A 60,948-nucleotide genomic window follows, 5' to 3' on the forward strand; every position below is an offset into this window, starting at 1 on the left:
CAGAATCTCGGGCGCCTGGGTAGCTCAGTCGGTTAAGTGGCTGCCTTCGGCTCAGGTCATGATCCCAGGGTCCTGGGATCGAGTCCCGTATTGGGCTCCCTGCTCGGCGGAGAGCCTGCTTCTCCCTCTCCCTCTGCCTGCTGCTCACCCTGCTTGTGCTCTCTATCTCTCTCTCTGTGTCAAATAAATAAATAAAATCTTAAAAAAAAAAAAGAAATGCAGAATCTCAGGCAACCTTCTGGATATGAATGTGACATTCTGGGGGTAGAGACCAGCACTCTATTATAATAAGCCCTTCAGAGAATTATAATATGAGCTCCAGTTAAGAAGTACTCTTCCAGGGCGCCTGCGTGGCTCAGATGGTTAAGCGTCTGCCTTCGGCTCAGGTCATGATCCCAGGGTCCTGGGATCGAGTCCTGCATCAGGCTCCCTGCTCCTTGGGAGCCTGCTTCTCCCTCTGCCTCTCTCTCTCTCTCTGTCTCTGTCTCTGTCTCTCATGAATAAATAAATAAAATCTTTTTTAAAAAAATAAAAAACTTAAAAAAAATAGAAGAAGTACTCTTCCAGGGGGTGCCTGGGTGGCTCAGTCATTAAGCATCTGCCTCAGCTCCCAAGGTCCTGGGATCGAGCCCCACATTGGGCTCCCTGCTCAGCAGGAAACCTGCTTCTCCCTCTCTCACTCCCCCTGCTTGTGTTCCCTCTCTCACTGTCTCTTTCTGTCAAATAAATAAATAAAATCTTTAAAAAGAAGAAGAAGAAGAAGAAGTACTCTTCCAGGATGCCTGGGTGGCTCAGTTGGTTAAGCATCTGCCTTCAGCTTGGGTCGTGATCCCAGGGTCCTAGGATCGAATCCCACGTTGGGCACCCTGTTCAGCGGGGAGCCTGCTTCTCCCTCTGCCTGCTATTCCCCTGCTTGTGCTCTCTCTCTCTCGGACAAATAAATAAAATCTTGAAAAAAAAAAGTGCTCTCTAAAAACAAAACAAAAAATGGCAGAGGTAGGTCTGTTTCCGGGTCAAGGTTTGGGCAACACATCTAAGGCCAAAGTCCACAGTCACAACTAGATTCTCACGTCTATTAAGGCAAGACAGAGAGGGCTTCAAAAATACTTTAGCCAGGGATGCCTGGGTGGCTCAGTCAGTTAAGCATCTGACTCTTGATTTCTGCTCAGGTCATAATCTCAGGGTTGTGAGATAGAGCGCCACGTCAGGCCCCACATCAGAGTCTGCTTGAGATTCTCTTTTTCCCTCTTCCTCTGCCCTTAGCCCTGCTTGTGCATGCATGCATTCTCTCTCTCTAAAATAAATAAATAGGGCGCCTGGGTAGCTCAGTCAGTTGAGCGTCTGCCTTTGGCTCAAGTCATGGTCCTGGGGTCCTGGGATCGAGCCCTGCATTGGGCTCCCTGCTCAGCGGAGCGTCTGCTTCTGCCTCTCCCTCTGCCGCTCCCCCTGCTCAGGCTCACTTGCTCTCTCTCTCTCAAATAAATAAAATCTTTAAATAAATAAATAAATAAATAAAATCTTTTAAAAGAAATGTTAGGGGTGCCTGGGTGGCTCGGTTGGTTAAGCGTATGACTCTTGGTTTCAGCTGGGGTCATGATCTCAGGGCTGTGAGATTGGCCCATTCAGCAGGGTGTCTTCTTGAGATTCTCTCTCTTTCCCCCCAAAATAAATAAAATTTTTAAAAAACTTTAGCCAATCCACATCTTTTTTTTTTCTTTCAAGGAGCTTTTATTTTTTTAATTTTATTGTGGTAAGAACACAACTTGAGATCTACCCACTTTAAGTGTACAATACATAATTGTTGACTATAGGTACAATGTTGCATAGCAGATCTCTAGAACTTATTCATCTTAATCTAACTGAAATTCTATACCTGTTGATTAGTAACTCCCCATTTTCCCCTCCCTCTAACCTCTGGTAACCACCATTCCAGTCTTTGATTTTATGAATTTGACTATTTTACATACCTCATATAAGTGGAATCAGCATCTTTCTATGTCTGGCTTATTTCACTTAGCAAAATGTCTTCAAATCCATACACATAGTTGTATATTGCAGTATTTCCTTCTTTTTAAAGTCTAAATAGTATTCCATTGTACATACATGCTGCATTTTCTTTATCCATTCATCTGTCTACCCAGATTTAGGTTGTTTTCACATGTTAGCTACTGTAAATAATGCTACAAGAAACACGAGAGTGCTAATATCTCTTCAAGATCCTAATTTCAATTTCTTTGGATAAATACCCAGTAGTGCAATTGCTGGATCATATGGTAGTTCTACTGTTAATTTTTTGAGGAACCTCCATATTGTTTTGCAGAGTGGCTGCACCAGTTTGCATTCCCACCAACAGTGCACGAGGGTTCCCCTTTCTCCACATCCTTGCCAACACCTGTTGTTTCTTGTGTTGTTGATTTTAGCCATTCTGACCAGTGTGAGGTGATACCTCATTTGATTTGCATTTCCTTGATGATGAGTGGCAATGAGTACTTTTTCATACATCTGTTGCATAGATGCTCTCCATCAGGTTGAGGAAGTTCTTTTCTATTCCTACTTTCGCTAGTGTTTTATCAGGAAATCATGATTAATTTTATCAACTTCTTTTTCTTTTTTTTTAAAGATTTCATTTATTTATTTGACAGAGAGAGAGACAGTGAGAGAGGGAACACAAGTAGGGGGAGTGGGAGAGGGAGAAGCAGGCTGTCCGCTGAGCACAGAGCCCGATGCGGGGCTCCATCCCAGGACACTGGGATCATGACCGGAGCCGAAGGCAGACGCTTAACGACAGAGCCGCCCAGACACCCCTCAACTTCTTTTTCTGCATCTATTGAGATGATCATTTTTTTTCTTTTGTTGTTTGTTAGTATGGGAAGTTACACTGATTGATTTTTGAATGTTAAAGCAACCCTGCATTGCTGGAATAAACTCCACTTGATTGTGATATATTATCTTTTTAATATATTGTTGGAATAAATTTGCTAAAATAATGTTTAGAATTTTTGCATCTCTGTTCATAAGGGATATTTGTCTTTAGTTTTCTTTTTCTGTAATGCCTTTATCTGGTTTTCATATTGGAGTAATGCTGGTCCCATTGAATGGCTGGGAAGTATTCAAATTTTTGCAAGAGTTTGTGTAGAGTTGATATTATTTCTTCCCTAAAATGCTTGACAGAATTCACCAGTGACACCTTCTAGGCCTGGAGTTTTCTTTGTAGGAAGGATTTTAACTGTAAAGTCCATTTCTTTAATAGATATAGGGTTATTCAGAATATCTATTTCTTTTGTTTAATTGTGGCAAAATACACATAGCATAAAGTTTCCTATCTTGGCCATTTTTAAGTGTACAGTTCAGTGGCATTAAGTCCATTTACACTGTTGAGCAGCCATCATCACCATCCATCTCCAGAACTCTTTTCATCTTGCAAAATTGAAATCCTGTACCCATTAAACAGTTACTCCTCATTCTTTCCTCTCCCATCCCAACTATCTATGTGTTCTTGAGGGAGCTTTGGTAATTTGTATCTTTCAAGGAATTTGTATATTTTGATTAAGTTGTGGGATTTATTGACATAAATTTAAAAAAATATTCTATTTCTTTTCAGTAGGTAGCTGAGTGTGGGGCTTGAACTCACAACCCTGAGATCAAGATCTGAGCTGAGAACAAGAGTCTGACACTTAAATGACTGAGCCACCCAGGTGCCCCTAAAAATATTCTTTTATCCTTTTCAGTTTCTGTAGAACTTGTAGTGATGTCACCTCTCATTCCTGTTACTAATAAGTGGTGTCTTCTCTCTTTTTTTTTAAAGATTTATTTATTTATTTGAAAGAGAGAGAAAGCACAAGAGAGGGGGGAGGGTCAGAGGGAGAAGCAGACTCCCTGCTGAGCAGGGAGCCCGATGTGGGACTCGATCCCGGGACTCCAGAATCATGACTTGAGCCGAAGGCAGTCGCTTAACCAACTGAGCCACCCAGGCGCCCTCTCTTTTTTTTTCTTATAAGTCTTCATGTTTATCAATTTTATTGACCTCAACTAACCAGCTTTTGGTTTCATTAATTTTCTCCATTGTTTTCCTGTTTTCTATTTCCATTCATTTCCACTTTGATCTTTATTATTTCCTTTCTTCTTTTTTTTAAAAGATTTTATTTATTTATTTGACAGAGACATAGTGAGAGAGGGAACACAAGCAGGGGGGAGTGGGAGAGGGAGAAGCAAGCTTCCCACAGAGCAGGGAGCCCGATGCGGGACTGGATCCCAGGACCCTGGGATCATGACCTGAGCAGAAGCAGATGCCCAGTGACTGAGCCACCCAGGTGCCCCTATATCCTTTCTTCTGCTTACCTTACATTTACTTTGCTCTACTTTTCCTAGTTTCTTTTTTTTCTTAAAGATTTTATTTATTTATTTATTTGACAGAGAGATAAAGGGAGAGAACAAGTAGGCAGAGAGGCACGCAGAGGAAGAGGGAGAAGCAGGCTCCCCTGCTGAGCAGGGAGCCCGGCGTGGCGCTCGATCCCAGGACTCTGGGATCATGACCCAAGCCAAAGGCAGACGCTCAACAACTGAGCTATCCAGGCGCCCCTCGAAATGTTTTCTGATACCAATTTTGATTTCTTCTTTGATCCATGAGTTATTTTGAAGTGTGTTATTTAATTTCCAAATGTTTAGCGATTTTCCAGACATTTTCCTGTTACGGATTTCTAATTCATTTCCACTGTGGTCAGAGAAAATACTTTGTATAACCTGAATCCTTTTGCAACTGTTGAGACTAATTTTGGGGCCCCGGATAAAGTCTTTCTTGATAATGGAGGGGAACTGCTTCATGCTGGTGCCCTGACAACTTTGCATATATCTGCATAGTTCATGTAGGCAAGGCTTAACCACAGCTGATCTGTCTAGGTCTTGGCAGAAGATATGATTTCCCAGAACATTACAACATGGGAAACTTGTGAGGCGCTCCTACAAGGTCATTTCCCACCCATTTTCCTATCTTTGAGGGAAGCCATCAGGGGGGTTTTTCGTTGCCTTCAAAATTTTGATGAGATGGAAGGCTTTCTGTCTCACCTGGACCCCTTAGGGTACAGCTGCAGGCTATGAAAGTGCTTAGCTGCAGCATGAAACCGGCTCCTCAGGCGCAGGGTGTTCCAATACTTGCATTGCAAATCACCTGGCCCCTTTTGTTTTGATGTTGTCCTATGGGGCAAAAGATATGAGGAGCTGACAACTTTGCTACTCTTGTTTTTGCTATCTACGTAAGTAATAAGCTGTCTGAATCTAGCAAAGGTTTGTTGTTTCCTGACTAGCCAAATATTTCAGCCTTGCTTGACCTATAAATGTTCTGTGTGCATTTGAGATGACTTTTTCTGCTGTTGTTGGATGGAATGTTTTATAAATATCAGGTCAAGTTGGTTTCTACTTTGGTTTTAAGTCTACTATATTCCTGCTGATTTCCTGCCTACTTTTTTCTATGAATAACGTAGATAAGAATCAGGAAAACTGCAACTATAATTGTGAATTTGTCCATTTCTTTTTGCAGTTCTATCAATTATTGCTTCATGTATTTTGAAGCTCTGTTATTATGTGTATAAATGTTTAAGATAAATGTTTATCCCTAGTAATAACCATTGCTCTGAAACCTACTTTGTCTGATACCAGTCCCACCTTTTTTTAAAAAACTAGTGTTAGGGGGCACCTGGGTGGCTCAGTCGTTGGGCGTTTGCCTTCAGCTCGGGTCATCATCCCGGGGTCGTGGGATGGAGCCCCACATCAGGCTCCCTGCTCCACAGGAAGCCTGCTTCTCCCTCTCCCACTCCCCCTGCTTGTGTTCCCTCTCTCGCTGTGTCTCTCTCTCTCTGTCAAATAAATAAAATCTTAAAAAAAAAAACCTAGTGTTATCATGGTATATCTTTTTCCATCCTCTTTTTTTTAAACCTATTTGTGCCTTTAAATTTCAAGTGTGTTTCTTATAGGCAGTATTTAGTTGATTTTTATCCAGTCTGACAATCTTTGTCTTTAACTGGGATATTTAGGTCATTTAGCTTAATGTGATTAACGGAATAAGGTGATAATAAAGTTTGAGTGTATTATCTTGCTATTTTCTATTTGTCCCATTTCTTCTTTGTTCCCTTTTCTTACTTCTTTGCCTTCTTTTGGATTAATCAAAAAAAATTTTTTTAAAGATGATTTATTTATTTATTTGACATGACGACTGAGCCACTCAGGCGCCCCTGGATTAATCAAATTTTTTAAATGATTTCTTTTTCTCTCCTGTGTTAGTTTGTTATCTATAACTCTTGGATTTGTTATTTTATTGGTTAATTTAGCATTTATGGTATACATCTTTTTTTTTAAAGATTTTATTTATTTATTTGAGCGAAAGAGAATGAGAGAGAGCACAAGAGGGAAGAGGGTCAGAGGGAGAAGCAGACTCCCCGCTGAGCAGGGAGACCGATGTGGGACTCAATCCCAGGACTCCAGGATCATGACCTGAGCTGAAGGCAGTCGCTTAACCAACTGAGCCACCCAGGCACCCTATGTTATATATCTTTAACTTAGAGTATACCTCTTTAACTGATATTATACTACTTCATGGATCATATAAGAACCTTCTAGTAGAAAGGTTCCATTTGTTACTTCCTGACCTTTATGCTGTTGATTTCTTTTAAAAAAAAGATTTATCTAGGGCGCCTGTGTGGCTCAGTCGTTGGGCGTCTGCCTTCGGCTCAGGTCATGATCCCAGGGTCCTGGGATCGAGTCCCACATTGGGCTCCCTGCTCTGTGGGAAGCCTGCTTCTCCCTCTCCCACTCTTCCTGCCTGTGTTCCCTCTCTCGCTGTGTCTCTCTCTGTCAAATAAATAAATAAAATCTTTAAAAAAATAAAAAAAGATTTATCTATTCATTCATTTAAGAGAGACAGAGAGCACAAGCAGGGGGAGGGGCAGAGGGAGAGGGAGAAGGAGAAAGCAGACTCCCTGCTGAGGGCAGAGCCAGACACTGGGCTCAGTGCCACAACCCATGAGATCACAACCTGAGCTCAAATCAGGAGTCAGACGCTCAACTGACTGAGCCGCCCGGGCGCCCCTATGCTGTTGTCTTCATGCATTTTACTTCTACATATGCTATAAATGCCACAAAACATTGTTTTTGATTAGATCGTCAATTATCTTTTATTTATTTATTTATTACAGATTTTATTTATTTATTTGACAGAGAGAGACACAGCGAGAGAGGGAACACAAGCAGGGGGAGTGGGAGAGGGAGAAGCAGACTCCCCGCTGAGCAGAGAGCCCGATGTGGGACTCGATCCCAGGACCCTGGGACCATGACCTGAGCCGAAGGCAGACGCTTAACGACTGAGCCACCCAGGTGCCCCTAGATCGTCAATTATCTTTTAAAGAGATGTAAATAATAAGAAAAATATCTTATATATTTATCTATGTAGTTATCATGCCCAGGGCTCTTCATTTCATTGTGTAGATCCAGATTTCTAGCAGGTATCATTTTCCTTCTGCCTGAAGGATATTCTTTTACATTTCTTGTTTTGCTGTTCTAATGATGTTGAATTCTTTCAGCTTTTTCATGGCAAAAAATATCTTTATTTTTCCCATGTTTTTGTAAGACATTCTTGCTAGGTGTGGAATTCTAGGTTAACAATTTTTTTTAAAGATTTTATTTATTTGAGAGGGAGAGCACAAGAAGTAGGGAGGGTCAGAGGGAGAAGCAGACTCCCGGCTGCGCGGGGAGCCTGATGCAGGACGGGACTCCAGGATCATGACCTGAGCCGAAGGCAGTCGCTTAACCACCTGAGCCACCCAGGCGCCCAACAATTTTTTTTTTTAATTTTAAGTATGCTCCACACCCAATGTGGGGCTTGAACTCACAACCCTGAGATCAAGAATCACATGCTCCACCGACTGAGCCAGCCAGCTACCCCAACAATTTCTTTTTCAGTATTTTAATATATCATCCCATGGTCTTCTGGCCTCCCTGGTTTCTGGTGAGAAACCAACAGTAAATCTTATTGAAAATCACTTGTATGTCCTGCTTTTAAGATTCTCTTCCTTGATGCTTTCAAAATCCTTTTTCTTTGTGTTTTGAAAGTTTGCTTATGATGTGTCTGGGTATGGATCTCTTTAAATTTATCCTACTTGGAGTTCTTTAGTTTCTTGGATGTATAGATTGTTTTTCATCAATTTGGAAAGTTTTTGGCCATTATTTCTTCTTCCCCATTCTCTCTTCTCTTCTTCTGGGACTCCCATTATGCATTCATAGGTACATTTAATGGTGTCTCGCAGGCCTGTGAGGCACTATTAATTTTTCTTCATTCTTTTCTTTCTGTGTCTCAGACTGTATAGTCTCAATTGATTGATGTCAAGTTCAATTATTCTTTCTTCTGCCAGCTGAAATCTTCCGAAGAGCCACTCTAATGAATTTTCATTTCAGTTATTTCATATTTTCTTTTTCATGTGTATTATTTTAATATTCAGTTATTTTAACTCCTGAATTTCTGTCTCATTTTATTTTTTAAGATTTTATTTCTTGGGGGCGCCTGGGTGGCTCAGTCGTTAAGCGGCTGCCTTCGTCTCAGGTCATGATCCCAGGATCCTGGGATGGAGCCCCGCATCGGGCTCCCTGCTCCACGGGAAGCCTGCTTCTCCCTCTCCCACTCCCCCTGCTTGTGTTCCTGCTCTCGCTATGTCTCTCTCTGTCAAATAAAAAAATAAAATCTTTAAAAAAAAAAAAGATTTTATTTCTTGGGGCACCTGGGTGGTTCAGTTGATTGAGTGTCTGCCTTCGGCCCAGGTCATGATCCCGGGGTCCTGGGATCGAGCTCCGAGTCGGGCTCCCTGCTTGGCAGGGAGTCTGCTTCTCCCTCTGCCGCTCCCCTCTGCTTGCGCTCATGCCTGCATTCTCTCTCTCTCACTCTCTCTCTCAAATAAATAAATAAATAATCTTAAAGATCTTATTTCTTTATTTGACAGAGAGAGAGAGAGAGCAACAGAGAAAGAGGGAGAAGCAGACTCCCCACTGAGCAGGGAGCCCGATTTGGGGCTCAATCCCAGGACTACAAGATCATGACCTGAGCTGAAGGCAGACGCTTAATGACTGAGCCACCCAGGAGCCCCTCATTCTTTTTTATAATTTCTATCTCTTTACCAGTATTCTCTATTTGGTAAGACACTGTATTAAACTTCTCTTTAGTTCTTTAGACATGGTTTCCTTTAGTTCCTTGAGCATATTTATACTAGTAATTAAAAATCTTTGTCTAGTACAATCCAATATCTGGTCTTCCTCAGGGACACTTTCTATTTACTGCTTTTTCCCCCCTATGTATGGTCCATACTTTCTAGTTTCTTTGCAATTTTTAAATCTGGACATTTAAAATAATGTGGCACTGGAATTCCGATTCTTTCCTCCTTAGGCTTTGTTGTGGCTGCCATTTGTTGGTTTTGTTTCTGCTGTTCATTTAGTGACTTTTATGAAGGACTTCTGTAAAGTCTCTATTCTTTCTTGTATGTGGTCATCAAAGTCTCTGCTTCATTAGCTTAGTGGTCAGTTAATGGTTAGACAGAGAGTTCCTTAAATGCCTTGAACCAATCAGTCTTCAACCTTTTCCTAGGGTTTCTGTGTGTGTGTGTGTGTGTGTGTGTGTGTGTGTGTGTGTGTGTGTGTGTGTTGGAACATGCCTTGAACTCTCCAGCAGGTAGTTTACAACTCTGCCTTGCACAGAGCATAAAGGTCACCTAGAGTTGAGAGCTTAGGGCCTTCTCTGTTCTTGTCTGGACATGCACACAGCCCTGTGCATCCACATGCATGTGGCCTTCCAGATTCCCAGGAATATGTCGGGGCTTTTCAAAGCCCCCTGTGGACATCTCATTACCCAGCTTTTCCTTTCATGTTTTTTGATCAACTATGTTTTTGTTCCAACTGTTATCACCACCTCAAGCATCTATGATGTTAAACAATTGCCAATTGTTTTTGAAAAGGCAATTTGAACTGAGAAAGTTCTGAGTCAGATCAAATACAGACAATTCCAGGGAATTGCCATAAAAGTAAAAAATGACAATTCTCTGGGCCTCACACCCATTGGAATGGCTACTATTTAAGAAAAAATAACAAGTGTTTGTGCAGATGTGGAGAAATTAGAACAATTGAGCACTATTGGTAGGAATATTAAGTGGTATGCTGCTATGGAAAATAGTATGGTAGCTCCCCAAATAACGAAAAACAGAATTACTATGTGATCCAGCTATCCCACTTCTGGATATATATCCAAAAGAATTTGAAAGCATGGTATTGAAGAGATTTTGCACAGCCATGTTTATAGCGCTGTTATTCATGTTAGCCAAAAGATGGGAGCCATCCAAGTGTCCACTGATCAATGAATTGATAAGCAAAATGTGGTACACATACACACAATGGAATATTATTTAGCCTTAAAAAGGAAGGAAGTTCTGGCATATGCTACAGCATAGATGAAATTTGAAGAACTGATGCTAACTGAAATAAGTCAATCATGAAAAGACAAATATTGTGTGATTCCACTTATATGAGAGTAGTCAAATTCATAGACACATAAAGTCAAATGGTGGTTTCCAGGGGCTGGGAGGAGGGGGGAATGGGGACTTGTTGTTTAATGGGTATAGAATTTCAGTTTTGCAAAATGAAAAAGTTCTGGAGATCTGTTTCCTAACAATGAGAAAATACTAAACACTACTTAAGTGTACACTTAAAAATGATTAAGATGGTAAATTTACATTATGTGTATTTTACAATTAAAAGTACATGAACACTTATTATGTGCCTGGCATCTGCATATAGTGGGTGCTCCTCATCTTTCCCTCTCGGCAACGTTTGGCAGCTGATGTGTCGTCAGCTTCTTCTTCTTCTTTTTTTTTTTTAAAGATCAGAGTAGTTCCTTTTTTTTTAAAAAGATTTTATTTATTTGACAGCGAGACACACAGCGAGAGAGGGAACACAAGCAGGGTGAGTGGGAGAGGGAGAAGCAGGCTTCCCACTGAGCAGGGAGCCCGATCTGGGGCTCGATCCCAGGACTCCAGGATCATGACCTGAGCTGAAGGCAGAGGCTTAACCGACTGAGCCACCCCGGTGCCCCGAAGCCTTTATTAAAAAAAATTTTGACCTACAAGGTCCTGCATGATCTGCTTCTGACCCCGTAACTATGACCTCACCTCTCAAGCTGTATCCTTGCTGTTCCTTTTGCCTGCACTGCTCTTCCTCCAAATTTCCATATGACTCATTCCCTCTCTACCTTCAGGTCTCTGCTCAAGTCTCCTTATCACAAAAACCTATCTGACCATGCCAAATAAACTAGCAAGCCCGACCTCTATCCCAGCTCTTCCTATCTCCTAATCCTTTTTCCCTCTAGAGCAGTTACGTATATACGTTCATCAGCTTTCTCCTTAGAGGACAAGGATAGTGTTCTGCTTCCTGTTCTATTCCCAAGATTTCATACAGTGTGCCTGATATGTTTTAGGGCTTTAATAAATGAATGAATGTTCAATGATTCGTTGTTAAATGAAGGCCTGTGAAAATCAAGATGCTACTTTTCCAAAACATCAGAGTAAAACTTAATTCTTCAAGCCACAAACAATCCATTTTCCAGGATGCATTAAAGAGAAAGATTAATTCAGTGAGTCACACCCACAAAAGGTGAAATGTTCCAAGGAGAGACTCTAATATTAAAGTTGGCCCAACTGGGTCTGAGCAGAGTCATGTTAGCTTCAAGATCCATGCTTTGAAAAAGATTTTGACTGAGATGTAAATACTTATAACTCATTCCCACAAATCTGGAATGCCTAAACAGTCATTCAAGTTGGGATTTCTTCAACAGGTTACTCGGTCATTGAAACTTGGTCCGTTTGATCCTGAAACCCTTCCTCATAACAACTTTGTATGACAGGAATGTGCATCATTCTTCATTCTCTGGTGACTGTCTTATTAACATTCAGCATTAAGTAAATAAACAGACCACTGGTTTGAAAAGCAAACTGAAGAGGATTTTAACACTTAGGAACCCATCTTCATTCAAATAAGATATAAAGCCCTATTTGCTCCAGTATAAAGGTGAGGTAAAACATTCATTGTGGAGGTGAGGATGGGTTGGTACCTCTATAACCAGAAGTTTTAACAGCTTTGATTAATAGTTCTGTGGTCTGGGATCTCTGGTGGAGGTCTTTGAGAATCTTTCAAGGTGTCTGGAGGTCAGAAGTATTTTCATGATACTAAGACATTATTTTTCACACTCATTCTCTCACAAATGCATAGTAGAGTGTTCCAGAGGACATCAAATATGTGGTATCACAAGAGATTGAACTCAGGAGCATATATGAGGATCTAGCTGTTTTCTATTAAACCAAACATTAAAGAGATTTGCAGAAATATAAAACGATGCCACTCTTCTCACTAAATATTTTTTGTTTTGTTTTAGAAAAATGCTATTTATGTTAACATGTGATTTTTAAAAAGGATGACAATTCGGGGCGCCTGGGTAGCTCAGTCGGTTAAGCCTCTGCCTTCAGCTCAGGTCATGATTCTGGGGTCCTGGGATGGAGCCCAGCAGCGTCAGACTCCCTGCTCAGTGGGGAGTCTGCTTCTTCCTCTCCCTCTGCCTGCCAGGCCCCCTGCTTGTGCTGTCAAATAAATAAATAAAATCTTAAAAAAAAAGGATGCCAGTTCTTTTGGAATGTAGCTTTTGGGGGAGCTCCAAGCCCATTTTCCTCCCTCCATCCTGTTAGGCTGCTGGTTTTCATTGGTATGATGGAGCTGGGTAGAGGGGGACAGGAATGAGGCCATTAAAATGCCACAAAGCTCATTCTTACCAAGATTCAGGCACTTTTCTTGAATAAATGCTTCTCAGATTGTTTCAAGCATTTGGCTAATGTCTACAACTCCCAGAAAGTTAATTTGGACCTTTTTTTTGCTATTGTTGTTGGCCAGTGCTTTCTTTCTTTCTTTCTTTTTAAAATATTTTATTTATTTATTTGAGAGAGAGAGACAGTAAGAGCAGGAACACAAGCAAGGGGAGGGGCAGAGGGAGAAGCAGACTCTCCGCTGAGCAGGGAGCCCGATGCGGGGCTCGATCCCAGGACCCTGGGACCATGACCTGAGCCGAAGGCAGACGCTTAACGACTGAGCCACCCAGGCGCCCTTTCCTTTTTTTTTTTTTTTAAAGATTTTATTTATTTATTTGACAGAGAGAGAGAGAGAGAGAGAGAGAGAGAGAGAGAGAGAGAGCGCGCACAAGTAGGCAGAGTGGCAGGCAGAGGGAGAGGGAGAAGCAGGCTCTCTGCCGAGCAGGGAGCCCGATACGGGGCTCGATCCAAGGACCCCAGGATCATGACCTGAGCCGAAGGCAGCCGCTTAACCGACTGAGCCACCCAGGCACCCCTGGCCAGTGCTTTCATTACTTTTCTGGAGGAATGGATTTGGGAGTTCCTTACTCTGTCATTCAGAAAGTTCTGTCCTCTAATTTTAAACATGTTGCCCTACTCTCTTCTTGTTTGCATTGTTGCTAATGAGAAACCTGATGTCATTCTTCTCTTTTTCTCCCTTATGTAACACGTCTTATTTCTCTGGCTGCTTTTAGGATTTTCTTTGTTATCATTGGTTTGGAGTAATTTCATTACAATGTGCCTTTGTGTAGTATTTTCCATGTTTCTTGTAGTGGAGTTCATTGAACTTCTTGGATCTGTGGGTTTATGTTTTTCATTAATTTTGGAAAGTTTTAGGACATTATTTCTTCACATATTTTTGGTCCCCCCACCTCTCCTTTGGGAATTCTATTTCCCTGCATATAAGGCCATTTGAAATTGTCCCATAGCTCATTTATGCCTTCTTTATTTATTTTGGATTCTTTATTTTTTTTAAAGATTTTATTTATTTGAGAGTGAGAGCACAAGCAGGGGAATATTTTATTTATTTATTTGAGAGAGAGAGAGCACAAGCAGGGGAAGCGGCAGGTAGAGGGAGAGGGAGAAGCAGGTTCCCCGCTGAGCAGGACCCCAGGATCATGACTCGAGCCAAAGGCAGACATGTAACTGAGCCACCCAGGCACCCCTGGATTCTTTATTTTCCTTTTTCATTTTGTTAGTTTCTATTGCTATGACTTCAAGTCACCAATGGTTTTCTTCTGTGATGTCTAGTCATTAATCCTATTCAGTGTATTTTTCTGTAATTCACATACCACGTAATTCATTTAAAGTGCACAATTCTTTTGAGTATACTGTTGTGCAACCATTACCACAATCAGTTTTAGAACATTTTCGTCACCCCAAAAAGAAACCCCACACCCCTTAGCAATCACTTCCCTTTTCATCCCAATCAATGCCCCACCCCCACCCCCATGCCCCCTTCGCTGCTTCCATCAGCCCTAGGCAACCACTGATCTACTTTCTGTCTGTGGACTTGCCTATTGTGGGTATTTCGTAAATGGAATCATACAATAGGTGGTCCTTTGTTCACTGGCTTCTTTCACTTAGCAAACTATTTTCAAGGTTCTTCCATGTTGCGGTATGTACCTCCTGCTTCTTTGTAGGCCTGGTTATGTCAGTTTGGAAAATAGACATTGTAAATTTTACTTTTTTGGGTGCTGATTATTTTTCTTTTAAAAAGATTTCACTTATTTGAGTGAGAGAGAGCAGAGAGCACAAGCAAGGAGGGGGGAGGGGCAGAGGGAGAGGCAGACTCCCGGATGAGCAGGGAGCTTGACCCCGGGACCCTGGGATCATGACCTGAGCCTAAGGCAGTCGCTCAACCAACTGAGCTACCCAGGCGCCCCAAGAGATTTGTTTGGATGTGTTAAGTCTGACATACTTTATGAGACATCCACAGGAAGATGTCAAACAGGCCATAATGTATATAAGTCAGGTGTTCAGGAATGAGGTCTAGGCTAGAGGCCTAAATTAGTGGATCTCCCAAATATTTGCAATAATTAAGGCTACAAGACAAGATGAAGTCACTTAGGGAGAGCATGTTGCCTACAAAAGCAAGGGGGGCAGAGTCATACCCAAGGATACTCTTAATATTTGGGAATCGGCTAAAGGTGGAAGAGTAGCCAGAAATGTAGGAGAAAACCAAGTGAGAGTAAGAAACCGTGGAATGCTTTGGGCAGTCCCAGGAGAGGGTGATTGCCGGTAGGGAAGGGACTGCTGGTTTGGCAAGATTCTTATTCCCGGGTGATCTGGGTAAGAGCAGTCTCAGAGAGGTGGGAGTGGCAGAACCCAAACCGAATTAAGTTAAATATGGTCTGGGACATGAGGAAGTAGGACTGAAGAAAGGCAGAAAATTGGCTTTGCCAAGGACCACAGCAATGGAATCACGCCTGGGGCAGGATATGGAGTCCAAATTCACAATATGTTGACAACATCGTACATGAAACCACCTAGATGGCTACCAGTAAGAGAACAGTTGAACAGTGCTCCATTTATTCCACGGAATGCCATGAATCAGTTAAAAAGTTGTTATTAAAACATATCCAGGGCGCCTGGGTGGCTTGGTTGGTTAAGCAGCTGCCTTCCGCTCAGGTCATGATCCGAGGGTCCTGGGATCGAGTCCCACATTGGGCTCCCCCTGCTCTGTGGGGAACCTGCTTCTCCCTCTCCCTCTGCCTGCCACTCCCCCTGCTTGTGCTCTATCAAATAAATAAAATCTTTTAAAAAAAAAGATATCCATTATATATTCACAGAAATTTTAAAAAGCATCAGAGCAATACTTCAGAAAAAGTAAAACATGGGTAGACGGTATCAATGTCAATACCCTGATTGTAATATTTTACTATCATTTCACATGTTACCTTTGGAGGAAACCCTTAAAAGTACATCTGATTTCTCTGTATTATTTCTCAAAACTACGTGGGAATCCAGTTACCTCAAAAGTTAAAAGTTGAATTAAAAAAATATTTCCAGTATGCACATCATTGGGCTTTTTTCCCCCAGGAAGCATTTATACCTCTCAGCATTAAAACCTCTCATTTTTCACTTTGTAAACAAAACCCAGCAAGGAGGGGGAGGGGCTGGCTTCCCTTGGGCAAGGGGAGTTTCAGCTTTCAAGGTCTCCAGGTCCGCGCCCGCCTCCGCCCCGCCCCCCCGCCTCTCTAGAAATCTGGGAGGACTAGTATTTCCAACAAGAAAGGCCACTCTAGCCCACCTCGGAGGCCCAAGTCTTGTTAGCCCAGAAAGTCAACGCCTCTCGCTCTCCGAGCAGGAGCGAGCTGGGGAATGCTCGGCCCTCTTCCGCTCAGCGAGGACAAACCTCTCTCGCCCACCCGCCTCGGCTCCCTCAGGCAGTCAGGGCCTCGCACAGCCTCTCCGGGGGATGCACCTATGGCTCGCGTTGCTCCAAAGACCTGGAAGGCCGGTGAGCAGGGCTGCGGCCGCGTTTTCCGGCCGGGATGAGTCACTTCCGGTCACGGACTCCCTCCCCCCGGAAGTGAGACCTGATGTAAACACCGGAGCCGGGCGTCAGGGCCCGAGAGGTCAGAAAACCGGGCCGCGGGCGGCGCCGACAGCAGGGGTTGGGATCGGGAACGCAAGGAGGTCAGGTCAGTGCAGGCAGCGGGGAACTGGGGCATGATCCAGTCTGGGGGAGGGGAGGGGTGGGGGCGGGTCCCTTGAACAGAGGTCTTGGTGGATGGGAGGGCGTCTCGGACAGGGAGCTTAAGTGGGTCCCGCGGTTGAAAGGAGTATGAGGGCGGTCTTGGACATGAGGAAGTGGAAGGGGGTGAGGCATCCGGGGGCAGGACTTTTGGGTGGCAGGGGTCTTTGGAATGGGGGTCCAAAAAGGGGTCTTGAAAGGTGGGTCTGTCCAAAGAATGAGTCTTTGGGGACTGAGGCGGTCCAATGGAGGTGGTACAAAGGGAGTAAGGTAGGTTTGAGCTCTTGGAGGGTTGGGGAGGGGGTGTGCTTGGGCAAAGGTCTTGGGGAGATGGGGGTTTGAAGGGAGTATAGGTGCCCTAGGACAGGAATCTTCGAGGGTCAGGCGTCTTGGTGGGGTTGAGTTGTTCCAGGTAGGGGTTTCGGGAGGTGTGTCCTGGGCAAGTCTTGATGGGGAAGGGGTGTCCTGGGGCAGGGTGTTTGGGGGAGAGGATAGAGAATCTGGAGGAGGAATGTAAAGGGGATGGGGTTCCTGAGAGTAGGTTCAAGCCAATCTATGCTGGAGTCAGGGACAGAAAAGCACATGGAAGGGGGTGTCCCAGGGGTGGGCGATTTGGGGAGAGAGGGGAATCTAATGTAGGGTCTTTTAGGGCATAAGAGGGTCTGGGGGAACATCCAGGCGGGCCCTGGTTGGGCAGAAGTTAGCATGGCATGAGGAGGGGTCATCTGGAGCTAGGCATGGGATCCCCAAGGGGTTTGGAGAAGCCTGAGAGGAGGGAAGGTGTGAGAAGGCTCTGAGATGGTGGAATAAGTTGGGAGCCTCAGAAGGCTCACGAGGAGGGGAAGTCCTGTGGGTGGTGGACCAACCATGGCAGGTCTCGGGGCCAGGGTTAGGGAGATGTGGGGTCCTAGCCCCTTTCCCTGTTTATTGACAGGTGGAGTTGGATGCTAGGTCCAGGTGTGAAGATGAGAAGCCAGTGGGGGGGGTGGTTCCAGGCCATGTGCGGCATTAGGGCCAGGATTGGCTGGGGGTGGGGAAGAGATGTCACTAGGGCCCCCTCTACCGACCATTACTTCCTGACACGCAGTGAGGGCCAGGGAGTAAGAAGGAGATGGGGAGTCCAACCAAGTCAGGGTAGGCCTGGAGCTGGGGTCAACCAAGTGTGAGAAGATGGAGAAGTTCCTGGCCATGCTCTTTGGGGTCTTGGGAGCTTAAGAGTGGAGACCCCAGAACTATCCCTCTTTTTTGTTGTCCTTGTAGTCCTGCTGGGGGCAGTAGGTAGCAGAGGGGGAGGAAGAAGAAACCAGTTGGGGACAGGAGTTCTAGGACTTGGAGGGCAAACCCCAGACTCTTCCCAACTCTACCCCCATTTGTATCCAGGGAAGCAATCCTGGACCATGACTCAGCAGCCACTTCGAGGAGTGACCAGTCTGCGTTTCAACCAAGACCAAAGTGAGAGAGGCTCGTGCTTGCACCCTTGTGGATAGGAGGGAGGGAGGGAAAGAATGGCCAGAGGTGGGTGTTAAGCCCCTGGCTTCCAACTGGGCATCGTTTGAGGCAGCCCGAATTTCCCCCATCCCCCAGGCTGCTTTTGCTGCGCCATGGAGACTGGTGTGCGCATCTACAACGTGGAACCATTGATGGAGAAGGGGCATCTGGGTGAGCTGTTGGCGGGGGAGGGGCAGTGGGCAGAAGGGACGGGCTGGGCATTGGCTCCCACCCCTACTGACACCCTGGTCCTTGTCCAGACCATGAGCAGGTGGGCAGCATGGGCCTGGTGGAGATGCTGCACCGCTCCAACCTGCTGGCCCTGGTGGGTGGTGGTAGCAGCCCCAAGTTCTCAGAGATCTCAGGTAAGTGCCCTCATCCCATCCCGCCCTTGGCCCAGATTCCCCGGAATCCTGGCTTCCTCCAGGCACCCCAGGGCACTGGCCGATGAAGATGTTAGAGCACTTCAGAGTCACACAGTGAGGCCTACAGCTTGGAACTCATGGATCTTACTGCTTGAGAAGCTTGGCGTTTTGCCTTTGTTTAACACTTATTGAATGCCTCCTGTATGCCTTGTCCTTACCTATGGAGCGCTTGCTGTGAGCCTCGTACCGTTCTAAGCACCCTACAGATATTAACTCATTTAATCCTCATGGTGACACTACGTGGCGGGAAGTATTGTTATCCCCATTTTTACAGATGAAGAAACTGAGGTCCAGAGAGGTTAGGGGACTTTTCCAAATTCACACAACCAATGGGTTATACAATCTCGGAGTCATCTCCCGCAGTGTCCTCTTGCTTTGGGCCTAGGAGCCATCTTGTTCTGAGGCTGTTTGTTGATCCCCCTGGGAGATGGTGAGAGAGGCCCTAGGCGAGTCACAGAGGTCTAGGACTCAGAAGCCTCCTAAGGGTACGGACTAGGAGCCTGGAGGCAAGAGATAGTTCCTGATGGGAAGTTACAGGCCTGGGTATGAGTCCCTGTCTGGTTGCTGATGGGCAGTGAAGTCCTCAGCCCGACAGTCAAACCCCCTCGAGCCTCGGTTTCTTCCTCTGTAACTGAGTATAACAGTCTGAGAAACCTGTTCTCTCACACATCACACCCACAAGTGCTCATGCTGGATGAAGCTCACATTGGTGTTAGCAAAAGGTTAAGCGAGTGGGTTGAGGTCCCATGGGGAGTAGGGGTGGGTCTTGTGTCACCAGGGCTGCCCCTCACCCTGAACCTTGGCCCCGACAACGCACCCACCTGCCCAGCAGTGCTGATCTGGGACGATGCCCGAGAGGGCAAGGACTCCAAGGACAAGCTGGTGCTGGAGTTCACCTTCACCAAGCCAGTGCTGGCTGTGCGTGTGCGCCATGACAAGTGAGCCTGAGGAGGACGGGGGTGGGGGAGGTAGGAGGTCCCCACAGCAGGCAAGACGGTTAGTCCTGGACTGGCATCCTGCCCTCCCCTCATGGACATCCTGCGTTGTGTGATGCCCACAGAATTGTGATCGTGCTGAGGAACCGCATCTACGTGTACTCCTTCCCCGACAATCCCCGAAAGCTGTTCGAGTTTGACACTCGGGACAACCCCAAGGGTGAGAGGACCCAGACGTGCAGGTGTGAGGGCAGGAGGCAGTGCGCAGGGCAGAGGGGCAGGAGTGAGGGGAGGCAAGGGGCGCCCGGAGAAGCTGGGAAAGGGGCAGGGAGACAGTCCTTGTGCAGAGAGGCTCCTATTCCCAGCCTGTCCATCTTGCCATGCCTTAGCCACTTCTCTCTCCCCACCCCTGGGTGCCCCAGAGCGTAGGGCAGAAACAGCCAGTAAGGACACGGGTGGCTGTGCCAGGGATCCTTGGGCCCTCCTGGGGCTGCCACAGCTGCGTCGGGAGGTGGAGAACCTGCCTCGCTGCTGGGGGGCGCAGCGGACGGCAAGCCCCCTGAGGGTTCCGTGGGGGCCATACATCACGGAAGGTCAAAGTGGGACCCTTACCCAGCTTCTGTCCGTTGCAAGGCCCTGCCCGTCCCACTGCCTGGCCCCTGCCTCCAGTTCACCAGCCTACCCCCTCCCCGAGCACTTTGTCCTCACACCCTAGGGCTTTGTGACCTCTGCCCCAGCCTGGAGAAACAGCTGCTGGTGTTCCCGGGACACAAGTGTGGGAGCCTGCAACTTGTGGTGAGCCATCCCGTGGGCAAGGGTAGGCGGGTGGGCTGCCTTTGCGGGCCCTTGGCCTCTGCCTTCCGTACTACCCCAAGCCCAAACTGCCCCTTCTACCGCAGGACCTGGCGAGCACCAAGCCTGGCACCTCATCCGCCCCATTCACCATCAACGCCCATCAGAGCGACGTGGCCTGTGTGTCCCTGAACCAGCCGGGCACGGTAGTGGCCTCCGCCTCCCAGAAAGGCACCCTGATTCGCCTTTTTGACACACAGTCCAAGGAGAAACTGGTGGAATTGCGCCGAGGCACTGACCCTGCCACCCTGTACTGGTGAGCAGAGGGTATGTGTGGTGGGCTGGTGACCCCCTGCCACCGGGCCTATGGGCATCACTGCCGGTGTGTCTTCCAGCATCAACTTCAGCCATGACTCCTCGTTCCTCTGCGCTTCCAGTGATAAGGGCACGGTCCATATCTTCGCTCTAAAGGACACCCGCCTCAACCGCCGCTCCGCGTGAGTACTCCCTGCCCGGCCCGGCCCTGCCCCCATCCCCTGCCCGTGTCCCACACCTGGGCTCAGCCAGTGCTGCCTGCAGGCTGGCTCGCGTCGGCAAGGTGGGGCCTATGATTGGGCAGTACGTGGACTCTCAGTGGAGCCTGGCGAGCTTCACCGTGCCTGCCGAGTCAGCCTGCATCTGCGCCTTCGGTCGCAATACATCCAAGAACGTCAACTCTGTCATTGGTGAGTGGGAGCAGCTCTTGCCTGGGGGTGCTGCATCGGCAGAGTCCACAGTTTGGACCTGCCGGAATTGTAGGGCCTGGAAAGCCTGAGAGAGGGCTAGAGTGGGCGGCTCAACTCCATCGCTGGGGGGAAGGCCTGGGGACAAAGGCCTGGAGGTAGACCCTAGGCCATGGGACCCCGGCGAGGAGAGGATTGGAGTGGGTGGTTTCGGCAGCCTTTAACGTTTTACCTGCCCTCCCCCTTCTTGCAGCCATCTGTGTAGATGGGACCTTCCACAAATACGTCTTCACTCCTGATGGAAACTGCAACAGAGAGGCTTTCGATGTGTACCTTGATATCTGTGATGACGATGACTTTTAAGGACACTGCGGGTTGTGCAAGGGACCTGCAGTGGTAGATGGCAAAGCCTTCAGGGGGTCAGGAGTGCGGCGGAAGCTACCAGCCAGCAGGCATTAATGGGGCAGGGGCCCACCTGGCCCGCAGCAGCGCAGTGCCGAAACAGCTCACTTGCCCCCAAATGCTTCTTGGTGACTGTGTGCCTGCAGGGCCAGGCCAGGGACCCAGGGAGGGAGGAGACCCCCCTGGGACTCCCAGCCTGAAGACAGCCAGCGACCTAGAGGGAGTGCCCTGATTCAACCTGTGGGGATTAAAAAACCTTCCCAGAAAAGAGACATCTCTAATGTGGTGAATATGAATAAAAGGCCCTTGATAGTATTTCTGGGGCTGGACCTGGGGGGCACGGGTGGGGCCCGGAGGAGATGCAGCTGAAAAGGCCCTGCGGGAGTTTCCAAGTAGGTGTGGCCCTCTTGGACCCTGACTTGTAAGGAAGTGGGATCCTGCCCGAGTCCTTCTGACAGCCCCTATCTGTATGTCCCGGAATGTGTGTCTGCATGTCCTAGAATGTCTCGATCGCTGTGTACTTGCGCTATCAGCACGGCTCAGAACAGCCCCTTGGGCGCCCCCACCTGGGGATGGGTGGGAGCTCCTCGCCCGGCGGCGGCGACTTGATTTCCCGGCAGCCCCTGCTGCCTTACAGTTCCGGCGTGTTGGCATTTCTGGTCACGTGCATTGCGGCTATTGCGTAGTCCGCCTGGGTGGTTGAGAGAGCAGCCGCTGGACCCAGACTCCATTTCCCGGTGTCCCTCGCGGTGGCGCGGGGTGCAACGGGGGTTGTAGTCCGGCCGCTCTTCTGGCTGGTCCAGCTACAACGACCGGCAGGATGTCGGAGGTGCGGCTGCCACCGCTACGCGCCCTGGACGACTTCGTTCTGGGGTCGGCGCGTCTGGCGGCTCCGGATCCGTGCGACCCGCAGCGATGGTGCCACCGCGTCATCAACAACCTCCTCTACTACCAAACCAACTACCTTCTGTGCTTCGGCTTCAGTCTCGCTCTGGCCGGGTGAGGGAGGGAGGGAGACGCCGGTTGGCCAGGGACGCCTGCGGGGCAGGGAGGGTGGACCCGTGGGGTTTTGAGGAACGGGAGGGGGATGCAAGGCTGCAAGGGCGAGTTCATTAGCGATGGAAAACCTCCGGGGAATGAGAGGGGAGACTTGAAGGAAGTCGAGCATGGTTATAAGGCGTGCCTTGGGTGGGATACGGCCTGAGGGTGGAGAATGTGGGACTGGAGGGGAAACTGGGTAAGGAGGTGGACCTGAAGATAAGGAGGGCCTGAAAGTGAAAGTGGGGGTGGAGGGGGAGGACGTGAGTGATGGGGCCCGATTAAGGCGGCCTTGGAGGACTTCGGGCAGAGACAGGGACAGGGATGTGAAGTTGAAGGGTTGGGAGGGTGGGCTTGCGGAGGCTCTGGGCGTGGAGGGGAGCCTGGCTGTGATTGGAACGTTCCAGGAGCAAGTACCTCTTGGGGAACTTGAACCAAGAGGGAGGACCCAGAGGTGGAAGGCCTGAGACCAGAGAAGGATGGAGAACCTGGAGGGACTTGGGCAGGGCTGGAAGTTAAAAGTGCTACTGAAAGCGTGGAAGGGGTTCTAGCAATGATGGAGGGAGAGATCTATAGGGAGTGGGAACCTGGATGGGGGCCTTGAAGGGGAGGAAGCCTGGAAGGGGTCTTGTAAAGACTCTGGGCCCGCGGAGAGGGAAATGTCTGGAGACAGAAAGCCTGGAAGAGCAATCTACAGGGTTGGGCTCAAAGGGTGGATTTGGGGGCGGGGGCGGGTGGGGTCTAGGGGCGGTTAGGAGAGGGGCCCCGCGGGTGGTAGGGCTGGAAGAAAAGAGCTGGCAAGGGCTGGGAGCCTGGAGGCTTAGGCCTAGCGGGACGAGAGGGCCTGAAACGGGAGAGCTAAGGAAGATGGGACTGTAGGATCTACGAAAAGGAAATGAGGGCCCCCGGGGCTCCTGGGAGTCGGAAGCCCTGGAGGGTGGACCCGTGGGGACAGAGGACTGGCAGGAGTTTTTTGCCGCGCTGGGGGGCCCTGAGGGGGGAACCAGAGGTCTTGGAGCCCGGGACTGGGTGGACGGGGAGGCTTGGAGGCTGGGTAGCCCTCTCGCCGTCGGCCGGGCTAGCTCAGTTCCATTGTCCTCGCAGGTACGTGCGCCCGCTGCACACCCTCCTAAGCGCGCTGGTAGTGACGGTGGCCCTTGGCGCGCTGGTGTGGGCGGCTGAGACTCAAGCAGCCGTGCGCCGCTGCCGCCGCAGCCACCCCGCCGCCTGCCTGGCCGCAGTGCTCGCCGTCGGCCTGCTTGTCCTCTGGGCCGTGGGCGGCGCTTGCACCTTCCTGCTGAGCGTCGCCGGGCCCGTGCTTCGTGAGTACCCGCTACCCGGCCATAGCCCGATGAACGGCCGGCGCCTGCGCTCAGCGGCAGGCCGGCCCTGCCCTAAGAGGGGGCTGGGACACGTCTCCTTCCCCGAGCGCCTTCCCTGGCGTTGCCTTCCCTCTTCTGGGAACGCCCCTCGTACTACCGCCCTTTCAGGCCGCGCTCCTGATGCTCAGTGTCTTCCACCGGCCACGTCCCTGCCACCCTGCGCCCTCCCTGGCCCCGCCCCTGTCGCAAGGCTCCTTACTCGGCCACGCTTTCAGAGCGCAGGCATCCTGACCACTGACCACTCTATCGGCCTGCCAGTGCTCCAGTTCCCCTCTGTGGGCCCCCATTGGCTAAAAGCTGAGGTCTCAGCCCACTGACCCCACTCCTCTCGGCACTGCCCACAGTGATTCTGGTGCACGCCTCGCTGCGCCTGCGAAACCTCAAGAACAAGATCGAGAACAAGATTGAGAGTATTGGTCTCAAGCGGACGCCAATGGGGCTGCTACTGGAGGCGCTGGGACAAGAGCAGGAGGCTGGATCCTAGGGGTCTGGGATCTGTACCCAAGACCTGGAGAATGCCATCCCCACCCTGGCCCTGTATACCGGGACCCAGAGCCCTTTCCCAGCCTTTGAAATAGAGGGCCCTGTCCAGTTCAAAAACCAGAGGACATCTGCGACCCTCCCCACCCCAGGTCCAAAATTGGGATATTCCTCCTACCCAGCTCCCCCCCCTCGGTTACCTAGGGGACCACTCTTCCCCAGCCCTGAACTTGGGGCTTGGAGCCCAGGGCATCTGTGGCCAACCTCAAACTCTGGACCCAGAGATACTCCCCCACCCCCAATCTGGGACCCACCCATCTCCCATGCTCAGCCCCAAAGCTGGGACCTGGGACCAAGGCACTCTCTTGAACATGGGACTAATAAGGCTTTTCCAGACCCTACCCCAGCTTTGAAACCAGGTCAGGGCATTGCCAAATCTTGAACCCGGGTCCCAGTGTTCCCAGCCCCCAACAGGACAGAGGATTCAGGCATCCTGACCCTGTTGAACACGTGGTTCGAGGTGACCCAAACACTCACCAGTCCCACTTGCCTCTCTCCAGCTCTGCTTAGGGATTCGGCCCCCCTCTCCAAAGTTCCACAGTGATGAGGACCAAGGGGTGGGATGGGGTGGGGGTATCCCTGACCCGGAATGGGGCATCTGTAATCAGTGTTACCGCGACAATAAAGGCTGTTGCAGCGCTCAAGCCAACGTGGGCTTCCGGGGTCAAGTCCATGCATTTCAGTGGCCAGAAGTGGCCTTCTGCTTTTCAGTTTTGCTGGACTCTTTTCTGCCTAGGTCGCTTTCTGTCAACTATGTGGACCGAAGGGCGGGGGGAGCTCTCGGTCCCTTCCTCAAAGCAGGGGATTCCTCTGGAGCAGCACTAACACGAGGCCGTTAAGCGCGGTGTTTGCCATCACTTGTATCACCAAGGGCTCCCGTTTGGGGCCGGGAGGGATCTGAGTGCAGACAGCGAAGCTGTCGCCCCGCATCCCAGCAAGTAAAGCCCAGGTGGACGCCATTATCACACACTGTTTCCAGTGTGTGTTTTTTATAATCTGGCATCATAAAAACCTATTACCTGGTCCTAACTACAGGTGTGGGCCCCCAAGGTAAGGCGGACAAGAGGAGTGACACATGGGTTCGGTTTACACATTTATTATAGAAATCCCCTTCCAGTGTGGGTAGTGTCTTGGGCCCAGATCCACTGGTAGAAAAAGAAAAGTTTAACACCAGGTAAAGGAGGTAGGGGGACCCCCAGCTCCAGAAAGTCACAGATAGGTATCATAGAAAACACAGCTTGTGTAGATTTGTTTTAAAAAGTGGTGGGTGGAAAGAAAGCAAAGGAAGACGTGACGCAGCTTTTGGCCAACCGTCACCTGAGGATTTTACTGGCATCGACCAGATGCCAGGCTCCACCACCGCAGCATCCCAGGACGCAACATGCCCGGCGGCTCTGCCCTTGGGCCCTCCTGCAGGGCCAACTGCCTGACCGGGCTAGACAGGGTGGAGGCTGGGCCATCTCATCCTGCGGGCAGAGGCAGCGGGCACAGACAGGCAGACAAGGGCTGGGGCTCCCTCGGGTGCCCCTGGCGGTAGGAAAATGAACCCAAGCCCCCTACCCAGCCTTCAGTCCTTCCAAATGTGGGCAGAGAGCCCACCTCCCCAAGAACTGGCCTGGTGGGGGGTGGCGGGGAGTTCTGTTCACACCAGAGTCTCCTGGCTGCCCCGAAAAGGGCCCTGAGACCCTATATGGTCCGTTTATTTTGGGGGGTGGGGTTTCCTGAATGGAACGGGCTGGGCGTGAGGACAGGAATGAACCCAACCAGGACGAGATCACAGTTTCCCTTTTATAAAACGTCTAGTGTTGGGGGAAGACAGTGAAGACCTAAATCACAAGTGTAAACAGAAATGGAGGAAGGGGCCTGGAGTCCCCGTTACACCATCGCCCCTCTTTTAAGCTGGCTGAGGGTCCCAGTTCCCAGCACAGTGTGAAAGGGGAAGCAGGGTGTCAGACACCTTCGTGGGTCCACGAGGAGCCAGGGGCCTTGGAAGATCAGGTCGGCACCCCCCAGGACTGACAGCAACCACACCCCAGGGTTCAGCGAGGTCAGCTGTGCGCTCCCCCAGATTAAAGTCGTGCCCAGGCCAACAAGGGGCATATCAGAAGGGGTCAGACCAGCGTCCCCGGGGTCTGGGGGTCAGAACTGGAGGACTGCTCCCCCTCTAGCGTCAGGTCACTTAAACGAGCGCTCAGCTCCGGGGGGTACAGGAAGTCCGCGTAGTATCTTTAGAAGGGGGAGCAGGAATCCGGACAGGGTGGCAAGACAGAGAAGAGAGGAAAAGACGGACAAGACACAGAAAGAGAGGAAAAGAGGCTCGTTAAAGAGGCGGAGGCAGGCACAGGACAGCACCTTTCGGCTCGCAAGCGTGGGGGCACGGCCAAAGGCAGAAGAGAGAGGCAAGGGGCCCGGGAGGCCCTTCCTCCCAGCACCCTGCTTTCAAGGCTCATTTTCAGCTGACATGCACTGTTTTGTTCAAATACTGGAATTCTTCTACAGCTTGGGAGACAACTGCCGCCACTGCCAGGGCCCAAGACACCCCTCCACCGAGACCCCATAGACTCATGCAGGTCAGGCAGGGCCCAGGACCCCGGGCCGAGGCGGCGGCTAGCTCTCTCCCGGTCTGAGTCTTTAGCTACTGTGACTGGCTTGCCATCTGCCTCAAGAGACCCCTACCCATCAGTAAAAGCCCCCCCCATACCTGCCGGAGACAGGGGGTGCCGTGAAACTCCTCGAGTGCGGGAGCGGCGCCTGGCTGGGGGCCCCGTACAGCGCCTGGCCCACCTCATAGCAGCGGGCGTGGAGGAAGGGCGGGTGCTGTGGGCCCACGTGGGGGACCACAGGCCGCCGCTGCGGCCCGGCGGCCAGTCCCGAGTTGCGGATGTACCAGTCCCGCAGCCCCTCCAGGGCAAGGTTCTTGTGGCCGATGCGCTCCCCGGCTGGGGGGATACGGGTGGGCGGGGGCATCCACAGCAGAGGGTTCGGATGCACGTCCGGCCCCTCGGCGGCCTCCAGGGGCAGGCCGCAGGGCTTGGTGCGGGTGGCACGGGCGTGGGGGTCCTTGCTGCGGAGGAGGGGGCTGCTGCCGTCAGCTGCATACACGGGTGGTGGGCCTGGGAGCACGGTGAGGAGCCCATCCCGGCGGGAGAGAGGTCCTGGGACCTCAGCTGCAGGCAGCAGCTCCCCCCAGCCTGGCCCGCCGCCGCCGCCGCCGCCGCCGCCGCCGCTGCGGGGCAGGCCCCGGTCCAGGGAATAGTCCAAGAGGAAGTCCCCGCACACGGGCGGGAGCCGGGGGGCCCCACGGGAGGCAGGGGCAGCTGAGCTAGGCCGGGCAGCCCGGGGAGGGTCTGGGGGGCCAGCTGTGCGGGAGGAGAAGGCAGGGGTTGGTTGGGGGCGCTCGTACAGCACCTCGCTGCTCTTGCAGACCGGGGGGCCAGCGGCAGGCGGAGCCAGAGGCGCAGGCGGGGAGCCAGCTCCCCCACCGGCCGCCCGGTCCACAAGCAGGGCCTCAGAGCTGTTGCTGCGACGGGTGCGGGCTGCAAAGAGGGAGGCGCGGTCGGAGGCAGGCTCTGCCCGGGGGAAGCCCATCTGGGAGTCCTGGCTGCCGGACCACTGGCGAGAATGCAGGCCTTCGGGTCTGGGGACGCAGAGGTGGGGGTGACGGGAGTGACGGGAGTGGCCGGGCGCCCGCCAGACCCCACCTCTTCCTGAGCTCTCACTTGCGCATCTCCGGAAGGGCCCCAGGATTAGAGACCTGGTGTATCAAGGGGTTAGGCGGGCCGAATGGACAAGGCAGCGGAGGTTCTGTCCCCCGCTAGGGGCAGAGGGACGGAAGACGAATGGGGGGGAGGGTGGTTAGTGCCAAGGGAGATGTAAGCCTGTGCAGGGCTGGAGGGGAAGGACTGACAGAGGAGGACCAGCAGAGGGCTCTTCCCAAAGCCTGGGGCCCCCTGCCCTGCGGGGGGGGGGTGTCTTACAGCTCCCTGCCCCCTCCACAGTGGGGTCCTAATCCCCGGGCCTGGAATCCAACTTCCTGAACTCTCTGTCCCCCCCTCCCCCGCCCCGTGTGTCTGAACGACCCCGAACTATCAGCCACCGTTCACAGGATGCGAGTGCCAGAAGGACAGGGACTTTGTTCTGCTCACAGCCTGGGAAAAGCAGGTGCTTAGCAAGTATTTGTTCAAGAAGTAGGAGGGAGCAGCGGTTCAAAGCACGGACTCTAGAGGCAAAGCAGCCTGGGTTCAAACACCAGGTCTTCGATCTACTACCAAGTCACTTAACTGCTCTGTGCCTCAGGCTCCTCATCCATAAAACGGGAATAATGACAGCACCTACCTGGCAGGGATCTTAGGACAATTACAGGGGTCGATACCGTGCAGAACACGGCTTCCCAGATGTTAGGCGCTCAGTACATGTTAACCAGAACTTACTATGCCCACAGCGTCCTTCACAGGCAGATATTACGCCCATCTCACAGAAGAGGAGCCAAGATTCAGAGAAAGGAAGCGACTTGTGCCAAATATACCTTTCAAAGCCCAGCCTCTCACATCCCATACCCTTTGCTAATGCTCTCTTAGAACTAACAGTTCTTCTTCTAGTCCTCCAACCCACCCTCAGAGTCCCCTTACTTGCAGAGCTGGGGGCCAGCGCCCCGGGTGAGGACAGGGGTGGCGGGCACGCTTCGCCCCTCAAAACTGGAGGCACTCCTGGGCAGCGAGCGCGTCGGGCTAGACAGAGATGGGCAGGCCCAGGTTAGAGACCATACCCACCAACAGGCCCTTCTGCCCGCCCAGGCTCAGGATCCGGCTCCCGGCTCCCGGTGCGGGGCGGGGGGAGGGAAGGGGCTCACCCTCACCTGGTGGGGCTGGCCACAGAGTTCCGCCGGCTCTTCAGATCCCCATAAAGATCTGACGGGGGTGGTTTCCATGGGATTCGCCGCTCAGGGCTGCCCCCAGATACGGCCCGCAGCTGGTCCCAGGCCTTGGGTGGTGAGGGGCGCTCGGCCAGAGGGAAGCAGCCACGGGGCTCCTCTGGGAGGAAGGCGGAAAGTGGGAGAAAAGCCAATGGGGGGGGCCAGATGGGCTGCGCGCAGGGACGGGGGTGGGGGACAGGCAGTGGCAGAGGGTGGGCCAGGAGCTAAGGCTCGAGGCTGGAACTGGGGATCATGAGCTGGGCAGTGAGAGCCAAGAAAGATGGGGGCCCCAGGCAAGGATGGGGCATGGCTCAAGAGGGGTTAAAGAGGGAGTGGAGGGGCTGAGCATCAAAGGGTGGGTGGCTTTGGGGGACAGGAGTCCTCACCATTATCATGGCTGGCCCCAGACTCTGAGAGGGAGCTGCTCTCCGAGTGCAGAACTACGTCCTCTACAGGCGAGAAGGGGGAGACCCGGGCCTTTCAAGGCAAGGGCTGGGTGCCATCCCCTTCCGCCCCCCCACCCCCGACGGTCTCCTCCCCGGCCCGTTCCTTCCCAAGAACCCACCTTTACCTGAATCCAAGACCACCCGCCGCTTGGCTCTTCGTTTTCCTGGGGCCACCTGGTCAAGTTCCCAGCGGCCCCACCCTTGCCACAGAGCCAGTCGGTCACGACTCCCCTTACGGGGCGGGGCCCTTCAGTCCTCCCTGGCTCCCACTTGTCACGGGCCGTCTCCCAGCCCCGCCCACGCTCCCGCCTTCGCCGGTGCGGTGACACGGGGTGGGGGGCTCACCTTGGCTGAGCTGAGCGAGGCGCGTGCCCAGGCACATTCCCTGGGCGGTGATGACCGCCCCCGCGGCCAGGGCCAGGGGCTGTGGCGGGGGGAGCCCCGGGAGGCCGAGGCGGGCCCGGAGGTCCCCCAGCTGTTCTTCCAGTTCGTGCAGCCTCCGCAGTGCATCTGCCTGCACCTGGCGCCGGCGCCGGCGCTGCTCGACGCTCAGCTCCGGGGCCAAGGCCAGGCGGCGGGCGGCGGCCGCAATCTGCTGCTGCACGGACACCTCGCGCTCCAGGGCCTCGAGAGCCAGCTCCTGCGGGGCGCGCCCGACCGGGGCAGGACGGGACCACATGTCCGAGCCGGCCGGGCGCAGGGACGCGGGGGCGGGGCCTGTTCTGGGGCGGAGCTCATTTCTTCTGCAGGTGGGGCCTGCCTCGGGTACGGACTAGACACATCCCTCTTCCTGAGGGTGAGAGGCTTAGGACGGGGCCCAGTGCCCTCCCCCAGAGCCGGATCCCACCTCCCTCCAGCTGCTTCCTTGTCACCTTCGCCTCTCCCTGCCCTGGCCGCAACCCCAGCGCTGCCCCGGTACCTGTCCCACCCCCACCTTTCTCCCCAAGCCCGTCTGTTCACCTCAGCAGGGCACAAGGAGCGGTGTGCTGGGTTGGGGTGCGATGCAGGGTAGGCTCGGGCGGCAGGGGGCCGCCGGCGGACCAGCTGAGGCCGTTCCCCAGGCTCCAGCGGGCACTCGGGGGGCAGTTGGCCGGTCAGCTCCTGGTGGGGGCCGGGGGCAGAGACTACCGAGGGTTAGCTGGGGGAATGGCGCAAAGCAGGAATGACGGCAGAAGCTACGGAAGTCCTACTAGCAGCTCAGTAATGCCCAGCACCCCATGCCTGCCGCTTCTCCTCCTCACTCCCAGGTCTTCCCACCACACCCCCCCCCCCCCCGCCACAGGTGGCCCAAATCCCTGGGGCCGAGGGCATGGGAGGTCAGGAGACCTGCTTTGGAACCTGGAATTTCTTATTTCTCGTAAAGGCGACGTGGTCTATATACTGCATATCATGTCACCCACCCCTCAGGGCCTGGGGCTGCATGCTGTGAACTGCGTTATCGTTCCTGGCCAACTGTGTAGACGTTCACACCAAGAGGGGTAAATCAAAACCGGAACTCACCCCTTGTCAGTTCAGGTCAGGTTTTACTGCCAGATTTTGGAAATAACTATTGTTTTGGAGGGTTTGGGGATTTCAAATTGCTGATAAGGAATTGGGGGCCTGCCCCGCCAGATTTTCCTGACTCTAAGACATCGAAGTTGAGCTCTGAGAAACTAGAGGGTGACAGGGAATCTACAGCTCAGACAGGTGGCTCAGCACTCACCGCCCCCACCTGCCTGCCTAGGAGCCCCGGCTCCTCACCCCTGCCCATCAGACACTTAGGGCCAGGCCCTCACCGCCTCCTGGAGACACACTTTGCGGAGCTCCTGAAGTTTCAGGCTCAGGGCCTCCTGCAGGGCTCGCTGCCGGTCAAGCAGTCCCCGCAAACGCTCTGACTTCACCTGGGGGGCAGCCTCTCCGAACAGGGCAGCTGGACACAGAGGGAGCAAAGTTCCGAGCAAAGATCAGCCAGGGCGTCCTGGCACAGCGTGGGGCCATGGACCAACCCTTTCCAAGTAGGCAGGTGGTGACTCAGAGCGGTGAAAGAGGCAGAGAGGGGAACCAGCCACCCACCTGAGGCACTGAAGGTGGGAGAGCTGATCAGCTGACCTTTGACTTCCATCCTGGTGCCGTCGAGAGGCAGTGGCTGATCGCTGGACAGGGCCTGGCAGGGACGCACAGGAGCCATTAAGGAAGCACATCCTGCGTCCCCCCAACCCCCGCCCCGACCCAACGTCCCACAGCCTAGCTGGGAGTAAAGGGTCCCCTGACCCCGCCCTCCTGATTGGCCTGTCCTCTCAGCATCTGTGGCAGTGTCTGGCCCCACTGGGCCCTGGTACCTCGGCTCCCTTCCCATTGAGTGGAAGCACAGCACGTGGGGAGCTGGGCGGACTTACGACGCCTCCTCAGAGGCCCATGGGCCGCAGTCAGGAGTCTTGCCTAGGGAGGGAGAATTAATGGTACAGATTGAACCAACTCTAACAACGGGGGGCCCTGATGAAGCACCTGGGTCCTGGAACAGTCACCTTCCATGCCACACTGAATCTTCCAACCACCCTTTGACGGCAGTTCTGTGATTATTGCCCCCATTTCCGAGATGAGGACAGTAAGGCACAGAAGGCCTGACCCTCCCCCGTGGAGCTGTTCCAACCTCACCAATCCCTCATAAGCTCCCGGCCCAGCAGGCCTCAGGGCCTTTGCCCAGGCTGCGGCTGCCGTCTGGAGTGCTCTTGCCATGCCTCGCCTCTCCGGCCCCTAGTTCTCACTTACATGCTGGGGCTTATGTGTCATTTCCAGTGGTGGGCCCCCACCCGGGTCCCCTCACAACTGCTGTCCAGCAAGAGACTGTGCTTCCCTTGCACATTCGTGAGGACAAGAAACATACCTGTCCGGTTTCCCGGGATCTCTGGCACTCAGAACACTTCTGAGAGAGCAGTGAGCACTCAGTGAATGGCTGTCGCGTAAGTGAGAGAGCCAAGCTAGGGATCTAGCCCAGATCTGTGGGTCTCTACCTGTCCCGATTCTATCCTGCGGCCCCAGTGCCGCAGAGTGTTCACTAGGCCTCCGGACCCCTCCAGCCCCTCTGCCCACCCCAGTCGTCCCGGTCCCGAACCAGGCAGAGCGGAGTCACCCCTGCTGGGACAGTGAGCAGCAAAGTCCTCAGCTGCAGATAACAAGCCTCCTGCCTCCTACTTCCTTCTCTGCCCCCAGACACCCTGGCTGACCACAGAGCCTGCCTTGGCTGGCTGCCAGCCCTGCCCTCGTCCCCTCCTCTGGAGTTTGCTCCTTCCCTCCCACATCCTGCTCGGTCCCCAGCTGGGGAGCCAGGTGACATCACCTCCCACCACCTGGCCTGAGCTCGGGCTGGCGGCAGGCAACTGGGAGGGCCTCATGAGGCCACGGAGGTCCCCGCCCCTCTTAATCCCCAGCTTGCTGTGGCGGCCAGGTGTGAAGAAGACCCAGGTGGCCAAGGAGGTGTGGGTTCGAGCCCCTTCCCCATCAACCTGCTGCGGGAGGCGGCCAAGCTGCTAATATGGTGCCACCAGTCCTGCTACCGGCTCCCAGAAAACAGTGGTTCCCTGTCCTCAACCTCAGTAGCAGGGGTCAGTCCCTAAAGCCTTTTTGCACACCCAGGCAGCAACGTGTGCTCTGCAGATGACCACCCTCCAAGGCCTGACATTGCCCAGCACAGCGAGGTTTCCTGGAGGTCCCAGCTCAGCCTCTTGGGCCCCGAGCCTCCTGGAGCTCCTTCTTCTCCAGCCCCTGGTTGAGTCTGAGGAACTCTCCCAGGGCTCCACCCCAACAGGAACTTCAACGCCTCCCCGGTGGGCCCATTCACCAGGATTTGTCCCACATCCCACGCTGGGCTGCCTTGAGCCTTCCTTCCCTGGGAGCTCATGGCATCCTGGAAGTCAACACGGGGTCTAGACAGGAACCCCGACTCCACCCTGTCAGCCTGACCTCGGGGACATAGCTAGGGCCTGAGTCATGGGGTCACCGGGTAGGCTAGACACAGGGTCAACGCCCCACACCCCCACACCCAGCTCCCGAACCCCTGCCTCCGCTTGCCTGCCCTCTGCACCTTTGCCTTAGGGTCCAGAACTGCCCCAGCCCCACCTGGAGGTGCAGAGAAGGGGGGTCCCAGCAGTTCTTTCCCTAACTACCTCCCCCGGCCCCCGAGTCCTGTCGCGGGATGGGGCCGCAGCAGGAGAGCTGCAGAGGGGACCCCCCCACACACACACACACACACCCAGAGGCGGGCCCAGCAGGTTTTTCAGGTCTGCCCTTCTGACAGCACAGCCGAGAAAGAAATTCCTGGCCGTAATGACTGTTTACAACCGAGACGCCTCACCTGGGTGGCGCCCTACCACCCTCAGTGGGACCCTCCATTTCCCTATCTCGCCACTATCCACTATCGGGGCAAATACCAACTCCCAGTGCCCGGGACTGTCCCCTGCTCTGGGTGAACAGATGGAGGCAGGCTGGTGTCGGGAAGCAGTTTCTCAATAGCCCGCTCTGGGCTTTCCCCAGGGGCAAAGCCCCAGGCTGCAGGAAGGCAGAGGCTACTCCCCAGGGGGAGGAAGGGGGCCAGGGAGCAAGGGGGGACTGTGGAGAAGGGGGACTCTGGCTTCTCTTCTACCCCACCCCTTCTTCTCGTTCGTTTCTGGCAAGGAATCGGCTTCATGCCAGGAGAGGAAATTGGACATTTTGGGCTTCGCTCCTCTCCTCAGGTCCTCCTTCGCTGTACCACCCCCCCCCCCCCCCCCCCCCCGCACAGACAGACCTGGCTTTCTCCCAGGGGAAGCCATGGTACACCCTATACCCTTCTCCCCCCACCCCGCCCCTGGGCCCCCTGTTCCCAGGTGCTCACCAACGCCAGAGAGGTGCAGTGGGGTGGCCTCAGGTACCTCAAAAAATAGTTGTCTCAACCAGGCCCCGTTCCAGCTGGTAGTGGTAGTGAGCTGGTGGTGAGCACAGTGGCGGATGCCTAGGCCGCCTCCCACTAGGCAATAGCCCAGCCTACCTGGCCAGGGACTGGGCCAGCCCATACCTCTTAACCCTTGCCTGCCTGTCACCAGGGCTCAGGACACCCTTAGGGACAATCTCAGGGCCGGGACCCTTCAGGGTGTCCAGCATGGCCAAGAAAAGAGCCCAGACGTCCCCGCTCACTCCAGTCACCTAGTAGGGAACTAAGGAAGAAGGGCTAAGGGTTGTGGGAGTGGGGCTGCCTCCGGTGCTACCCGGGTGCCCACATCAGACCCTGCCCACCCAAGGGTATTACCTGGGAGCTGAGGATGGAGTTTAGGGACACGTTAAGCATGCGGGTGTAAATCGGGTGTGTGTCTCTTGGCAGCAAGCATCACATGCCTGAGGCCCCTACCTTTCCCTCCCAGGACAAGGCACGGGTGGGAGAAGGTCTTGGAGTGACTGCCACCCTCACTGAGGTAACAGTTTCCCAAACTGGGGACAGAGGAGGTCAGCTTCTCCAAGGAAAGACCGGGGCTTCAAGACCCTACTACCTTCTGCACCTCCAGAGGAAATCATCCCAGCAAACTGACAAAACATGCATGTTTTCACCCCTCCTGGTCCCTACAAACCTGGGAGGACGACGCAGACCCAGCTCTTCATAGCCAGCTCATACATGTGGAAGCTGGGGCCTGGAGAGGTGAAGAGGCCTGATTCTGATCACAGAGGCCTAAAAGCAGGTGGACTCAGAACTCAGGGGGCCGGGTCCTGGGCTGGAGGCGGACAGAGGCTACTCCTGCAAGGGAGGAGGAGTGGGGAGGGGGCTCATGCTTCTTTACATCCAGGCTGGCTCTGCCCCACTCCTCCCCCTTGGGCATTTCTGGCCAGAGTCAAGGAAATTGAGGGCTCTGGCCTGCCCCAGCACATACCACACATCCTGTGCTCCATTTGGGACCATCTGCTCTGTGACCTCAGGGCCCAAGCCCAACCCGGGCCCCTGCAGCAGCCCATGCTGTGATGTGAAAGAGCAGAGTGAGGAAAGCTCCCTCCCCACTTGGCAGGGGGGGCAAGCCTGGAGGGGAGCCCTGTATCAGCAATGCCCTGCCCCATATATGTATATGCGTGCTACCAAGGCCTCCCGCCACCCTGCCCACCTTTCTTCCTGGGGGTGAGATTTCTGGCATGGGACACAAAGGCTCCTTTCATCCGCCCCCTTCTCCCCCCTTCACTGCCTAGGGCTGGTGGAGGCAGCGGCCGTAAGGTGGGTGGCTAGGTGTCAATGGGGAGTGTCCCCTCAGCCATGGCCTCTCCCGCCTCTTGTGGGACAGCAAGAATGCTGGGAAGAGGGACACTTATGAAACCAGAGCTGAGAGGGCCGAGGGCATCTCTGGCTGGCAATGCAGACTGAGTATCAAGGCTTGGCTTTCCTCATCTGTAAAATGGGTAAACAGCGGTTACAGGGCCGACAGAGGCCACAGTCACTTTGGAAGGCGTTTCAAAGTACAAGGAAACTCACACCACGTCATTAATGACCGTCAATAACAACAACGATAAGCCCGTGCAGAGGTGGGTTGGGGCAGGAGTAAGGAGGGGAGAGCAGGTGACTGCGCCTCTTGGGCCAAGCAGACAGGTGGGGCAGAATCACCCACACACGTCTCGTTGTCCTGCAAGATGGCCAACCTCTAGGCCCCACCCCAGCTGGGACCTGAGCCCCATGCGGCCTCCTGTAGGGGTAGCCAGCAGCGGCTCTGGGCTTCAACCCCGCTCTGCGACTGACGGCTGCCCCGACAAGTCACGTATCCTCTCTGTGCCTCAGTGTCTTCATCTATAAAACGGGGGTGATGACAACAGTATGTACTTCACAGGACTGTTGTGAGCATGATGTGAGTTAAGACACTCACAGCTTGCTTAGCATGGTAACTGGCCCTTGGTAACTGCTCGATAGGTATTGGCTGTCAGAATGACAACATTCCTCCCAATCTAAACTCAGGAATCAAGTGTGTGTGTGTATTTTTTTTTTTTTTTTGAGACAGAGCTGGTATCCTTCAGCTTCACCTGATAAATCTGAAACAGAGCTGTTTTCCAGCCAATAAACTTATCCCAACTCTCACTATCCAAAATCAGAAACTAAATGTATTCAGATGTGCTGCTGAGACAGAGTTGGTATCCTTCAGCCTCCAAACCCTCCCTACTTGCCACCCAGACATTGAACCCTCCCTATCAAACCAAACATATTTGAAACAGAGTTCTTTTCCATAATTATCAGACCTCTCGCTACTCAACATCAAAAACGCAGGAACCAAACCTATTCAGATAAATTCTCCAAACACTCACTATCCACATACAGGAACTGAATGGATCTGGGTACACCTTTGAGATAGAACTGGTGTCCCGTACTCTCTGAGCTTCCCTTACTCACCAGGCAAAATGCAGGAACCAAATATATTCACACAACACAGTCCTCTTACTAATCCAACTCCTGCTGCTGGAGCTCAGGGAAATGAATTGATTTGAATATATTTTTTAGCTGGAGCAGTTATCCCTCATTATCTGAACCCTCCCCACTCACTGTGTAAAACGCAAAAGCAAAAAACCCTTCAGATAACTTGGTATCTTTCACTGCCTGAATTATCCGAGCTCTCCCTCTCAGAAGTCAGGTGCCAAACAGACACTGGGACAATGAAGAATGCTTGTGTTGTTATAAATAGGTTTGGTTAGTGGCACCTGGGTGGCTCAATCGGTTAAGCATCTGACTCTGATCTCAGCTTAGGTCTTGATCTCAGGGTCATGAGTTCAAGCCCTGTGTTGGGCTCCACGCTGGGCGTGGAGCCTACTTAAAAAAAAAAAAAAAAGGTTTGGATAAATGTTTCAGATAAGAGATGGGTCTAGGATCTCATTATTCGAGCTCTCACTACTCTGTCACAAATGCAGGAACAAAACACAACTGAATAACACATTACCTTCTTGCTATCCAAATTCTCCCTGCCTGTCCTCAGAATCAAGGAGATTCAGGGAGAGAACCTTGTATGGCTCTTGCTGTTATTGTCACTACTGGACAGGACTGAGTCTAACACCCAGTGACACAACACACTCCCCCCTCCACACACTCACAAACACAAACACACCTGCCCCCCAGAGGTGGGATGGACTTAGCACCGAAATTTGAACTGCTTACAGCTGAGAGAAGGGGGATAGATCCCCACCCCCACCCCCATCCCACCCCTACCAAGCCCTGAAGCCTCTGGCCTGGAATGGACCTTTTCAGGCCAGGAAAGCAGAAACCATGCACACCCAGGATCAGGACTAGGAGATGGGGGTAACATGACTTGGAAGAGTCATACATACTCCTGAGTCCCCCACCCCTGCATGTTTGCTCACCACACCCCCCACCTCGACATGGGGCAGCCCCCAACCTAGCCAGGCTGGAAACATGATCCAGACCTCACAGACTCCCAGAGATTCACTGAATAATTTAGGGTGTTCTTCCACACTTGGGGAGGGTGGGGGATGTAGGAACAGTTCCATGCCCTCCTGGGGCAGGGAGACAAATGCAAGCTCTGCGTGAGATCACTGGGTAGAGGTGAAGGACATCACATACGAAAACCCCTTTAGCCATACAGGGCCCACAAGGCTGTTTGCTCTTGTTCGTGCTGAGAAAAGCATTTGGGATGAACTTGAGATCATGGGAACAGTGGAATCTCCAAGTTCAGGGGCAGGGTATAACAGGACCTCAGTTCTTCTGGGCTGAGAGGAGAGATGAAAAGTGGGTGTTAGGAAAAGGGAGATCCGAACAGGGTGGAGGGGCGTGGTAAGGAGTAGAACGAGGGCCTGAGGTTGGGAGGGGATGAAGGAAGATAACAGGAAGGAGTGCAGGGGGCAAGACAGAATCAGCGTCATCATAGGATGGAGGCCAGGACACCAGCCAGGGGATGGGACAGAGTGAGGTTCTGGACAAGGGTCCGAGAAAAGTAGGGTGCAGCAAAGAACGAAAGAGCAGGGCAGGGTCAGTATAGAACAGCAGTCAGAAGACATGATGACGGACGGGCCAAGACGGTGGTCAAGGAAGGGGGGAGGGAAAAGGGCAGGTTCCGGATGGAGGTAAGGAACAGGAAAAGACTGCGAAAGAATAAGGACAGGAATGAGGGCAGTGATGGGACAAGAGAAGACGGGAAAACAGCACAGGGCTGGGGGCAGGGACAGGGCAGGAAACAGAGGGATGGTCTACAGCGGGTGGGCCAGGATGGAGATGGGGAGTCAGGAGGGGACCAGGAGAATAGCAAAGGATGGGGAGAAAGTTTATTAGTCAGAGGTCAGGAATCCGGACAGACCTGGATCAGCCTACAGTTAGGGGGACAGGACATGACTGGAAGGGGTTCAGGGGCTGGACAAGAGTTTAGGGAACAGACAGGTCAAGCATCAGGCCAGAACCTGGGATGATCAGGACAAGGCAAGATGAGCCTCAGAGATGGAACAGGGTCGGGCAAAGGATCCTGAGAACAGAACTGGGTGGGGTTTGGGGTCAGGACTGGGTTTAAGGGAACAAAACAGGGATTGGGGATGGCGCTAGGCCAGAATATGGTTAGGTCGGGGGTCAGATCGGAGGTCCTGGGGCCAAGACCGGCCAGAGCTCGAGGTTAAAAAAAGATGTAGGCAGGTCTGGTGGGGGGGGGGTCGAGAGCGAGACCACAGGGTCAGAGGTCGCGGGTGCGCGCGCAGGTACATCCCCTGTTGGCGTTTCCGGGCCCTCACCCCGCCCTGTCTCCTCCCTTCTTCTCCCGGCGGGCGTTACTCACCGAGGGTCCTCGTCCCGCGACGTAGGCGGGGTCGCTGCGGGCCAGGAGGGGTGGTGGCTGCGCCCCTCCCTCGCCGCCCCCCCCCCGCTCGTCCCCGGCCTCGCGCCTACTCCCCTTCCGTGCCCTGCCCGTGGGCCGCGTTCGGCCGCGCGACTGTTAGCTGTGGGGGCCAGACGGGGGGGGGCGCGGGGAGGGTGGGAGAGGCGCGCCGGCTCGGCCGCGGCCGGTGGACCCCGGCCCCCCGACCCTCACCTCGGGTCCGTCCGCTCCCGGCGGCACCGACACAGCCGCCGCTGAGCGCGAGCCTGGGGGGAGGTGGGGGAACGGGGGGCGGGGCGCGAGACCACAGCAGCGGCGGAGACCTAGTGCGCAGGCGCCGGTTTGGGTCTTCGATTTTCCTGCCCTCGGAGCGCCAGGAGCTAACCAGCTGGGAGCGCGTGCGCACACGCTTTGTCGAGGGCGGCCGAGCGCTCCCCTACCGAGGCCACGCCCCCTCAGCGATCAGACTGGCGCCCCCACCCCAAGTCACCCCCCAATGGACCCCCAAGCGGTACCCCAAACTGCCTTCTATCAGCGACCACCACACCTCTGAACTCTCCTCTAAACTTCTGTGTCTCCCAAGCACCCTCCATCGTCCCCCCAACTACATTCCCAAACTATTGTCCCTTGATCCCAAGCAATACCCCCAATCCAGCCTCCGTGGACTCCCAAACTGTAGGAGTAAACTACCCTTCACTACCCCCGAACTCGTTCCCCTAAACCATATGCAATCAGCCCTGAAACCATCAATCTCCAAGGAACGCTTCCAAGTCACTCTCCCATCTACCCCCAGTATGCACCGAAAACACCCCCACGGACCACAAATCGCTCTCCACGTACCCTCCTAACCATACTCTGCAGTCCAAAACTATGCCTCCAAAGCACTCTTCAATGACCACTATACCCAACCTTGTCTTTTTTTTTTTTTAAGGATTTTATTTATTTATTTGACAGAGACACAGCGAAAGAGGGAACACAGGCAGGGGGAGTGGGAGAAGGAGAAGCAGGCATCCCAATGAGCAGGGAGCCCGATACCGGGCTCGATCCCAGGACCCTGGGATCATGACCTGAGCCGAAGGCAAACCCTTAACGACTGAGCCACCCAGGCGCCCCTATACCCAACCTTGTCTTAAATTACATGCAACTATACCCACAAAACATCTTCCAATTTTTTCCATACCACCCAAACCACCCCCCAAAAACTCCCAACTGCACCCTAAACTGCCTTATAATAGTCCCCAATGTTATTTGTAAACATTCCCCATTTACATTCCCAGTCTTCCAACTACACCTACAAACCACCCTCCAGTGACCCACCAAATCCCTTCAGTCTTCCCTCTGATGGCTCCAACAGTACCCAAACACTTTCCAATGTCTCCTAATTATACCCTCAAACTGTCTTTTTTTTTAAAGATTTTATTTAGGGCGCCTGGGTGGCTCAGTCCTTAAGTGTCTGCCTTCAGCTCAGGTCATGATCCCAGGGTCCTGGGATCTCAAGCCCCAGGTCGGGCTCCCTGCTCAGTGGGAAGCCTGCTTCTCCCTCTCCCACTCCCCCTGCTTGTGTTCCCTCTCTCGCTGTCTCTTTCTCTGTCAAAAAAATAAATAAAATCTTTATTTGAGAGAGAGAGAACACAAGCAGGGGGAGGGGCAGAGGGAGAGAGAGAAGCAGGCTCCTCGCTGAGCAGCCCCCTCCCCCATGCAGGGCTCTATCCCAGGATCCGGCGGAGATCACGACCTGAGCCAAAGGCAGATGCTTAACCGACTGAGCCACCCAGGTGCCCCTCAAACTGCCTCTGATAACCTCCGAGCATTATCCCTCCAACAATCACCAAATCTACCCCAAGCCATCTTCATTAGCTTCCTGTGGGTGCTGTGATGAATTTCCACAAACCTGGTGGCTTACTTCATAAGAAATGTATTCTCTCACAGTTCTGGGGGCCAGAAGACCACAATCAAGGCGCCAGCAGGGCATACTCCCTCCAGAGGTTCTAGGAGAGAATGTTTGTCACCTCTTCCTATGCTGGTGACTGTCAGCATTCCTTGGCTTGTAGCCACATCACTACAGTCTCCGCTTTGGTCACAATTGCCCATCATGTCTGTGAAACCTGCCTCTGCTTCCCTCTTCTAAGGACATTTGTTATTACAATTAGGATCCCTGTGATAATGCAGGATAATCTCCCCATCTCAAAATCCTTACCTTAATCACAACTGCAAACTGCAAAGTCCTTTTTCTTTTCTTTTCTTTTCTTTTTTTCTTTTTTCTTTTTTTTTTGGCCATCTAAGATACACTCACATGTTCCAGGAATTAGGATGTGCATATCTTTTGGGGGGCATTATTCACCCTACAACAGTATACCATTTGGCCCCCAAAGATACACATCTACCCCACATGCAAAATACATGTACCTCATCCCAATACCCCCAAAAGTTTCATCCATTACAGCATCACCTCAGCTTCAAAATCTCACGTTAGTATCATCAGCTCAAAGGTTCCAAATTTCATCATCTAAGTCAGGTATAAGCGAGACTCTGGGTATGATCCAACCTGAGGCAAAATTCCGCTCCATCGCCCAACCTGTGAAACTAGAAAACAAATTATCTGTTCCCAAAACACAGTGGTGGGACAGACATAAGATAGGAGTTATAGGCATTCCTATTCCAAAAGGGAAAAAATGGAAGGAAAAAAGGTGTCACTGGTCCCAAGTAATTTTGAAATCCAGCAGAACACATTCCATTAGGTTTCAAGGGCTGGGAATAATCCATGGTGGCTTGAGGCGCCACCTCTGGGCCCACAGCTCTGCCCTCAGAATCATTAATCCTTTCTTTTGACGGGTAGCACATGTTTGCTGCTGAGTAGTTTTAGCCCTGTGTCCTTCCAGTAGAATGTTGGGAATCCAACATCCTTCCTTCATTTCATCCTATCTCCGTTTCTTGCAAGCCAACTGGGCAGTGTTTCTGGCAGCATAACATTCATTCTCAAAAAACTTGTGGGTCTTCTATGGAAGTCACAAGGATCCGCACCATTAGGCAAGAGGGTCCTCCACAAGTCTTTCATGGATGATTCCATCCCTGTTCCCGACTTCTGCTGAAATGGTTGAGAGGATCCATGAGTCACACATCTAATCTCTTTAGTACTAGCAAAAGGCTGTCCAGCCACACCTTTGGCTCTCTTTCCAGAGCATACTTTCCTGACTGTAAATCTCCTAAATTCTGTGTCTTCTGCAATCTGGACAGCTGGAGAATTTTCCAGATCCCCAAATCCTGGATCCATTTTGCTTAGCAGTTCTTCTCTCAATTTATCTCTTTCCTTCCACATGTTACTAAAAGCAGCAGGAAGAATCCAAGCAGTACCTCCAACACATTCCTTGGAAATCTCCTCAGCTAAATATACAAGTCCATCACTTACAAGCTCTGCTTTTCACACAACTGTAGGACACAATTCAACTAAGTTTTCTGCTTCTATATACATAATAAGGATTGGGGTGCCTGGGTGGCTCAGTCGGTTGGACATCTGACTCTTGATTTTGGTTCAGGTCATGATCTCGGGGTCATGAGATCGAGCCCCGCATCAGGCTCTGCACTCAGTGCAGAGTCGGCTTGAGATTCTCTCTCTCCTTCTCCCTCTCTCCCTCCCCCACCAATGTGCACACTTTCTCTCTCTATCTTTAAAATGAAGATATTTTATCTTTATATATATATATATATATATATGTATCACTGTCTCTCTCAGTCAAAATAAATAAATGAAATATTTAAAAAAAAGAAAGAAAGAAAGAAAGAGAAAGGAAGGAAGGAAGGAAGAAAGAAAGAAAGAAAGAAAGAAAGAAAGAAAGAAAGAAAGAAAGAAAGAAAGAAAGAAAGAGAAAGAAAGAAAGGAAGAAAGAAAGAAAGAGAAAGAAAGAAAGAAAGAAAGGAAGGAAGGAAGGAAGGAAGGAAGGAAGGAAGGAAGGAAGGAAGGAAGGAAGGAAGGAAGAAAAATGCATCCAGATGACACCTTGGTCTTGGACTTCTGGCCTCCTGAACATTGAGAAAATAAATTTCTGTTGTTTAATGTGCCCAGGCTGTGGTATTCTATTATGACAGCCCAAGCAGACTAGGACAAAGCAGCAATTCTGCATCCAAGTACCGAAATCTGTATTCGTTTCCTGTGGTTGCTATAACTAATTACAACACACTTAATGGCTTAAAATATAAGAAATGTATTCTTTCACAGTTCTGGGGGCCCAAAGCCCAAAATCAGTTTCACTGGGCCAAAATCAAGGTGTCAGAAGAGCTGTACTCTCTCTGCAGACTCTAGAGGGGAATCTTTTTGTTGCCTCTTCCTGCTTCTGGTGGCTGCCTGCATTCTGTGGCTTGTGGCCACATCACTACGCTCTCTGCCTCAGTGGTTGCATTGCCTTCTTTTCTTTTTCTTTTATTTTTTTTAAAGATTTTATTTATTTGTTCAACAGAAAGAGAGCACAAGTAGGCAGAGTGGCAGGCAGAGGGAGGGGGAGAAGCAGGCTCTCTGCTGAGCAGGAAGCCGGACGTGGGGCTCAATCCCAGGACCCTGGGATCATGACCTGAGCCGAAGGCAGACGTTTAACCGACTGAGCCACCCAGGTGCCCCTTCTTTTTCTTTTTCTTTTAGTTTTTTCCTTCTTTTTCTTTTAAGATTTTATTTGTTTATTTGAGAGAGAGCATGAGCGGGTGTGGGGGGGAAGGGACAGAGGGAGAGGGAGAAGCAGGCTTCCCCCTGAGCAAGCAGCCCGATGCAAGCCTCGATCCCAGGACCCTGGGATCATGACCTAAGCCGAAGGCAAACACTTCACCAACTGAACCACCCAGGTGCCCCTGCCTTCTCCTTTTCTGTCAAAGCTGCCTCTGCCTTCCTTTTTTTTTTTTTTTTTTAAGATTTTATTTATTCGACAGAGAGAGACACGGCGAGAGAGGGAACACAAGCAGGGGGAGTGGGAGAGGGAGAAGCAGGCTTCCTGCCGAGCGGGGAGCCCGATGTGGGGCTCGATCCCAGGATCTGCCTTCCTCTTATAAGGACACTTGAGATTACAATCAGGTTCCATTCAGATAATCCAGGATAATCTCCCCATCTCAGAATCTGTCATTAAATCACATCGGCAACACATTCTTGGCCCATCAGGTAACATTCACAGGTACCAGGGATTAGGACATGGACATCTTTTGGGGGGCCATTAGTCAGCTGACCACACCATCCGATGACAGTGAATAGCTCTGTCTTTAATAACTTTACAGAAGACCAGACTCTATCTCTAATCACTCATTATCTTCCCATGGTCCCTTCCAACCCCCCAATGGTATTCGCCATTTACCCTCCGGTGGCTCCTGCCTGCATGCTTAAACTGCTTCTAGCAGCCCCATTCCTCCTGAAGACCTTCACGTGATCCTCCAGCTGCATGCAAACTGTCCTGTAATAGATCCCAACCTCGTCCCAAGCCGCCTTTGATCTCCACTCACATCTATCTCTAAACATCCCTAACTTCACCATCTGATTGCCCTCTCTTTGCCCTCCATATTTCCTGTTAATCCCACTCCACAGTTGCCTTGCGATGGGACCCCAGACACACCAGAGAGAGAGAGACAGAGAGAGAGAGAAGTGTTGAAAAAGTTGTGAAGATGTGAGCAAGAGATTAAGAGAGAGACTGAGAGGGATGAAGAATGGGTTTATTGTGCAGGGTATGTGATGGGGAAGCTCTTGTCATGGACATATCTGGGATGTGCGTATGAAGCTGGTGTTTGCAGAACTGGGGTGTGTGACAGGATAATTAACCTGTGGGTCTAATGCTGTAGATTTTTACAGACTACAGTTTTATATTTCCATGTAGTCAAGCTGGAGAGACAGTGCAGCAGGGGGGTAAAGAATGATGCCTGGGTTCCAATTGCAGGTTTTTAAACTGGGGTGACCTAGGGCAAATGACTTAACCTAGCTGTATCCTGGTTTCCTGATCTAGAAGTTGGGATAATAAATGGAACCCTATTGTTGTGAGGTTCTGTTGTGAGGATTAAAACGAATTAATGCAGATTAAGTACCAAGAATGACCACTTAATGTTGCTTATTGCTACTTTTTATTTTTTATTTTTTTTAAAGATTTTATTTTTATTTATTCGAGAGAGAGAGAGAATGAAAGATAGAGAGCACGAGAGGGAAGAGGGTCAGAGGGAGAAGCAGACACCCTGCTGAGCAGGGAGCCCGATGTGGGACTCGATCCCGGGACTCCAGGATCATGACCTGAGCCGAAGGCAGTCGCTTAACCAACTGAGCCACCCAGGCGCCCCTTATTGCTACTTTTTAAATATCTTTTGCCGGGCGCCTGGGTGGCTCAGATGGTTAAGCATCTGCCTTCGGCTCAGGTCATGATCCCAGGGTCCTGGGATCGAGCCCCGCATCGGGCTCCCTGCTCCGCAGAAGCCTGCTTCTCCCTCTCCCACTCCCCCTGCTTGTGTTCCCTCTCTCGCTGTGTCTGTCAAATAAATAAAATCTTTAATAAATAAATAAATAAATATCTTTTGCCTTGGGTCGCCTGGGTGGCTCAGTCGGTTAAGTTTCTGCCTTCGGCTCAGGTCATGAGCCCAGGATCCTGGGATCCAGCCCCGCATGGGGAGCCTGCTTCTCCCTCTCCCTCTGCTCCTCCCCGATTGTTCTCTCTCTCTCTCTCAAATAAATTAATAAATAAAATCTTAAAAAATATATCTTTTGAGGGCGCCTGGGTGGCTCAGATGGTTAAGCGTCTGCCTTCGGCTCAGGTCATGATCCCAGGGTTCTTGGATCGAGCCCCACATTGGGCTCCTGGCTCAGCGAGGAGCCTGCTTCTCCCTCTCCCTCTGCCTCTCTCCCGGCTCATGCTCTCTCTCTCTCTGTCTCTCTCTATCTCTGTGACTCAAATGAATAAATAAAATCTTTCTTTTTAAAGATTTTATTTATTTATTTGACAGAGAGACACAGCGAGAGAGGGAACACAAGCAGGGGGAGTGGGAGAGGGAGAAGCAGGCTTCCCACCGAGGAGGGAGCCTGATGTGGGGCTCGATCCCAGGACGCTGGGACCATGACCTGAGCCGAAGGCAGACACTTAACGACTGAGCCACCCAGGCGCCCCTGAATAAATAAAATCTTTAAAAAAATCTTTTGCCTTTTGTATCTTGTTTAAGAAGGCCTTCTTTTTCACCAAAATTTTAAACATATTCTTCCAAAAATATTTTGTTCTGATGTGTATTTTTTTTAAGATTTTATGTATTTATTTGAGAGAGAGAGAGAAAAAAACACGATCGGGGGGAGGGGCAGAGGCAGAGAGAGAAGCAGACTTCCCGATGAGCGGGGAGCCCAACGTGGGACTGGATCCCAGGACCCCGGGATTATGACCTGAGCCAAAGGCAGACGCTTAACTGACTGAGCCACCCAGGTGCCCCTGTTCTGATGTTTCTTATAGCTTTTTTTTTTTATGTTTAGGTCTTTAACTAATCTGAAATTCTTTTTTCTTTTTCCTTTTTTAAAAGATTTTAGTTTTAAGTAATCTCTACACCCAGCGTGGGGCTCGAACTCACAACCCTGAGATCAAAAGTCGCATACTCCACCGACTGAGCTAGCCAGGTGCCCCATGGAATTATTTTTTTCTGAATTGTGTAAATTAGGAGTCTGATCCCTCCTCCAAAAGATAGTCATTTCTCCCCAAACCATTTTGGTAAATTAGTCCATCTCCCTCCCGGTTACTTGGAATATCATTCTTAAAATATCACTTATTAATTCTCACAAGTACCTAGGTCGATTTTTGGACTTTTTCTGTACCATCGATCTAAGTTCCTATTCCTCCTCCCATATCACAATGTTTTAATTACTAATGCTTTGTGATATACTTTGAATCTGTTAAGATAATGCCTCCCCCCTTTCTTCCTCTTTTTTTTAAATTTTATTTATTTATTTCAGAGAGAGAGAGAATGAGAGATAGAAAGCACGAGAGGGAAGAGGGTCAGAGGGAGAAGCAGACTCCCTGCCGAGCAGGGAGCCCGATGCAGGACTCGATCCCGGGACTCCAGGATCATGACCTGAGCCGAAGGCAGTCGCTTAACCAACTGAGCCACCCAGGCACCCCCTTTCTTCCTCTTATACAATTAGATATTCTTACATATTTAAGGCACCATAGGAATTTAAACATCAGGTCTACAAGTTCCATTTTGGAATTTTTATTGGTAATGTCTTGATTCTTTTAAAAGATTAATGAAGGGGGCGTGCCTGAGTGGCTTAAGCACTGGCCTCTTGGTCTGGGCTCAGGTCATGATCTCAGGGTCCTGAGATCAAGCCCCAGGACAAGCTGATACTCTCTCTCCCTCTGCCCCTCCCCCCTGGCACGTGCTCTTTCTCTCTGTCTCTCCCCAAAATCAATCAATCAATCAATCTTTTAAAAAAAGATTAATTTGGGAACGAATTGTCATCTTTATTATGTAGATAATGGGGTTGTGCATGTGGGGATATGCATGTTTACCAAGCCAACCTCCTGTGACAATACAGGAACGTGCAAGACAGATGAGAACTCAGTGAAGTTCCCTGAAGTCCAACTGCTGGGCAGGGTCTTGGAATTTTGGGAAGGAAGAAAGGAAGGTTACAGGTCCAGGTGTTCTGTGAGCTGACTGTGCCCCTGAAAGTAGGGCTCGGGGACCCTCTCCTGTGTGCAAGCCAACTTGCCTGTATCCGGAATACAGAGGAACTCAATAAATATTTGTTCAATCAGTGCACAAATGAGTGAATCAAGTTTTGGAGAACTTATTGTATGCCAAACAACCTGCTAGCACTTTCCATAAATTATCTCTAATCCTCATAACAACCCTGCCAGACAGGTATTATGACCCCCATCTGACAGGCCAGTAAAGCTGAGGCTTGGCGAGGGGCAATCCCTTGCTCAAATCCAAACCCGGATCTTTATGATTCTAGAAGTCATTCACCGAAGGGACCAGATCTAATTTCCATCCTTCCACTCATTCACCTACCTGCGAAGGATTTATTAAGCACTTACTCTGTAGCACAACGACCTAGTACAACAACTGCTCTAGGTGACCCAGGGTAGGCGGAGTGCTCCCGGGGAAGACCAGCTGAGCGGCTAGTTTGTGGGTCCCGAAAGGGCGGGGTTTCTGGTGCGCACCTCCAGGGAATGTAGCTGTCTCGGCCTCCTAGTTAAGGCTTCGGCTGAGGAGGCACGGCTAGATGGAGGCTGCAGCGCGATCTAGGGAGCTGATATTACGAACACTGGCCAAGAGGGGGCGCGGTCCTGCTGCTAGAAGCCTGTCCTGGAGACCCTCTGCGCGCTGACAGGCCATCGGTGCGCAGGCGCAGGGGACTCAAGGAGCGGCTTAAAAATCCTGCGGAGGGATCGTTTGCGGGGAGGGGGCGTGGCGTAATCAAAGTATCTCTCGCTGATTTGCCTCTGTCTCTGAGGGCGTGGCCTAGATGCGTCCTTCTCGGAATGAGGGCCGGCCGAATCTAGTTTTCCCTCCGCGTCGGAGGCGTAGTTTAAGGCGGGCCCTCGAGCCACCCCTCGATGATTGGCCGCCTCACTCAGAGGGGGTGGCCCGACGAGCCGTCCATCTTCTGTGCGGTCACTTCCTGTGGAGTTTCCCCAGCCCAGGGAGGAGGGGGAAGAGGACGAGGGGGAGGAGGGCGGTCGTCCGGGGTTAGGTTGGGGGGGGGGTGTTGGTCCGTTCAGGGCGGGGGATGACTCACGGCCCATCCCATCGCCCCGACGCCGCCCGCCCGCGCAGAGCTCGCTCCATGGCTTAGCGGAGGAGGCGGTGGCGAGCGGGGGGAGGGGGACTCTTATTTTGTTAGGGGGACCGGGCCGAGGCCCGACCGGCCTGGCAGGGCTCGCCCGGGGCCGGGCGTCATGTCTCATGCGGCCGAGCCAGCTCGGGACGGCGTAGAGGCCAGCGCGGAAGGCCCTCGTGCCGTGTTCGTGCTGTTGGAGGAGCGCAGGCCAGCCGACTCGGCCCAGCTGCTCAGGTGCGGGGCCGCCTGGGGCCGGTAGTGCCGACTGGGGTTCCTGGGGATCTGATCTGGGGGGGACAACGGGAGCCCTGGACTGGGATTGGAGGCCCTCGGCCTAGGCTTGGAGGACGTCGGGGCGCCGGTCTTGGGCGGGGGTACCTAAGGAATCCGGCGGTGGCCTGCTTGGACTGAGGCTTAAACAAGTCATGGAAGTGCCTTAAGGGAGGCCTGGTGCCGATTGGGGGGCTCTTGACTGGGTTTAGAGGGGGAAGATTCTGCTGTGTCCAGAGCCTGGTCTAGGGTAACTGAACTTGGGGGACTGATGCTGAATTTGGGCTCCTTGAGTCAGGTGTGAGGGGAATGAATTTGAGGTGGAACTCTGTAGGTGAGGCACTGATCTGAAGGGACTTTTCCCCTCAGTGTCAGAGAAGGGGTCCTGGGAGACACTGGGAGACAGAAGTGCTGTCTTGGAAGCTGGTTGATTCCCAGTGGCCGGTTGCTTGAGGCTCTGTTTGGGGATAACAGGACTCTGGAGGGATTTGGGGGTATCTCAGATATGCTACGCGGGACCAGCTTTGTGTGTGTATGAGTGAGCAAGAGAAGCAACATTCAGGACTTGACCCGAGTAATCACTTCACCCCTGCCCACCCACCCAGCTGGGTCAGATCCCAGGGATAGTGGAAAAGCCCTCTTCCCACACCCCCCTAGGGGCTTGAATGGGAGACAGTGAGGCAGACAGAGGCAACAGAGATGGTGCTACTTCTTAGGTCAGGGAAGAAGGCCTCAGACCTTATTTGGGAACCCAGACGAGGGTCTTGTTCCTGCTGCCACCCATCCTAGCCTCTCAGCCAGCCTGGCTTACCCCCTGCGCGCGCATACATTCTTTTTCTCCCCCTCCCAGTCTGTCTGTCAGACCCTGGAAATAATCTCGAATCTGTCCCTAGAGCTGGAATGAGCACCAATTGCACCATCCCTGCCTGGGTGGGTCCTCTGTGGCCTCTTCGCATCCTCAGTTCCACCAGCAGGCTTGTAAGCCCCTCTCTGTCCACACCCTGCCCACCCCAGGGCCCATCTCTTCGAACTTCTGGGCAATGGGTGTGAGCAGGAGATGGGGCTTTGCCTGCTTTCTTCCTGGGGTTGTGCTGAGCTCAGCGGCTCCCCGAGCTTCCTCTTCCCGACTTCCTGGGTTGTTTTAGGTCCCCATCTGAGGGTGAGGAAAGGAAGAAGACAGATCCTTGGGGAGGGGAGAGAGTTCTCGTCAAGCGAAGTCACCCACAGTGTCTCAGGATTCTAACATGTGACTGTGAATGCCCCCTACACACTAGGGTCTTGTTCCTCGCACCCCCCCGCCCCCGGCCTGGAGGGCTGATCAGGAGCCTTTGCACCTAATGCTTCCCCATCTTCTGATGCCTTCATAACAACCTGGCTCATCACAGTAGTGGGAATAGTTGAAAGGGGGGGTGTACGTGGCTTTTTATTTTGTGTCAGTGGGTGTTGGTATTAGAGGGGTGTGTGTGTGTGTGTGTGTGTGTGTGTGTGTGTGTGGTTCTATCCAAAAAAACAGGAGAGCGCTGGACAGGCTCCTCCCGCCAAGAAAAGAACGCTCGCTCGTGTAAGCGGATCATCCATCCCACTTCTCTTTTAAATCCAAATTGCTGGAATGAGGAGAGCCCTTGATATTTCTGTTTTGTATTTGTGTGTGTACTGGCATCCCCTGAACTCTGGCTGGGGGGGGGAACCATTTGCAAAGTCGTGGATCCTTCCCTCAAGTGAATCATCGACCCTAGTTGTGATGCATTCAGTTTGTGTTACAATGGACTGTTGTGCGAAGGATGCTCCTACCGTGCTGTTAAGTGTATAGACCCACACGGGCTCACCTTCAGCTGCCAGGACCCCAGTAAGGGGGTGTGGGGACTGGAAGAACTCTGAATGCAAAGTCAGGACTCCTGCAAAGTGAATTGTCATTCCCAAACTCTTCACTTCTCTTTTCCCTCAAATCCAGGTTGTTACGCTTGATTGTGTTAAGAGTGAGGAGTTGGGATCCAGGCACTCTTACCATTTTTAATCCTAAGGGACTATGGGTAACAGAGCAAAAGAGAGTGGGGAGGGAAGAGGGGTGTGGGGAGGGAGGAAGACCTGGGAATTCCCGATGGTGGTACCCAGAGGAGTGGCCTCCTCTGAGGGATGCACTCTGTTCCCCTCTCCCCTGGTGTCTCTCTCCTCCCACTGCCCACTCTTTCTTTCTCTCTTGGAGGGGAGTGAGGTCTCCATACACTCACTGACCATCACCCTTCGCTCCCTTTCACCCTCAGCCTCAACTCTTTGCTTCCGGAATCTGGGATTGTTGCCGACATCGAATTAGAAAGCGTCCTCGATCCGGACAGCTACTACGAGCTCAAAAGCCAGCCCCCACCACTACGCTCAAGGTCTGTCTCCTCTGACTCCCCTCCCAAGTCCTCAGGCCCCTCCATCCCCTCTGGGGCAGAGGCCCTCAGTGCCAGGCCAACCCTTTCGGCAGCCTGCATTTTCCTGATCAGAAAATTAGGGGCCTGAGAGTATATCACACAGGAAAGCAGGTGGCCAAGCTGGGATTCCATTAGCTTGAGCCAGACCTCCTGTGCCCACTCCCCACCCCCGCCGCCCCCCAACCCGCATACCCATTCATACACAAATATTGCAGGGAACCTGGGATGGCCTGTGTGTGCCCAGCCACCCCGCGGAGCAATACCCACAACCCCTGCTCACCCCTTCCCCCACTCAACAGACTCACCCACCCCCAACCCTTGAGGAACCCCTGCTGGTCTCTTCTTTCCCCCAGCTTGGAAGTCTAAATGTGCTGAGTCATCGGCCTGGGCTCTAAGAGAGGGGAGGGGACCTGGAAGAGGGGCAGGAAGAGAGGATTGTGAAATCTCTGAGATTTTCAAGACTGACTAGCTCCTGGGACTAGAGGCCCAGGCAGGGGCAGACGAAGCGCCTGCACTTGCCCCTGTAGCCAGATGCCCAAGACCAGGAGTTCAGGGAGCATCCTCAGCCCCAAATTGAGCTTAAGAGCCCTGTGTATCCTAATCTAGTGCCACGGCCCCAATTTGGCATCCTTCTGCGCTCCTTTAAATAGGATGAACCGCTCTCCCAGAGCCTAGCAGTGGCCTCTCTCCTCAATGTTTGAACAGGCCCCGATCCAGCCTTCACCATAAGGACCAAGGGCTGAAACTCCCCCCCCCCCACCCCCAGACTGACCTCTAAGGGCTGGGACTTGGCCTGGCTCCACTGTCTCCCCCATCAGACAGTGACCCCTGAGGGCTGGGCCTGGGCTCAGTCCCTGTGTCTCCCCTGTCAGACTGTGACCCCTGAGAGCCGTGACCAGGCCTGGTTCCTGGGTACCCCCCCTCCACATTGTGGCCCCTGACGGTGGACAACAGGCCGAAGCCCGGCATCTGCTGTATCCCACAATGACCCCTTAGGCATGGGATGAGACTTTTAGCTTACCTGTGGCCCCGTATTTCCCATTCCACAGCCTCCCAATATCACTGCAAGCCACCCCAGCTCCACTCTCTGCATCATCTTCTGCAGGGGGCTCCAGGACCCCTGCCATGTCGGCCTCTTCTTCATCACGGGTCTTGCTGCGGCAGCAGCTAATGCGGGCCCAGGCCCAGGAGCAGGAGAGGCGTGAGCGACGGGAACAGGCCGCAGCCTCTTCCTTCCCCAGCCCTGCCCCTGCCTCTCCCGCCATCTCAGTCGTTGGCGTCTCTGCGGGGGGCCACACTTTGGGCCGTCCTCCCCCTGCTCAGGTGCCCAGGGAGGTGCTCAAGGTAAGGTGACACCCAGAGGCCCTGGGAGGGGTCTCAGTGACTGAGGAGTGGTCGTGGTGGCTTTTGTGCCGAGGTCCTAGGGGCTCTAAAGATGGTCCCAGTTACTGTTCAGATAGGCTGTGTTAGTGTCCCGTTGGTGTTTAGGGCTTCCGAGGGGTTTTTGGGAGCCACAGGATGTCTGGGTGGACCATGGAAGGTGGTGAGTGCCTCAAATGGGCGCTGGGGCCTCCTGTGAAGTAACCCCAGGAAGAACTTCGCGGGAAGAGCTTCCTGTGCGTGTGATACATTAGGAGTTTGGCCACTGGGGTGACTTGGGAAGCCATGTGTGGTTCTCAGTTCTCCTAGGTGATGTCAGAGATGGGGGGCGGGGACTCTTGGGAACTGTGACAGGGTGCTCCAGAAATTGAGGGTTTCTGGTCAGCCATGGGTGGCTCTTGGGGGGCTGTGAGGAATTTCTGAGAAAGAGAGTTTGGGTCCTGGGGGAGACTTCCCAGGATTTGGGGAGGTAGGGGCATCTCAGATTCTGGGCCTAGTTTGCTGGCCTGAGCCTAGAAACAGATGACCTCTGAGGGTCAGCCTGGGGCTCAGAGTCACCCCATCCTACCTTGTCCCCTTCCATCCTTCCTTGCCCTCGTCCTACAGGTGCAGACCCATCTAGAGAACCCGACACGCTACCACCTACAGCAGGCACGCCGGCAACAGGTGAAACAGTACCTGTCCACCACGCTCGGCCCCAAGCTGGCTTCCCAGGCCCTCACCCCACCACCAGGGGCTGCTAGTGCCCAGCCGCTCCCTGCGCCCGAGGCTGCCCATGCTGCGGGCCCTGCAGGCAGCGCTCCCAACAGCCCCATGGCACTACTCACCATTGGGTCCAGCTCAGAGAAGGAGGTAAGCGGCTGCAGACGACCTTCCCGTGCTCTCCCTCGTGCAGCTTCTTCTAACACTCGTCCATGTTCCCTTCTTCCCCTAGATTGACGATGTCATTGATGAGATCATCAGCCTGGAATCCAGCTACAACGATGAGATGCTCAGCTATCTGCCCGGAGGCACTGCAGGGCTGCAGCTACCCAGCACGGTGAGGCCCTGAGATGGGAGGCTGGCTGACCATTAGTCGCATCCCTCTATCCCTGAGATGACACCCAGGCTGGCTGTGTATATAAGACCCTTACTTTGGATCATACTAAGATAGAGAAGGAGGCCGTGGGATGAAAAGAGAGCATACCAGGGCCCTGGTACCTTGTGTTGGGCTTCGGGGAGAGGTAGACCTTGTAGACGTTGATAGATACAAGGGCAGGGACTCCATGGAAATAATCAGGGCTATACCCAAGCCCTCAAGCTGCCATGTGGGAGGGACCAAGGAATGGGACTCTTGTAGCAATTTGAATGTACCAAGAGATTCAGGTCGTTGGGACATACCCAAACCATGTAGCGATTGGAACATAGCAAAAGTCTTAAAACCCAGTGTGGCTGAACCTTGGGGTGATTGGAACGTACAACATCTCTTTCAGTGAACCATGCCAAGAGGCTGGGTCCTTGTAGAGAGTGGATAAAACTCTCTAGAGCAAGGGATGTGCCACTAAATTATACCATTCTGGTTCTGGAACATTCCAGGAGTCCCATAACTTGCTTTGGGACATACCAAGGGGCTGTGGCTTTGTTTCTTTCCGACACACCGAAAAGACAGAAGCGTGTATAAATTTGGCACCAGTTTATCAGAACTTTTTATTGATTTGGAAACAGCTAGAGACTGGGGCGTTATATCACATGGATCCAGCAGACTAGCAGGAGTTTCAAGAGATATAACTCATCAAGAGGTAGGACCAATCCTTAGGGATTAGTGTGTTGCCCTAGAGTATATCCGGGAGAGGGCGAAGGAGAGAGAAAAAAAAATCAAGACTGGCATAAAAGCAGCGCTCATTGAGTAGTTGGACAAGAAATCCTGAGAGATCAGAAGGCGTAAGAAGATACTAGAAGTCAGGAGCTTGGTGCATGACCATGTGCGACACAGTCATGGCAGAAGACTAGAGATCGTGCTGGAACTCTCCGGAAGGCCAGCTTTTGGATGGAACGTTACCATGACAATTTCCCAAGGTCTGAGAAGATTGAGCTGGAGTGTTCCAAGAATGCCGACTTGGAATGTTGTGCTAGGAGGGGCTAACGGGCTGGAATGTGCATCGTAGCCGACAAAGACCTGTGAACGGGTGGTTTTCCAGCATTGCTTCTCAGAGCTACCCCCAGAGTTGGGTAGAGGGGATTCAGAGGTCGCTGAGGTATTTGAGGGTGTGCAGGGGCATGATGGACAGGTCTGGCAGACTCAAGTCCCCTGGCAAAGCAGGGTGGGTCTGCGTGAGCCTGTCCCCCGCTATTGCGTCGCCACGCAAAGTTCCCTTGAACGAGAAGGAAGGGTCCCTGCGTTGAGCCAGCCACTCCTTGCATTAGGTTATCTGTGGAGCGTGTGGAGGGGTGGGGGCTGGGTTCTGAGAAGGGGCCAGGCCTGGGACTGGTCCTAGCTGTCGTCTCTGCCTTCCCTGTCCCCAGCTGCCTGTGTCAGGGAATCTGCTTGATGTGTACAGTAGTCAGGGCGTGGCCACGCCAGCCATCACTGTCAGCAACTCCTGCCCGGCCGAGCTGCCCAACATCAAACGGGAGATCTCTGGTAAGGGCCAGGCTCTTGGCCCCATGCGCCCGCTCTGTACCCCCCGGGGTGAGCCCCATGGCAACCAGGTGGGCCTGATGCCGGGGGAAGGGGTTTAAGCGGACAGAAAGGGGCTGTTTGCCCTCTTCTTTCACACGGCCCATGGGCTTGCTTTTACCCCATTTCCTCTTGTCTCGGGTTTAACAAATGACCTGTTACCAGGGCTTCTTAAAAAAAAAAAAAAATCGTAGGGACGCCTGGGTGGCTCAGTTGTTAAGCGTCTACCTTCGGCTCAGGTCATGATCCCAGGGTCCTGAGATCGAGCCCCGCATCGGGCTCCCTGCTCCGCGGGAAACCTGCTTCTCCCTCTGCCCACCCCCTGCTTATGTTCCCCCTCTCATTGTCTCTCTCTGTCAAATAAATAAATAAAATCTTTATTAAAAAAATCATAAAAGTGGCACTTTAAAAAAAAAGTCACTTCCCTGCCTGCACCCACCGGATCCTATCCCCGGCAGCCGTGCCTGCTGCCCTCCTTCTCTCCCATGTCCAGAGGCCCTGACTGGCACCCCCACCCCACTCTCTTCCAGAGACGGAGGCCAAGGCCCTTTTGAAGGAACGACAGAAGAAAGACAATCACAACCTAAGTGAGTGAGCTTCCGCGCCCTTGCCAGCATGCTGTGTAGCCCTGTCTCAGTCCATGCTGGCCTTCCTTGGGGGGGGGGGGCTGTCCCTTCAACAGCCTCCCCACCCCCCAGCTCCTCTTCCCTCCTCAGCCTGTTGACAACTTTCCCACTCTTCTCCCCGCCCCCCCCAAAGTTGAGCGTCGCCGGCGATTCAACATTAACGACAGGATCAAGGAGCTGGGCACCCTCATCCCCAAGTCCAGTGACCCGTGAGTCTGGGCCGGGGAGCCTTGGGCTGGCGGAAAGTGGGGCAAGGGCCCCATTCCTCCAAAGCTGTTCCTGGGTGGGAAGTGCCTGGGGTTTTCCGCTCCTGGCCCTGGCCCATCCAGCCTTCATCACCCTGAGCAGGGGCACAGCCCTCCATTGTCCCCAACCTACAATTTTAGGTGCATGACATTGCAGTCTGTGTGCCTCATCTGGTCCCCATATGACACAGGCACTTTGCTTTTGGTTCATTTAGTACTTCCTAATTATTCATTCAAGAGACGCATTGAGCTGCTTTGTGTCAGGGACCGCGCTAGGCCCTGAGGATACCAGAGGGACAAAACAGACAAAAATGCCTGAGCTCCTGGAACTGATACTTTAGTGGAGGCAGACAGACCACAAACAAGATAAATAAGTAAAATCTGGGCAGTTAGGAGGAGTGTTGTGGAGAAAAGTAAAGAAGAGAAGATGGGGGGTGGGGTGCCTGGCGGGCTCAGTTGGTAGAGCGTGTGACTTTTTTAAAAGATTTTATTTATTTGTCAGAGAGAGAGAGAGAGAGCACACAAGCAGGGGGAGAGGGAGAGGGAGAAGCAGACTCCCCAGTGAGCTGGGAGCCCAATGCAGGGCTCGATCCCAGGACCTGGAGATCGTGACCCGAGCTGAAGGCAGATGCTTAACCATCTGAGCCACCCAGGCGCCCCAGCGTGCGACTCTTGACCTCAGGGTTGTGAGTTCAAGCCCCACGTTCGGTGTAGAGCTGACTTTAAAAAAAGAATAGAAGATGGGGGAACTGTTGGTGAGGGTTACAACTCGGGGTGAGGAGGGCGGGCACAGGGCAGGCCTGGACCGACAAGGCAACGTTTGCGGTGAGGCAGGAACCACCTCTCTGGGTGTCTGGGGAAGAGTGTCCGAGGCAAAGGGCACAGCTGGCCTGGAGGCCCTGAGGCGGGAGCCTGAATCTGCTCTTCCCCCGGAACAACTGGGCAGGGCATTCCGTCCCCTTGATGTACCCCGCAGCCCCCGAACTGTGGGTCTAGGCCCGTGGCGGGCTGCTCTGCTGCGTACAGTTGCCCCCTCAGCTCCCGCCGCCCCCGATGACGCAGCGCTCCCTCCTGTCCCCCGTCGGGCCCTGCAGGGAGATGCGCTGGAACAAGGGCACCATCCTGAAGGCCTCTGTGGATTACATCCGCAAGTTGCAGAAGGAGCAGCAACGCTCCAAAGACCTGGAGAGCCGGCAGCGCTCCCTGGAGCAAACCAACCGCAGCCTGCAGCTCCGGATCCAGGTTTGCGACGAGGAGGCCGGGGCACAGGTGACAGGGGGCTTCCGACAGGCAGAGGCAGAGCAGGCCAGCATTTTCCTGGCACACTTGGGGGATCCCCGGGCTGCCCCGACGGGCGTGCTGGTGACAAGTAGTCCCCAGAACCTTAACGGGAATAGCGACGAGTATTGGCTCGTGCATATGGTGTAGGTCCCGTGCCGCGCGCGCCGTGCCAGGAGCCTGGCTCCGTTTGCTCAGGTAGTCCTGGCTCTGATGCTCGGAGGCGGGGACCCGCTTCATACTCGTTGTACAGAGCGCAACTCGGAGGCCCCGCGAGCTTAAGCAAAACCTGCCTCGAGTCGCACAACTAGTGAGCCACAGAGGTGGGTTTGGCACCCAGGCAGCCCGCCCTTGGAACCGTCAGACTTCTCCGCCCCTGAGGAGCTGTGAACCCCATCTGATCCCGCCCCCCCACCCCCTACCTTCCGCAGGAGCTAGAATTGCAGGCGCAGATCCATGGTCTGCCGGTACCTCCCAGCCCCGGGCTGCTCTCCCTGGCCACAACCTCTGCCTCGGACAGCCTCAAGCCAGAGCAGCTGGACGTTGAGGAGGAGGGCAGGCCAGGCACAGCACCATTTCCCGCAGCGGGGGGATCTGCCCAGAGTGCTCCCCATCAGCAGCCCCCGGCGCCACCCTCGGATGCCCTTCTGGACCTGCACTTTCCCAGCGACCACCTGGGGGATCTGGGGGACCCCTTCCACCTGGGGCTGGAGGACATTCTGATGGAGGAGGAGGAGGGAGGGGTGGGGGGACTGTCGGGCGCCCTGTCCCCACTGCGGGCTGCCTCTGACCCCCTGCTGTCTTCGGTATCCCCCGCTGTCTCCAAGGCCAGCAGTCGCCGCAGCAGCTTCAGCATGGAGGAGGAGTCCTGATCAGGCCTCACCCCTCCCCTGGGACTTCCCCACCCAGGAAAGGAGGACGTGTCAGGATGAGGCCCCGCCTCCCCCCCCACCCTCCCGTGAGACTGCCCTGCCCAGGTGTTCTGGGGGAAGAGCAGATGTGATGAGGTCCCACCCCCGTAACCAGGCGAGGAGGAGGAGTCAGATGAGGCCCCGCCCCCTCCCCACAATACCAACCGATGAGGTGTTTCAGCCATGGAGAAGGCGGTAACCTCTGGGCCTGTCCCCTGGAGATCACAGCCTCACCCCTGCCCCGTGGGACCTGCCCTTGCCCAGGTGTGGGAAGGAGGCAGGAGGAGCTAGGCCCCTGTCGCTTAGGGACTTTCCTAGCCAGGTCTCCTGGGATAAGGAGGTAGCAGGATACCGGTCCACCCCCTCTCTTGGAACCACTAGTCTAGTCCATCCTGGCAAGGAAGAGGAGTTACAATAATAGAGGTCTCACCCTGGGGGTTTAAGCCCTGCCTCTTTCCCCTGATCCCCGCCTTGTCCAGCCGAGGAACAGAAGTGAGGAGGAGAGAGCCCTTCACCTGGGAGCTCAGTCCTGGCCTTCCAGCAAGGCAGGAGCTAGGCCCCGCCCCTTCCCTATAGGCACCGCCACTCGCAGGTATTTCAGGCACGGAGTCCGTGAGATCAGGCCATGAGGAGATCGCAGACCTTGTCCCTTAGCAACATCCCATCCAAGCATTCCATGCTGCAGGGGGGAGTGGTCCTTCAGCTCCCCAGCCTTAGCCTGGGACCAATGGGACCTAACCCAGGAGGGCTCTGAGCCGACCTCGCCCTTGGAGAAGGGGGCAGATCTTGAAATCTTGTGGGTCGACATTCCAGACCTCCATCAGGAGTGAGAGCTAGACCCTCACCCTTGGGTAGGGTCCTGCCTCCTACCTTGAAGGGCAGTTTGGGGAGGTGATAGAAATTAGGGGTCCTGAGTCCAGGTTCCCAAAGCCAGCACCCCAGCATTCTTACAGTCTGTAGAGGAACAGGATGAAGGAAGGGGCCTTTCTGGGAGTTCCCAAGTCCAGGAAAAAAGTGGAAGCCTACCCCACCAAAGCAGAGGTTTGGAGGGAGGGTTGCAAAAGCATATGTACCCCTTTTTGGTTTATCTGATTTTTTTATTGACCCCCCCTCCCCTTCTCAGAAGCTAGGTCACCTCCAACCTCTGGCCTCCACCCAGTTCTCCATTTGGAGGAATCCTCCCCATTTCAGAGCTATTAAGAGACACTCCCTGCCCATCCTCACCCTTCCTACCACATACACCCAAGGTTGTCAGCTTCGGATCCTTAGGGTCAAGCCCCAAGGAGGGTGTACTAAGGGGTCTGTAGGTTTGTGATTAAAATAATAAATGCTAGGCGTGTTTGATGCGCTTTTAACTTTGGCAAAGAGTCTCCTATCCTTGCATCTAACTGTACAATGAGCACGGTCGGGGCTGGCCAGGAGGAGGAAAGGGTTTTGGAAGAAATAGATTTAAGTGGGATGGTTAAAAGAACTTAGAGGGGCTGGAGGAAAACAACCTGTAAGCAAAAGGCAGGCAGTCCTTAACTACCTGCCAGATACCCTCCTGTTCTGAGTGTTTCACCTAATTGTTGAATCTAAGGACTACCTATCAAGAAAGTGCCGCTTATTCCCATTTCATGTTGGAAGAAACCAAGAACTAGAGTTTAACTCCCTGAAGATACACAGCTGGTAGACGGACGAAGAGCTAAAGGGTAAAATTAGGAGAGTGAGAGATCTGGTTTGAAGCATGTCACCACCCAGGGCAGAGGGGGCAAAGATTTTCTCGCACGCTCACTTTGGAAACCGATAAGGAAGCATATGAGGATATCTCCTGGCAGGCAGTAGAGGTCTGCCAGATGGTCCAAAGGGCACAAACAAAAACCGTAAAGGTGGAGGGGCCGGCAAGCAGTTCCATTTTGGAACAAATGTTGACATTTGGGGGGAATTTAAATGGAGG

The 60,948-nt window shown here is 52.8% G+C and overlaps 4 protein-coding genes across 13 annotated transcripts; 3 read left to right on the plus strand and 1 right to left on the minus strand.

Annotated features, from left to right (window-relative positions):
* Window positions 1-16,217: 16,217 nt before the first annotated feature.
* WDR45 (WD repeat domain 45) lies at window positions 16,218-21,643 on the plus strand. 3 transcript variants are annotated; one of them, XM_028113510.2, is made up of 11 exons: window positions 16,218-16,492; window positions 17,992-18,063; window positions 18,196-18,270; window positions 18,360-18,464; window positions 19,354-19,462; window positions 19,585-19,679; window positions 20,175-20,254; window positions 20,359-20,567; window positions 20,647-20,748; window positions 20,831-20,976; window positions 21,227-21,643. In XM_028113510.2, the coding sequence occupies exons 1-11, from the start codon at window positions 16,333-16,335 to the stop codon at window positions 21,334-21,336; spliced, it is 1,263 nt and encodes a 420-aa protein (XP_027969311.1). In that variant the 5' UTR covers window positions 16,218-16,332; the 3' UTR covers window positions 21,337-21,643. The 3 variants fall into 3 exon arrangements, with proteins under 3 accessions (XP_027969311.1, XP_027969309.1, XP_027969310.1); XM_028113508.2 differs by having other exon boundaries at window positions 16,219-16,558; XM_028113509.2 differs by having other exon boundaries at window positions 16,222-16,558; window positions 19,357-19,462.
* Window positions 21,644-22,081: 438 nt separating this feature from the next.
* PRAF2 (PRA1 domain family member 2) lies at window positions 22,082-24,984 on the plus strand. Its single transcript, XM_028113324.2, has 3 exons — window positions 22,082-22,374; window positions 23,518-23,735; window positions 24,140-24,984. Exons 1-3 carry the CDS (start codon window positions 22,196-22,198, stop codon window positions 24,277-24,279), a joined length of 537 nt encoding a protein of 178 aa, XP_027969125.1. The 5' UTR covers window positions 22,082-22,195; the 3' UTR covers window positions 24,280-24,984.
* Window positions 24,985-25,415: 431 nt separating this feature from the next.
* CCDC120 (coiled-coil domain containing 120) lies at window positions 25,416-39,519 on the minus strand. Of its 6 annotated transcripts, none has more exons than XM_088028799.1 (12): window positions 39,431-39,519; window positions 35,567-35,649; window positions 35,270-35,433; window positions 32,069-32,111; window positions 31,746-31,836; window positions 31,469-31,602; window positions 30,654-30,794; window positions 30,039-30,333; window positions 29,634-29,696; window positions 29,191-29,365; window positions 28,964-29,062; window positions 26,442-27,972 (listed from the first exon to the last, which is right to left on the minus strand). In XM_088028799.1, the coding sequence occupies exons 5-12, from the start codon at window positions 31,792-31,794 to the stop codon at window positions 27,015-27,017; spliced, it is 1,914 nt and encodes a 637-aa protein (XP_087884925.1). In that variant the 5' UTR covers window positions 31,795-31,836; window positions 32,069-32,111; window positions 35,270-35,433; window positions 35,567-35,649; window positions 39,431-39,519; the 3' UTR covers window positions 26,442-27,014. The 6 variants fall into 6 exon arrangements, with proteins under 6 accessions (XP_027969332.2, XP_087884925.1, XP_027969326.2 ...); XM_028113525.2 differs by having other exon boundaries at window positions 32,012-32,111; XM_028113528.2 differs by lacking the exon at window positions 35,567-35,649 and having other exon boundaries at window positions 32,012-32,111.
* A 9,643-nt stretch (window positions 39,520-49,162) lies between these two features.
* Window positions 49,163-60,377, plus strand: TFE3 (transcription factor binding to IGHM enhancer 3). 3 transcript variants are annotated; one of them, XM_028113461.2, is made up of 10 exons: window positions 49,163-49,466; window positions 51,764-51,877; window positions 52,966-53,260; window positions 53,903-54,148; window positions 54,231-54,335; window positions 55,799-55,916; window positions 56,483-56,539; window positions 56,712-56,787; window positions 57,918-58,092; window positions 58,533-60,377. In XM_028113461.2, exons 1-10 carry the CDS (start codon window positions 49,351-49,353, stop codon window positions 58,971-58,973), a joined length of 1,743 nt encoding a protein of 580 aa, XP_027969262.2. In that variant the 5' UTR covers window positions 49,163-49,350; the 3' UTR covers window positions 58,974-60,377. The 3 variants fall into 3 exon arrangements, with proteins under 3 accessions (XP_027969262.2, XP_027969263.2, XP_027969264.1); XM_028113462.2 differs by having other exon boundaries at window positions 49,164-49,466; window positions 57,918-58,065; XM_028113463.2 differs by lacking the exon at window positions 49,163-49,466 and having other exon boundaries at window positions 51,788-51,877; window positions 53,022-53,260.
* The last annotated feature ends 571 nt before the right edge of the window (window positions 60,378-60,948 follow it).

This window comes from Eumetopias jubatus, unplaced genomic scaffold, assembly GCF_037043125.1.
Source record: "Eumetopias jubatus isolate StellerSeaLion01/CBP00866 unplaced genomic scaffold, mEumJub1_p1.0 scaffold_11, whole genome shotgun sequence".
Classification (NCBI taxonomy): domain Eukaryota; kingdom Metazoa; phylum Chordata; class Mammalia; order Carnivora; family Otariidae; genus Eumetopias; species Eumetopias jubatus.

Bases quoted from the DNA above. Each gene is read 5' to 3' on its own strand.
- WDR45 (XM_028113508.2), top strand. From the start codon at position 16,333: ATGCACCTATGGCTCGCGTTGCTCCAAAGACCTGGAAGGCCGGTGAGC. The intron at 20,568-20,646 runs GTGAGCAGAGGG...TGTGTCTTCCAG, and splicing joins GACCCTGCCACCCTGTACTG to CATCAACTTCAGCCATGACT. The intron at 20,977-21,226 runs GTGAGTGGGAGC...CCCTTCTTGCAG, and splicing joins GAACGTCAACTCTGTCATTG to CCATCTGTGTAGATGGGACC.
- PRAF2 (XM_028113324.2), top strand. From the start codon at position 22,196: ATGTCGGAGGTGCGGCTGCCACCGCTACGCGCCCTGGACGACTTCGTT. The intron at 22,375-23,517 runs GTGAGGGAGGGA...TTGTCCTCGCAG, and splicing joins TTCAGTCTCGCTCTGGCCGG to GTACGTGCGCCCGCTGCACA. The intron at 23,736-24,139 runs GTGAGTACCCGC...CACTGCCCACAG, and splicing joins CGTCGCCGGGCCCGTGCTTC to TGATTCTGGTGCACGCCTCG.
- CCDC120 (XM_028113531.2), bottom strand. From the start codon at position 31,794: ATGGAAGTCAAAGGTCAGCTGATCAGCTCTCCCACCTTCAGTGCCTCA. The intron at 31,603-31,745 runs GTGGGTGGCTGG...CTCTGTGTCCAG, and splicing joins TCCCACCTTCAGTGCCTCAG to CTGCCCTGTTCGGAGAGGCT. The intron at 29,366-29,633 runs GTGAGGACTCCT...CCTTCCTCCCAG, and splicing joins TGGGGCCAGCCATGATAATG to AGGAGCCCCGTGGCTGCTTC.
- TFE3 (XM_028113461.2), top strand. From the start codon at position 49,351: ATGTCTCATGCGGCCGAGCCAGCTCGGGACGGCGTAGAGGCCAGCGCG. The intron at 49,467-51,763 runs GTGCGGGGCCGC...TTTCACCCTCAG, and splicing joins GACTCGGCCCAGCTGCTCAG to CCTCAACTCTTTGCTTCCGG. The intron at 54,336-55,798 runs GTGAGGCCCTGA...CCCTGTCCCCAG, and splicing joins GGCTGCAGCTACCCAGCACG to CTGCCTGTGTCAGGGAATCT.